This window comes from Lynx canadensis, chromosome B4, assembly GCF_007474595.2.
Source record: "Lynx canadensis isolate LIC74 chromosome B4, mLynCan4.pri.v2, whole genome shotgun sequence".
Classification (NCBI taxonomy): Eukaryota; Metazoa; Chordata; class Mammalia; order Carnivora; family Felidae; genus Lynx; species Lynx canadensis.
Window position 1 is genome coordinate 84478553 of NC_044309.1, and position 72089 is coordinate 84550641.

At 39.9% G+C, this 72089-nt stretch overlaps 1 protein-coding gene across 2 annotated transcripts; it reads right to left on the reverse strand.

The window, feature by feature from the left end:
* Positions 1-10227: 10227 nt before the first annotated feature.
* On the reverse strand, positions 10228-59259 carry LRIG3 (leucine rich repeats and immunoglobulin like domains 3). Of its 2 annotated transcripts, XM_030323084.1 has the most exons (19): positions 59021-59259; positions 53327-53398; positions 53040-53114; positions 29081-29212; positions 28146-28289; positions 26990-27133; positions 26545-26688; positions 26008-26151; positions 25002-25082; positions 24028-24099; positions 21563-21634; positions 20897-21060; positions 18292-18612; positions 16478-16759; positions 15052-15504; positions 14131-14289; positions 12182-12325; positions 11813-12088; positions 10228-10569 (listed from the first exon to the last, which is right to left on the reverse strand). In XM_030323084.1, exons 1-19 carry the CDS (start codon positions 59257-59259, stop codon positions 10325-10327), a joined length of 3363 nt encoding a protein of 1120 aa, XP_030178944.1. In that variant the 3' UTR covers positions 10228-10324. The 2 variants fall into 2 exon arrangements, with proteins under 2 accessions (XP_030178944.1, XP_030178945.1); XM_030323085.1 differs by lacking the exon at positions 11813-12088 and having other exon boundaries at positions 59021-59074.
* Positions 59260-72089: the final 12830 nt, after the last annotated feature.

A 72089-nucleotide genomic window follows, 5' to 3' on the forward strand; every position in this document is an offset into this window, starting at 1 on the left:
ATTCAAAAACCTGATGGAACCAGAAGTTTGACCAACAGCCAAAAGCTCCTCAGGCATCAAAGGGAATGAAGCCAGGCTTACTGCATGAGATTGGGCACTGCAAGAGGCTCCCTACCTGTGGAATGCAGTGCAAAAAGCAGTGGCTACTGACCAGGGTGAAGGTTTTCAATCTGTCCACTTGCAGCACTTAAGACAGGCTGGACTTGAACCAAGCTGTCTGCTACTCCTCTGACTGAATGGGACAAGTGCTGCTTATCATCCGTAGTTTCTACTATGAAACCTACTTCTTGGCGAGTGGTCCAGCTATGCCCCCAAGGCTATCATAAAAAACACTATAGAGAAAAACAAAAGTGGTCCTATAGGGAGAAAAGAAAAATGATCAACCTGCAAGCCAAAATTCCAAAGCACATAACTAAAAGAGACAGTCAATAATATTGACAAGTGGGAGATGGTGTCAGTCTCGAAAAAAATACAAATAATGGAACAATCTATACATGATTTTGAAACCTTTTTATTTAAGATTCTCAGAGACACACAAAAGCTATGACCCAGGGAAAAGTTGTGAAATACCAACTAGAAGATATAATTCAGAAATGGTTAAAAACAGATACAGCTAGCAATTGTGTGTATATAGACAGCGTCCTTGACTTTAAAAAAAAGGAGGACCTTCTACAATGTAGTCAAAGAATTAGAGAATTCAGACACTACTGGGCATTTGCCTACAACAAACACACAAGGAGAGTAAATTAAAAATGTAAAAGATAATTTGAGGTTCCAAATTACATCTTAAAAGGGATGTGAGACTTCAAAAACAAATCAACCCTTCTCTAGAAAATAATTTTCAAGACTTCAGGTTATGAGTTTTCATATCAAAAGTGCATCCTTAGTTGCAGGTATGATCAATAAAAATAAACCCACATTCACACCCATCGCAGTGAAATTGAAAGGCATAAAAGATAGAGTAAAAGTCTCAAAAGTTATGAGAGAAAAGATGGATTAGCAACAAAAGAATGACGATTTTACTTAAAACTGATTTTAACTAATGATTCTGGAAGACAACAGAGTAGTATCTCTGAAATGCCAAGAGAAAACTACCATCGTTTTAACACTTTATATCAAGCTAAACCATGATTCAAGAGTGAGGAACCGATGAAGACTCACAAAGGCCATGAAAATGTACTTTTCCACAAGTTAAAATAACTCTTAAGGGATAGAGTTCATCAATAAGAAAAATGAACGAAATGAAATTAAATAGGAAAACAAAAATGATCGAAGTAATGGTAAAATATGTTGGGCAATCTATAAAGCCATCTGCGAGAAAATTCTAGAAACATCATTGGAGAGAGTGGAGGTGGTAGGAAGTGGTAGGAACTCAGGAAGAATGTGTTAAAGTCATTCATTAAGAGAAGGACAGAGAAGATTTCCCTCTTGCTAGAAAAAAAAAAAACAAAACAGAAAAATGCATGTTAGCATTTTAGTAGTAAATTCCTAAAGAATAAAAATGCAAACAACAGGTTCCAAACTAGCAAGGTAAAAGAAGAGTGAACAAGAAAATTTTCAGCAATCTAACAGAAGTCAGGAAAGGGAAAAAAATGGGTACCTGGGTTGCTCAGTTGGTTGAGAGTGAGACTTGGGCTTAGGTCATGATCTCACAGTTTGTGGGTTCGAGCCTTGCATGGGGCTCTGTGTTGACAGCTTGGAGCCTATAGCTGGCTTCAGATTCTCTTTCTCTTCCTGCCCCTCCCCACTCTTGCTCTGTGTGTGTGTGTCTCTCTCTTCCTCAAAAATAAACATTAAAAAAATTAAAACTAAATAAAAAATTAAAAAAGGAAAGGGGAAAATGAAGAAAGCATAGAAAAAGGATGGGAAACAGAAGAAAATAAAATGGCAAAATCCAAATATATTAGCAAAGTCAAATGGTAATAGCTATTTAAATAGCTATTAAAAACTAAAAACCACATTGGGGGAAATTTTCAGGTACATTCTGATTATAAAGGACATTTTTTTTTTATTGTGGTAAAAAAGACAACAAAATTTAGCATCTTAACCATTTTTAAGGGTACCGCTCAATAGGGTTAAGTGCATTCACATTGTTATGGAACAGATCTCCAGTGCTTTTTCATCTTGTAAATCTGAAACTCTCCATAATAGAGTCCCCCTTTCCCCTAGCCCTGGTAACCATCATTCCACTTTCTGTTTGTATGAATTTGATTACTTTAGATACTTCAGATAAGTGAAATTATACTTTTTATTTTTATTTAACAAATTGTTTTAATGTTTATCTTTGAGAGAGGGAGAGAGAGAGAGAGAGAGAGAGAGAGAGAGAGAGAGAGAGAGAGAATATGAATCTAAAGCAGGCTCCAGGCTCTGAGCTGTCAGCACAGAGCCCTATGCAGGGCTCGAACTCACAAAATGTGAGATCATGACCTGAGCTGAAGTCGGACACTGAACCGACTGAGCCACCCAGGCTCCCTGGAATTATACTTTGTAAATCACACAAAAAGATGGAAAATAACAGGATTGGAAAAGAGACATAAAGCAAATAGAAAATTAATTGGTGTAGAATAAACATTAGCCACTCCAATCAGCTTATGCTCAGAGCAACACTGCTTTTTAAGGAGTGGGGCGTAGAAGAAGAATCAATGGAGGAGACCAAGAAAAAAAATGAATGGGAGAATCATGAGCAGAATAAGAAGAATGTAGAGATTCAGAAAGTAAAGATTATGCAACAATATATTAGTTCAGTCAAATAAGGACCTAAACACGTGAGCAAATGTAGAAGTTCAGAGTACTGATGATCTCTATTGGTGATCTTGGCCAAAGCAATTTCAGTTGAATTTGAGCAAATTCCTGTCTCTCAGATTGAAGAGGAATTGTGCTTTTGAGAAGTTTGAGAAAAAATGGGTGAGAAGATAATGTACAGGTGAGGCTAAGGGAATATAAATATTGCTTTACAGGACACATATAACCATTTTTATATATTGAGAGCAAAGAGATTAAGCCAGAGGGGTGGCAACATCTCTCTCCAGCTACATCTCACATACATTTCCTTTAACACAGGGCCACTCACTGGTCCCTGAACAGCCCTATACCTTCATCTGTACTTTGATATCGGTACTGTTTCCAGGGTCTAAAATTTCCTTTCCCTTTTTTGCCACTTCTTACTCATCCCTTTAGATTTAGCTCAAATATTCCCTCCTTTGTTAAATCCTCTCTGACTCTCCCAGGAGAACCAAACACTCGATCCATTGTATTCATTGGGTTTGTAAATAAGTCTGTTCTTCTGTAACAAATGTTATTTATACATGGAATTATCTATGCCATTTCTAGGTATGAGTCTAGCCATGGATTTCTCCTCCTTAGTATAAGTCATATTTCCCTGCTTCTTTACAAACCTGGTAATTTTTTTATTATTGTATCAAATATTATGCATTTAAACTTGAGTGCTGTGTATTTTGGTATTTCTATAAATATTCTTGAGCTTTGTTTTCAAAGACAGATAAGTAACTTTGAAATAGCTTGACCTTTTTTTTTTTTTTAATTTTTTTTTTCAACATTTATTTATTTTTGGGACAGAGAGAGACAGAGCATGAACGGGGGAGGGGCAGAGAGAGAGGGAGACACAGAATCGGAAACAGCCTCCAGGCTCTGAGCCATCAGCCCAGAGCCCGACGCGGGGCTCGAACTCACGGACCGCGAGATCGTGACCTGGCTGAAGTCGGACGCTTAACCGACTGCGCCACCCAGGCGCCCCTAGCTTGACTCTTTTGAGTCTTCATAGTTTTTAGGTGGGACCAGAGCAGTCTTTAGGGCTAATTTTGCCCCATTACTAAGGCAATGTCCTGGGCAGTCTACCTGATGCCCACTGAATTATGAAGTTTTACACTCCAGTTAGTAGGACCAACTACTGCCCCTGTGGGAACTTCGGAAATGTTCCTTCTAATTCTTTTCCTGGCCTTGGGTTGTTGCCTCACACGCATGTGCTAATGGGTATTCAACTAAAGACTCAAGGGGAACCTGTGCAGATCTCTGAAATTGTCTGTGTAGTTTTCTCCTATGTAGTACCCTACACTCCCAACTCTCTTTCACTCAGATAGATGGTTGGACTCCAGTTGGTCCCCTCTTCCAATGCCATAGTCTGGTATTAAAGGGCTCACCTTATTGATTTTTATTTCCTTGGGGATCATTGCCTTGTGATTCCCAACGTCTAATGTCTGAAAATGACTGTTTCAACAATCATTATGTTTCAATGAGGAAAAGAATGGGAAGCTAGAAGCTGGGAGATTTCAGATTAAAAAAATAAATATCAACAGTGAAGTTTTTAAAGTTATACACGCATAGCCATAAAATTTAATCATTACTGATTAAATTCTAACTTTTGATCACCACGATATTTTGCATAGATTTAATGGCTTCTCCTTCCCTATATAGCTGTTATTATTCGCATAGAGCTTCTCGGGTATTAGCATCCATGTAACATGATATGTGAATTATAAAGCCACTCAAAAGGAGCTACACTGTGTAGGCAACAGGTTTTTTTTTCTTCTCCTGGTTGTGATAAGCTTATAACTACTTGTGTCCCGAGAAAGGCAAATCACATCCACTATTGATTGTATTAATACCTACTTTTATTGAGAATTTTACCGTAAGAAAATCATCACTGTTTTATCAGGGTGTGACCTCCTGAAAAGAAGAATCCTTCAGTGATCCAGGCCATGTCTCACTGACTTTTGATATCCCAAGAGTCTATCACATTGCTGGTACTCATGTGTTGTTAAGAGACCTTGAAACACAGTTGCAAAAATCTGTATGACCAAATACACTCAATAAGCCTCCTTTAAAAGTATATCCATGGTTGAGGTGGAAAGAGAGGACACTGTAACAGTGGTGGGATGTACCACTGCAAGAGGATGCTCAGTAAATGCTAGCAGGGTCAAGGACTTAGTGACCTGCCACAACAGTGGAACCCAAGTCCTGGCATCTATGTTAGGGCTGGTCATTGAGGCCAAGCTGTTCATTTTTAAAAGGGAGCTTGATAAATTAATGAACAAAGTCAATGAGCATCTTGGGCTGTTCTTCATATTAAAATATGATTTCAAGCAGGGGCAGGACAAGCTGTTATAAATACACCCCAAATGCCATGTTCAAGTGCAATAAGCACTTTTTCCTCACTTATGTTGCTAGTCTTCAAAGCAAATATCCCAGGTTGGTGGGGAGACCGTATTCCATTCAGCCATTCAGAGACCCAGTCTCTCCTACAGGTGAAGTCAAGGAAGAGCAGCTCTCGGCTATGGCTTTCCAATCAGACAGCTGCAGGAAAAGGACGTGGATGGGTGCTTGTAAGTAAAGGTTATGTGTCCAGGCTTTCTACTTCTGTTCACATTCCACTGGGGGGAAAAGTCACACAGCGACAGACACACCTAAATGCAAGGTGACTGAGAAATATATAGTAGCTGGGCGGCCATATGTGCAGTTCCTACCCAAATAAAAATCTGTTGACACACCTGGCCACCTGTTTACTTTTAGTAAACTGAACAGGAAATTATTTTCCTGCTGACTGCTGGACCAAATCATCTGGTGATTGTTTGAAAAAGAAACAAAGATCTTTTGACTTCCTTCAGTTCTTTCTAGAAGGCATCCTACTGACACACAGGTTAACCGTTCTTAGTATTTTTCATACAATGACATCACAGCTGGCTTTGTAACTAACAGCTTCCTGTGCTACTCTCATGACAGTTCATATGAAGTTCTATGGGAAAACATTGCTACGTGTGGGGCAAAAAGGAAAAGCTTGCTTTTCAAGGAGCCTCTGGATTCTAACAGAAGAAAAATAAACATTTCAGGACAATAATTTTTTCGTATGTCTAGGAGTTTCTTTGGGGAAAAATATTTATGAGTATTTAAAATATTTAATTTTAATATTTAATAGCCCAAGCATCTAAGATAGCACCTAAGAGTACTCAAAAAAAAGTTTGCAAAAACAAAAATGAGAAAATACACACAAGGACAAGAGTGTTGTTGCCAAATTTCAACTTTAGGCTGTACATGTGTCAATATAAACCACAGAGGTGCAGAGGGGCTGGTCAGGGGTACTGTACTGTTCTCTGAAAAGCTGGGAGTAGGGGGTTGCAAAGCAGGTATGGTTTGAAGGGTGGGCTGGATCTGAGTGAAAGATCTTATACACCATAAATGGGATTTAAAGCTCAGCCATCAATGGTTTTTAAACAGGAAAGTGACCGATTCAGATCTAGTTTAGGAAACTAATTTTGTGAAACAATGAATCGGGTAGGAGAGAGACAAAGGACAAAAGACAGATGAGGGTCTGAACTTGGCAGTGGCAATGGGCTAAAAGGGAAGGCATAAACCATCTTGAGGACATTCAGGTGCAAAATCAATAGGAGTGGTGATTACTGATCATTAAACATGGAAGGGAGTACCAGAAATGAAATTGTTCTGGGATGCAGGTGGGAAACCTGGATAATCAACTTGTTCTAGGACACGCTGAGTGAAGTGCATTTAACACTTGTACATAGTTCCATTAAAATTACAAAGTTAGTTCAAAAATAGCTACAGGGGCCAAAGCTACAGCATTTAATGCAAGGTATTATAAGTATTTATGAACCTGCTTCCTGTCCCTCTAATTAGGACAAGGATTTTACTCATTTCTCTATCACTGATTGAAAATATACATACAACTAAGTATATAAGAAATGTCTGACAGCTGAGAGTGTGTTATCGAATTTCCACTCTGAGCTGTAGATAGATCAAAACCATATGCAGAAATATCACAGTAACTACCAAAACAATGACAATAATCTCATGAAGGCATTAGGTGTTATGTTTAAACAGGATTAAAAAAAAAGTTTACTTGTTAAAAGCCAAAATCAACCATAAAACCCAACAGAGATACATGAAAATTATAGAAATCCAAGAGTGAAATTGTAACAATTGTGGATTGCTTTGCCTTATTAAGATGTATTCTTAAAAATTCTTTAACTAAAACATGTAATTCTAATAAAAGGCTACATGCAAACACTGATTATAATTTCTTATGCTCATGGATATCAATCATCATATGGGAGGATACAGAATTCGGACCCTAGACACTAAAACCAGTAGAAATGATAAATTATCTTGAAATTTTTACAATAGAGAGATTTGGGGAAACTGTATACATTTCAATCTATAATATAGATTTTCATGTTTTTTTAATCTCAGTAATACATCTCAAGTTAAATCAAACATCTTTATTAAAAGACACCAATTATCAGATTTCTCAAAACAAAAACAAAAACAAAAACAAAAACAAAAACAAACCAAATGGTCCCAAATATTGGGATCAATGTTTCTCTGTTAAAAGACTTTCATTTTATACATTAGTTTAAAAAGTGCCTCATGGAAAAAGGTAAGTTCTGGTAACTGGATATTTCTCAAATATTGAAATAATTCAATTCATGAAGAAACCGTACCCCTCTTTGAAGACTCTAATAGTTTTTTTGGCAGGACGCTGAGCTATTCAATGTGTTCATGGAATGCCGTCTTAAAAAATAGTGAGTTCTAAATTATCCTATTACACAAGTCCAACCACTGCAGATTCCGAGAGCGGGAGGCACACAGCAGGCTCTCTGTGGTGACATTTGGTTCTCCTTCTTGAAAAATACCCCTGTAGCACATCTATTGTAATGTTGGTTATAAATTACTTCCTATCACATTAAATCAAAAGGACTAACACCCTTCAGGTGTGTACAAATAGCAATTCACTTTCCTTTTTGACATCAAGTTTTTAAAAATAGTACCATTGGCTTTATTCTGAGAAGTAATTTCTGGCTTCTGTTAAGAGGACTGTGAAAGTGAGTTGTAAACGTTCCACAGACTAGACATTACAAAATATTGCTGGGGCACCTGGGTGGCTGTCGGGTAAGTGTCCCACTTTGGCTCAGGTCATGATCTCACGGTTCCTGGGTTTGAGCCCCGAGTCAGGCTCTGTGCTGACAGCTCAGGGCCTGGAGCCTGCTTCGGATTCTGTGTCTCCCTCTTTCTCTGCTCCTCCCCTGCTCGTACTCGGTCTCTCACAAAAATAAACATTAAAAAAATTTTTTTAATGTTGCCTGCCACAATTATATAACCTTTATCTCCGAATATCTTAAAAAACAGGTTGAGATTACACACAGTAACGATGTTATCATTAGCACTGGTAATGAAGAAAACACTATGAAAGTGGCGTGAACATCTATTAAGATATGTTGTATGTGAATTAGTCTTTATCAGAAAGCACAGAAAGATTACATTGAAAAATTTTAGGCATTATTTTTCATAAACTAAATGATTTGGTATTTATCTTTTTCTGAAGTCTGTATTATTCTAGGATATATTAATACTTACTAGATTCATTTTGTGATTATATACGTTCTTTTCCTGCAAATGTCAAAGAGAAATTGAGCTCCTGTTTTTCCACACAGCTAAAATTATCTGTAATCCATATATACACACAGAGTAAAAGGGAAAAATCATATTAAAGTAGAATGAATATAATTTTTGAATTTCAAGTGTTAATGATTTAAACCTTTGTGGCTAAGTCCGGAAAAATGAAATCCTTTAAAAGAAGTTCTTAATCATTGAATAGGCCCCCATCAATGCTTGCAACACATCTGGCAATAATGAAGACAAGTTAATAAGATTTTGAAAGTCTGGCAATATGATAAAGCCAAAGCATACAAAATCACTTCTCTGCACGTAGTCACTGGTGGTCCAAGGAAGGATCAACTTCCTGTCCTAGACTCTGGTGTCTACATTAAAGGAAGAAAATCTTACTACAGTCTGGGGTCGTTTCTGGCTCACAGACGACAAAACTGGACATTCCCTAAGCAGGAAAACGTCACCCCCCCCAATATATCCTCCGAGAAGAATCTGCTTTTCTAACAACTGCTTTCACTTTAGTTCAAAGGACTGAAAATGGCATAAATTCACACCTTCATCAGGTTGGATTTTAAAGCTTAATGTGCTATGCATTAACTCTTCCCATATATATTTAACTATTCTTGGGCAAGAGGATTGGTCTTTAAACTATAGACGTAAACAAGAATTGCCTTTAAAAAATCCAATTTCATCACCTGAATTAGTAGACTTAAGTTTATTTCAAGTAATTGAAATAATGTCACTTAATTTTAAAGATGACTATATTCATGTTTTGTGTGTATATACGCACGATGTAATGACATTTTCACTTAAATACTATTTAAAACAAATATTTTAAATAGTTTAAGTAACAGATTTGATACTCAGTTTTTACCAAAAGCAGGATAACCAAATTAGGAAAATATTTTAATTCTTTAGAATAGCTTAAAAGTACCTTTTTTATAAGAACTGCTCATCCAACACAAAATCAGTAAAAAATAGCCAAGATTTCTATCAGCATCCCACTATAACCTGGAACAGTAAATGAAAATCACCTCTGTTATAGCCACTTTAACTACAGAAATGTGCAGTAAACCATGCTCTTGTTATAATTAAAGGGATGGTAAATGTGAAACTATTTGGAAAAGCACAAGGCATCAGGCCACATAAGGCATTATTATAATTAAAGAAACATGGCTTGGGCAGTGATTTAAGCAATGGTGGTTGCACTACATTATACCAGACTATACCAACAAATCTTTGTAAAGTTAGAAATAAATTAATACACCTCAAATCTTTGTAGCTCTTTTTCGTTTACAATGTGCTTTTATATACACTAATCTGATTTGAGTTTGCATTACCTCAACTCTGTGTGATAGGCAGAATGGTCAGTTTTGGCTCATATTTTAATGTGCCAAGTAGAATTTCCTTCAATTTGGACATGATAATATGAAATTATTAAGCCTAAAATGTGTTGAGAACAACAAAAACTGTAATTGTATAGATGGGGCTTGGGATCAAAATGACACATTTTATTAAATGCAATGTGCAAAATAAAATGAAGTGACCTCTATTCAAAAAAGGTACAAGACAGGTATTAATTAAAATGTTTTAGTACTCATTTTCAATAAAAAGAAATCTGGCATTATAAAAATACATAAAATAGTCATGGATTCATACCATTAATTTACATTAAGATTTTTTTTCACATAAAACAAAGTTAAAATAGTTTAAAAAGGTATCCTTATATGAAAGTTACTCCCAGTATAAAATTTTTTATAACTTTTTGTAATTTTGGTCCATCTGTATAAATAAGACATTTTATCCTTTTAAAATTCATAACTCCATTTAAAAACATAGGATTCTCTCTCTTTTAAATAAAAGTCTGCTTGAGGTAGTATGTTAGAGCTCTTCTTTGCTCCTACTCAGTCTAGGTGTCCAAGTCATAAGACTGAAAATTTGGAGTCCTATGGTTTTCTAAGGTCTGTTGATAGGTACACGTGTGATTTTCTTGCTGAAAATCTGTCCTTTCTTTCCCATATTCCTCTGACTCAGAGTCCAAGTCTGGGGAAGAACGAGCTTTTAGGTGAAACGCTCTTGGCTGACAATCTGATGGCTGTCCAAAGCTTGAAAAAGCATCCAGGTGAGCTCTCTTCAGAGGCTTTCCAAATGTTCCTGAAAGAAAACAAAAAACAAACAAACAAAACAAAACAAAAAACACCCCTTAACATACGGGTCCTTTGGCTAGTATGGATATCAAAACACATTTTAAATGAAGGAGCATCTTACCCAGTGAGCACAAATAAGTGTTTTGTACAAGTCACTTATGGTTTCAGGTATATGTATATCTGTGTTATGGAGAGAGAACTTACGGAACGGAGCTGAGGAATGAACACATATGTCCAATTGTTGCATTTCATAACCTACAGTAATATTAATCACTGTGCAATGAACTTCCCCAATATAAGTTCTTCCAAATCCTAGCTTTGTTACTGAAGGGTCCACAATTTTCCATGAAGGAGATGTGGATTGTTGGTTACAAGTAAATTGTGTCTAGATACAGAAACCTTCTCTCAAAATCATCCTTATGCCTTGCCCTTTCTTCTTCACTAACAAAATATTATTTGACTCAAATTCTTGTCGCAATCATATAAAAGATATTTTCATTGTTAAAAGAAGGAATATAAGTAGTTACACTGTAACAAAACAAAATTTCTTAAAAGCTGGTAAACGGTTTTAAAATCCCATTTTTTAAAAACAAGATGATTTGTGGTTCATTTTCCCATACCCTCACTCAGTGAAAAGATGGCCTCAGTTCTATCCGTTGCCTGTCTGAAGCACTAGACCAAAAAACTCACAAATGAGTCTTGGCACTAGCCAGTGTCTACCACCACCAACTTGGGCTTTAAGGCTCTGACGGGCTCCTCTGCCAAAGCAGTCCGGCTTGGCAGACGGGCAGATGTTGCCAGGCGGGATCGGGACGCTGTCCACCCTCCGACCGTGGTCCAAGTGTGAGCGCCACCAGACAGCCCAAACCACAATCAGGCAGCGCGCACAACTCCACCCCAAAAGCTGCCGTAGCCCAAAACCACTTTTTCCACATGGCTGACAAATGGAGCTCCTAAGTCACTCCCCAAATTCTTGTCTTCTAGATGATGCCACACACAGTGTTAACCAGAAAGCTCCTAGGGCTTACTTACGGATTACATATATAATCAAGGAAAATCCCCCATGGCTGACTCCGCCTTTAGAAACACGTGTACTAACTCACAGGATGTCATGACAACACCATTTCAACAACAACAACAACGACAAAACACTCTTCACAAGTTTGGCATCTGAGGCGCTCACTGCTCTCCCACATACAACATGGAATGTGAGTCCTGAGTTAAGGGGTCTACTAAGTTAATAAACTCACCCATGAAAGAATTACTTGAAGCAACTGATGCTGGCTCTGGACTTAGACTGAAATCTAAAGAGGACTTGTTTAGACACAAACTTTTCATTCCGGGTCCTTCATTCTGAGAGTAAGTGGAGTTGATTAATTTCCTCACATGTGAAGGCCATCCTACATCACTGCCATTCTGTTCACAGGATTCTTCTGAAGGATAAGGACATGGGTAGCACTCCTTTTTCTTTATGTGACTGGGCTCACAGTGGTCCATTAAAGCTGTTCTCAGGTTAGGGCCACAGCCTTTCGAATTTGGGGACATTATCAGAAAGAGCCAGAGTTAGTGCTTCTGAAAATCTCTCCAGGAAACAGAACTCAGATAAGAAAACCACATACCTGTATGATAGGCTTCAAAAGGATCGGAGCCACATACATTCCCCTTCAAATACACAGGGCCTGAGGATCCCAAAAAGGGACAAAGGAATGGATCCGTGGAAACTTCCACATCGGCTTCACTGCTATTGTCGATATTGCACGTTCCTTTAAAACAGACATCTCGGTCACCAAATGAATTTGATTCAAGTATCCTGCAACACTGTCTCCACTTTTGGTGTTTTCCATTATTTAGAGATAAAAATTTTGGATAGAATGACATATAAAAGAAATAGATTGCAGAAATTTATAGCAGGAAATTTACTGAGGCCTATGGATTAGTAACTAACTAAATCCGTGCCATCTTACAGAAAGAGCACTTGATTAACCATCATACGGACGTGTTCACCTGGATGAGCCTCCCCTCCCGGCTTACGAGAGAAACTGATCTGTGTCTGCGTACAGCACCTAAAGCAGCCATGGTCTGAAACACATGATGGCATCAGCACTGCCCCCTTCCTCCATAATGTCACAGGTGAGCAGGATGAGGAAGGGGCCTTCAGCAAATGATCTCTGAATGCCCAGGTCAAAGATGAGCTCAGCCAAAAAAAAAAAAAAAAAAAAAAAAAAAAAAAAAAAAATCCCTACTGTGAGTATCTGAGCCAAAAAACCCAGAAATGATATGCCAGTTAGCAGTGGCCACAGAAGGAGGACAAGAGATGTGGTGCAGGTGAGAGATGCCATGATAGGCCATGTGCCTGAGAAGTAGGAACCGGGCAGTCTTCGAGAGAAGAGACTGTGCAGAATGTGATCAGTGATGCTGGTGGCCTCTGGAGCTGCTGACAGCACCAATCTCCAGCCCCAGCACCCACGTGACTGCATTATTGCATTCCAGTTCTGTTGCTTTAAACTTTCATAAATGTCTCCGGTAAACCCTGCTACATTTGAACAAGCTTGGGCTTCTGCCCTTTGCAACCAAATGAGCCCAACCAGAACACCCACCTGGGTGTGCAAATCTTCTATCTCTACACCGCTGCCTTGCCAAGCACTTTGTGATTATTTGTTGAAATTTTTGTCTCATCACTGACTACACTATGAGACTGAAAACAAGTATCTTCCCTCTTGCCTACAGAGTCCACCACAGAGCAGATATTCCGTAAATGCTTGTGGGACAAGATGGTAAAATGTTTGAAAAGAATGTCAATAGCTTTCACTTTTTGAGCCCTTTAGTATGTGCCGAGCACTATGCAGTTTTCCAGTATCATTTTAATTTCACAACAACCTAATAAGTACTACAGAAATGCCCAAGGATACACAGGGAGTAAGTGTCAGAAGTGGGTCTTGAACCAAGCCTGCGTGCTTGTCTTATGCTGCCTCCATGGTTATTCTTAAAATCACACAGTTCTTTTTTTAATGCTTATTTTTGAAAGAAAGACAGAATGTGAGTGGGGAAGGGGCAGAGAGAGAGGAGACACAGAATCCAAAGCAGGTTCCAAGCTCTGAGCTGTCACCACAGAACCCAATGCAGGGCTCAAACCCAGGAACTGTGAGATCATGACCTGAGCTGAAGTTGGAAGCCGACTGAGCCACCCAGGTGCCCCAAAACCATACAGTTCTTAAAGAGTCAGAATTTGATTCCTCTCATTTGACTTTTAAGACCATACATGAAACCAGTTAACGTCATTTAAAAAAGGAGAACGTTCAGGGCCAAAGAGCATTTACGGTGTAAAGAAAATACCGCGTTGCATGGGGAAATTAAACTTTAGTTCTTCTATTGGTCTTCTATTATTATCAGAAACAAAGATTTTTCCAGTATTTAAGAGAACAGCATAAAAGTATTTAATTTCAAGCTTTGCTAGTGATGCTAGGCCAGTTCCTGAATATATGAGTGTATCGATTTCTTGAACTGTACTTCAGCCTTCCATCAAATTATTTCAAAACAACTACAGCCCGTGTTCATTTTAAACACTTACCGTTACTGTCGTGTTGCGGTAAGAAAAATCCGCCTCCTGAAGAAGTGACGAACTGGTGGTGGCTTCCACTTTCTGAGGAGATGTACCCATCCTGCCTGTCGGCTAAGGTTCCCTGAGATGACAAATAACTAGGGATATCTGCTGGCAAGTTGGTCTCATCTACAATCCAACAACAGCACTCTGTTAACCCAGGATGACCGTACATACCCCACAGCCTTCCTTGATGAACAGTAAATACTGTTTGGGTTTCTGTACAAATCAAGTAAACCTACTCCTGAAAACCCATCTTGATTGTATAGTATTTAGGTAAGGAAGATTAGGGCTTTCTGTCTGCTGCTCGGCGAGCACAAGCCCATTTTCTACTGATCTTCTCCAGAATACCCCTCCCAAATTTCAAAAAATAAAGGCTTAGGAATTTTCATGGGATGTATCTAAGCTCTTGAATTAAGCTTGATTTCTGCCATTTTTCCAACTTAATATTTACCAGCAGAGGAGTCTGCACATATTAGTCAAGTGACAGCCCCCTCCCACTAATAACAGGATCCTCCCCAGATGGCTGCACACACATGACAAGACAAAGAACTACGTCAGCGTGTAAAGCTCACAGCTGAAGGGCTGCTCCTGTTCTCCATCACCACCGTGTGAAAGAGTGAGTCTGTTTTACTCTGTGATTTGGGCTGTATCTCACAGCCAACAGGATATTCTGATGAGGTTTTAACAAAAAGGATTAATCTTTAAACGTCAGCTTTCTTTGGGGCTGAGGTGTTATTTTTAGCTAACCATATTTCTGCAGCTTGCAACAAGTGAGTCACCCCTCTGCCATGGCCTCAGGATGTGAGACACACATTCTAGACGAAAATTACCACGGGACCACAAACACACATGACGACGGCCCGCTGTGCCAAGCTTCTGTTTACACACCTGTGTTGGTAATGCTGCAATCTTCGTTCCTCCGCCTTGTGTGGTATATGATGACCACCCACACGAGCGATGTGCCCACCACACAGCAAACCACTGCTATGATCACGACGCCCACGGTGGCCCATCCGTCGTCGTCTAACGACGAAGCGGTCATCTGAGGGGAGTCGCAGGTGGGAGTGGGGATCACACTGAGGCGCACGTTGCCTCTCTCAGTGCCAAGGGTATTAGACATTTCACACGTGTACTTCCCAGCATCGCTGACATCAGAGTCCACAATGATCAGCAGCTGATTGCCTGCTGCAAAAAAGTGCCTTTCGGTGACCACCAAGGGGCTGTCATCCTTGGTCCAGTTCAGTCTGGGAGGAGGGCTACCTCCAGCAATGCACTGCAGGACGGCCGTTTCTCCCTTGGTTACAGTTCGGTCCAACAGGGGCCGCAGAAAGGATGGTGTCTCTGAAATGACAAGTTATGCTTTTAATCTAAATGAAATTAGGTTTTGCATATCATAAGACCCACTAGTTCAATTTACTAAAATTGGCACCTAACAATGTATTCTTCCACATCTTAATGTGTACACTTCTTTAAGAGCCTAAATGTGTATACAACATTTGGGATTTCATTTCATTATTTGGCTGTCATTTATTGTGACACCTGTTAAGGATAATATTTACTATTTTTCAAATCTCAGCCTCTCTCACTCTTGGCAAGATTGGGAATTGTGGAAGAGGGGCAATGTGAAACATTTTAGACATTTCTTAGAAACAGAAGATATATAAAAATAATTTTAAGCAGGGGGATGTGTTGATGGAGGAAAGATTTCAGAATGTTTAAATGTTTTAAAGGGAAACTTTGTAGTGCTAGATGTCCAAACCTATATTTAAATTATGAAAGTATTTTTATTTTCTGGTATTCATAGGTTACTTTGCTCAACTCTTTCAAAGATACACAGATGATTAACATATTCAAATGCTTAAAAAGCTCCCGTTTAGGCAAAAGGTAAAAGACAAACTCCTGATTTCCAGAATGGCAGGGCAGGCCACGAAAAGAGAACAGGTCCTTCCCAATCTGCTCACATGTTTTTTTTTTCTTTAAATATTTTTTATAGTGTTAGGATTATTGGTAGAGACTGGGCAATGGGAAGAGGAGGGCAGAGGAAAAGGTGACTCCAAAAAGGGGAAGCTTCAAAGCATTTACTTTTCTCCTGCCCTCGGAACAGAAGAAGCAGATTCATCTCACTGGCCTCAGGCTAGAAGATGTAATGCACTCCCCAGGTCGAGCTCCCAAGAAGCCATCTGCCCTCTCCAAGGGAAGGCAGTGTCTTATGGATTACCTCTCACCCTCACAACTTGGGACACTTAGGGCCTCTGGGGGAGCTAGTTATCTTTAAGGTTAACTTACATCACGGAACCTGACAACAGCCACTTACCTAGGACAGTCAGAGTCGCATTTGCAGAAATGCTTCCTGCACTGTTCTGAGCTGTGCAGCTATAAACCCCGATGTCCTCTATCTTCACATCCACAATAAAGAACACATCGTCCTCTGGCATAACATGCATGCGTCTCTCCCTCGCAGCAGGGAAGTCTGTGCCCCCGTCCTTCTGCCAGGCTATCTGTGGGGCTGGATGCCCCAGGGCGGCACACTCCAGACGCGCCATTGCCCCGGCTCGGATGGTAAGGTCCATGGGGGTCTTGGTGAAGGAAGGAAGCACTGAAATCAGATAAAGAATATGGGCATCAGTGCTATGGAGTTTTAGGGGTTCATTTCCATTCTGGTTTTTTTTTTTTAAGTACATACCTACCAATGCCCCTGACATAGTTAAGGCTGGTGTTATTTCTGATTGCAAGATAAGGAATGTAAAGCTGAGATGAAGAGGTGCCCTCAAGGTTACACAGACACAGAAATGATGAAGTCAGGCTGAAACAACACAGGTCACCTGATGTTCAGAGTGAAGGTCTTTCTGCTATTTTCAAGATACTTCTCAGTTCCCTCAGTAATCATCTGTGAGATCTTGGGCAAATCAATTAATCTCTTTGTACGCTGACCACTCTCTCCTGGCTCCAACATTCTATGACTTTAGATATGTGTTTTGTCCTACAATTTTAAACTCAAAATTGTTGTATGTGTCAGGCCTCAGCAATCATTTGTAGAATGGATACATTAATGTATCATACAAGAAAATCTCCTACCACGGAAAGTACAAATGATTAAAGATAAAGTGGTAAGACTCCAGTCATAAAAATGTATACCAGCCACACAAAGTAATTACATATTTTTACTAACACTAGCTAATACTTACTGCCTTTAGTGAGCACTCACCATATGCTAGGTATTCTGCTAAGTTCTCTGTACCAGTTATTTTATTTAATGAAGATCACACCTCTCTGTAAGGTAGGTACCATTATACCTAATTGAAAGATGTGGGGCGGGGGGGGAAGATGTGGAAATGGAGGCACAGAAAGGTTAAGTAACTTGCTACGGGTTACACAGCTATAAGCACGAGTTGCAGGATTCCAACCCAGACCTCAGAATTAAAGGCGGTGTGCTCTAACAGCATACATCATGGCCTCCCCACATCAGACTAATACATCGTTGGGGTGTTTGAGTGGCTCAGGTGGTTGAGTGTCTGACTCTTGATTTTGGCTCAGGCCATGATCCCAGGGTCGTAGGATTGAGATCCACATCAGGGTCGGCATGGAGCCTGCTTGGGATTCTCTCTCTCCCTCTGCCCCTCCTCTGCTTTCACGCACACTCTCCAAAAATTAAAAATGAAAAAAAATGGGGTGCCTGGGTGGCTCAGTTAAGCATCGAACTTTGGCTCAGGCCATGATGTCATGGTTTGTGAGTTCAGGCCCTGTATTGGGCTCTGTGCTGACAGCTTAGAGCCTGGAGCCTGCTTCAGATTCTGTGTCTCCCTCTCTCCCTGCCCCTCCCCCACTCGCACTCTGTGTCTCTCTTTCAAAAATAAATAAACATTGCAAAAAATTAAAAAAAAAAAAAGACTAATATATTGTGAACTCCCAGGAGAGCAAAGAGTGTCTGATTCAGTCCTGTGTTACCCACCACGATGGGGTCCTCGACACAATAACTGCTTGCATAGTGCCAAGACTCTTAATTTTGCAGAGAGGCAGAGAAGGGAAGGGTTAGGTGGGAAACTCTGAGCAGAAGACAGGGTCAGGATTAAGAGAAAACCAAATCTAAAAGGCGTCTTTAAATGCAAAAGGAAAAGTCAGACCACATACTATTTACTGTGAGCTTGGCTTTGACAGAGTAGGATGAGCCAAAGTGATTGGAGATGACACACTGATATCTCCCCTCACTGGTGAATTCCACGCTGCGCAGCCGGAGAATGGTGGTGTACTCCATCACCTCGCCGCCTTGGGCCCGCAGGTGTGCGTAATTTTCCATTTCAGCATCATGCAGTAGTTCATTGTCTTTTTTCCAAGCAAAAGTCATCGGGGAATCACTGCTGCTGGCAGCCGAGCAGATAAAACTCAAATTGGAACCTTTTATTGCCGACTGTGTTTCTGGCTGAACCGTGATCTGGGGTTTAGGAAAATCATCTGTTCAAGATGGAGGGGAGAAAACAAAACAATTTTAAGGCTCGAGAGTCCAAAAGCTACTCACTTTTTAATACCAAGAAACCCAAAACAAATGAGGGCTCAGGTTTTACCCTTTGTGTATGTTTCACAGATGGACTAACAGTCTTAGTGTTGAAATGATGGCCTGGGAGAGTGTTTATCAACTAATTTGTTCACTTCAAAGAGAGACTGAAACTTATTTATCAGTCACTAACTGAGAGGAGACTGCTATTTTGGAAGATAGGTTATCCTAGGCCCCTTATGCTTTTTTCATACAGGTAAAAGAAGAAATCAGTTATGGAACTTCCAGGCTCAGAGATCATACTTAAATGCTACTTGTTTTGGGGAAGTGCGATTTTTTTCCATGTTACCCATGAGTAAGCAGCAGGGAAATTAAGAAATCACTATCACTAAAGACAGCAATTAACACCCCATTTACCAAAGACAGAACCCATATTAAAAAGCAGTAATTTTTAGATACAGCGGAAAAAGATAATCCTGCAGTGAAAGAAAAAGCATCTTTCAAACTTCCTGTGAGACCCTGGCTTCAGCCTGGGGTTTCGGGTGGACAATCAATCAGGCCGCTGTGCTACACTGTTGGAGCTACATTATAATTAGAGCTAAGCAACTCTTTCATTCCAAACAGCTATTTTTAGTTCTCTGTTACTTTTTGGAAAAGTTACCTTCTTGAACTGCAGTTTCTTGGAGATGGTCTAAACCCAGAAGGAAAACAGCTTAGAAATACTGAAATGTATTATTTGGGTGCTCTAGAAAAACAACTCGTGAGTGTGTGTGAGTGTGTGTGTGTGTGTGTGTGTGTGTGTGTGTGTGTGTGAGAGAGAGAGAGAGAGAGAGAGAGAATGATTATGTATACCTCTGTGTCTGCACATGCGTGAATGGGGCATGGGAATGTTCTGATAACTCCAATGCTGCACACTTCCAATACCATGCTGTAATCAGGATGGTTTCTTCTTCCGTGGAATTATTCTAAAATTCTCATCTGGTATATCAATGTTTAGATCCACAATGGAAGGAGTGACAGAAAAATCTAAGGACACCATATGTACGTCTCAAAGTAATCGCGTTCCTATCTTGAGACTAGAGAACTGTGAAATAAGCACCATGGGAAAGGCATGGCTCAGGCCCTTCTAGATGAGTGCCAAAAGCTTATTTAGATCCAAAAGCTACATCAGACATTTTATTTCCAGAAACCGTTGGCACTGTTTAATGCTGCAACCTAAAAAAATATATTTTTCTTGTACTTGACTAAACAATCGCAGGCAAAGCAGTTTCAAATAAATTTTTAAAGGCCAATGTAAAATTAGGTTCTGTAATATCTTAACACACACGCTAAAATTTAAGCACAAGTCGATTTCGTGTTCTATGTGCACATTTATTTTTACAAAGGTCTCCATGGTGGTGAATAGTAAACAGCAGTGTGGTGTGGTAGACAGAAGCCTGCACCAGGGAGATGAGAACCTGGGTTTTGATCCAATCTGCTGACTAGCAATGTGAAGTGTGAGATTTCTGACACTGAGATTCTTAAATGCTATGACAATGGACCTTACATTTATTTATAATAAATTCAAACTTTCTACTCCTTATAGTGCTTTACCCACCGGGAGCAAAATTGTTAACGGCCCATCAATCATAAGCAGATAATTTTTCTCTTTCTACTCTTAATACACAGCATTTACACAGGGGTTAGTTCAGCCTCTCAACAACCCCACGGTTGGGAAGGGAAGTCCACAGAGTTCCCATTTCACAGACACAGAGATTGAGATTTAGGGAAGCAGGAGGGCTGCCCCTGTCCTTCAATTCTCCCAAGATCCAATGTCCTACTCTTTCCATCAAACCACCCTGATGTCAAAACAATGACATTTTGGAAAACTCTCATCTGTAACATTAAAATCTTCACGATAGATCCATTTACATCGACCTCAGCAGACACGGAAGCTTCATTAAGAGAACAGAAGCTTAGGGGGCGCCATTAGGGATGGCCCAGTCTGTTAAGCATCTGACTTCAGCTCAGGTCATGATCTCACAGTTCATGAGTTTGAGCCCTGCGTCGGGCTCTGTGCTGACAGCTCAGAGCCTAGAGTCTGCTTCAGATTCAGTGTCTCCCTCTTTCTCTCTGCCCCTCCCCCACTTGCACTCTTTCTCAAAATAAATAAACATTAAAAAAAAGAGACAGGGAACATAAGCTTATTCAAAACCATTAGCTGGAGGGAAAAAGAAGGAATGCAGAGGCAACAGGTACACTCACCACACACAAAGCCATCTGGGCTAACAGCAAAAATACTTCTTCCTTTTAGCAGCTGAGGATGGGCACAACTGGCATTTACAAAGCTCTGAAAGTTGTTTTCTGCCACCCACTGTGGGAGCCATTTTAGCTGGCAATCGCACAAAAGGCTTGATGTATTTAAATGCCTGAGGAGAGTAATTATGTTCAATTTGTTTTATATGAAATGCAGATTCTACAAGTAAACTAACTCAAGTAAATATTAACAAAGCAATGAACGTGGAAACCAAATACACACACCCTATGAAATAAATATTCTCTAGTCCACCTTAAAATGTAAGAAATGTATTAGCACCATGTTGTTTGTTCTTACCGACCTACTGAGGGAGAGGGACTGATGATATATCAAAAATCTCTCACTACTGAAGACCTGTTACTGGGATATTCATTGCCCTGCATTAGGTCCCAAAAATGTAAATTGCAAATTCCTAACAGAAACAAAAAGATACTCCTCTTTTTGACCAAAGGAACAAATAACCAATTCCCTTTGCTTTCTGGTATAAAAATTAAGTAATGCTAAGGACATGCTAGACACTTTTCAAAGACACGTGATCTAGGATGACATACCTCATAAGAGCTCCCCCCACCATGTTTTATTTGAAACCCTTGGAAAGAAAAAGAAAAGCTTACAATTGCTGAAGTTTCTTCATCTGTGAAAATGCATTGCCTTGTAACGACATGATTGCGTTGTCACTCAAATCTCTGAAAACAAAATACATTAGAGCGAATTATGGTCACTGCATGCCTCAGGGAAAGGCTGGGCCCACACTCCTCACCCCATTCACCGAACTACTCCATGCGCTAAAATATATAAACCATGCAACTCCAGAAGAACACAAGAAACTTAGATCAAAGAACAAGAATATCTATTTGTATCAGAGGTAGGTTCTGTTATAGTAAAAGAGATTTGCTTTGTATCATTATGTACAGGTTATTTGACTCCTAAGGGCCTAAGCTGTTCTGCTGTATTTTTTTAAATAGTTATATGGCTTGTTCTGCTGTGATACTTTATTGTTTCTCATTATTCAAGTTAGTAACTTGAGAAGTTAGAACTTCAGAAGTTACTGAGAGTAACTTTTAAATACACAACTAAAATTCTTCATAGTTATCCTTTTTAAAAAACCCATCATGCATCAAATCCTTTCTATGACATGCACTGGGTTAAATGACTTAACATTTACTCCTCACAGCAACCCAAAAGAAGATGGTTTTACTACCTTGTTCAGCATGACAGGCACAGCTAAGATGCAAACTCCATTAGTTTCAATTTCAAAACCTATGCTCTTAGTAGCCCATTCTGCAACACACATGTATGTCACTGCTAAAGACAGTACGGTGTTCAGACGAGATGTACTTGCCATAACACACTCTGGGAAGCGCATTAGTAAAACCAGAGAATATTCTAGGCTGACTTTATTTGTAACTAGTACCTACAAGCAGTTTGAATTAAAGCACTCTCCACAATGATTACTACTCTGGTTTTCTTTACAGGTCAGAGTGTACAAAAAGGATTTTGAATGAGATGAGGGGCAAGAGAGGACAGAGTGAAGGTACCAAACATGGGCAGAGAAAGAGGCTGGGAGAGTCAAGAAAGTTTAGAAAGCTAAAGCCGAGGTCAATACTCCACTGATCCACTAATTCCACTTTCCCAGAAATGGAATGGGTCAGATGACAAACCCTTTTGGCTAGTTTCCCTCTGAAAGCAATTTGTTTCAAGAAGTCCAGCAACACTGGCCCGCCCTTCCAAATTCTGCAATGCAGAATCACCCTCCTCCAGCCCGAACTGTTTTTGTCGGTGTGGCTAGCCATCCAAACCTCCCTCAAACTAACAAGTGAGTCAGAAGACAACAAGGTGGTCGTGGATAATGGTGAAATCTTCCCTCTTGATACGCAGTGCAAACACGGGTACAACCAAATGTGTATTGTAAATCAGAACATCTTTTGTCGAAGTTAATAGTTATTAAAACTTTTGGCTACAAACATTCCCTAACAGAGTGGAGACATTTAGTATCACTTTGTACTTTTGCTGGACAAGTATAAAACACAGATCCAGTTGGAAGAAGCTGGTCGGTTCAAGCTCATGCAGGTTTCGACTCCTACCAAGGTTGGCTAGCTTGCCTTCCTAGTGGCTGGAAATATCTGAGTCCCTGAATGTCATTTCAAAACTGTGTGCCAGGAGTTGCTAAGAGGGGGTGGTGCAGAGCTCGTGGAGGTGAGAGCTGCTCGGCACAGGGACGCCTACGGCAGAGGCAGCCCCGGTTTGAGTCCTACTTCTGTCAATTGCTAGCCGATGGACTGGTAGCAAAATGGAAAAAGAGAAAGAACAAAGGTGGAAAATGGACTGTCTGCTTTACAATTAATCACAACAACAAACTACTAAAAGCCTCCCAGTAGTGCTACTAGTCTCCTAATGTCATGCCTGACGACCGCGGGGAGTGGTCTTTGTATCTTTAAAATTCAAGTCACCATCTTAACTGTTCGATGGAATCAATGGACACTCTGGACTTCCATTTCTTCACTTCAAAATAAAGGTAGTAATAGCTATTGAATAGTTTTTCCTTTTTTAGACACGGAGTGCAAGCAAGGGAGAGGGGCAGAGGCAGAGACAGAATGTTAAAGCAGGCTCCACACTCAGCGCTGAGCCCCATGTGGGGCTCGATCCCATGACCCAGGGATCACCTGAGCCAAAATCAAGAGTCAGACACTCAACCAACTGGGCCACCCAGGTGCCCCTGAATAGTTTTCTCATGAGGATTAAATGAGACTGTATATAAATACCTGGCATAATGCCTGACATGTATATACAATAAACGGTAGGTTTTTGAAAACTAAGTATGTCACCGCTTGAGAAAAATAACTAAAAGAAAACCCAATAATGTGCAGCAATGTCCTCAAATGCAAAGGAAAATATATACCTATATACTGCCATGAAGATATAGATAGGTAGACAAATAGGTACAGGATAAGCAGATGTGTAAATATATTTATGGTACAGAAAGGATGCCAACAAAATTACATTCTACTTTATCTTTCATGACACATAAGTAGATAACCATCTCAGATTCCTTTAGGGTAACTAAATTCCAGTCACTCACAGATGTTCTAATGCGTCCAAACCAGTAAAGGCTTTTTTGGTAATAGATCGAATCCGGTTCCCTTGGAGTATTCTGGGAAAAAAAAAAAATTACATTGGAACAGTTAAAGCCATTTGGGGATGGAATTCTCATGAAAAGAATTGCTTTTAAAATCATTTGTGAATAATTCTATTTTCTTCAATTAAATAATGTATCCTGTAAAAATGTTATCCATGCCATCTATTTCAGTAATACAGTTCAGCAGGGTCTCAAAGCATTCAGCAGAGAACTCAGCAAAAGTAGGTATTCAGTAAGTTACTCTGGCAGTTAAATTAAAGCAGTGATTTTGAAAGTCTTTTTAGGAAGTGGTAGAAACTTGCTAACAAGTAAATGGTCTCAAAAACTATACTCAGCAAAGAAGATATAGTGGAGATCTTCTCTTTACCCTTCCTCCCCATGGACACTTTCACCATCCACAGAAGCTTAGGGCTATATGAAACCCAACCTGAAAACTTAAAACCCAGAATCTGGCCATCTACAAGGCCACTTTAAGGCTAAATAGAAGCAGGTTTTCCTCCTCTACTGCTTGGAACCTACTGCAGTACTATCAGTGGACACTGGGTCACTCCACTTAAAAACTCCTGTGAGCAGAATACAACTCTGAAAGGTTCAAAATGGCGGACTTAGTAAGCATATTAATTTTTATACAATGATAATCCCAAGAGCCTAAGCACTCAAAACAATTTAACACTCTTATCTAGATATTAAAATAAGTTACAACTCACCAAAGTGTTGAACAAAACCACCATCCCAAGGAAGAAAAGCTAATTAATACCCATCTTGTGTAACAATACTCATTTGGGAAAATGTCCAAGGGCAACAACCAGATATAAAGCCTCTAGTTCTAAACTCTTCCAAATGTGAACCTGTAGACTGGACCTTCAGTGAACGTGCAGGTCAGAGAGTGAGACAAACATGAAGCAAATCCCACTCACAGCCGCCTCAGTTTGTCAAGCCCAGAGAAAGCACCGTTCATGTCTTCAATAGTCCAGGAAATTTCATTGTTCTTCAGATCCCTAATTATTGAAAGAAACGTTACTGAAACCGGTACCAGATATTTAACACAAGATACAAACACTCCCCTTAGAGATATTCTCAAAAAGCTAAGATCACCGCCCAGGTGGCATATAATTTGTAACAAATTCTTCATGATCCCTCACATCATCTCTACCCCTTTCAAAACAATACAAAATTTTCTCTCTCCCTGCCCTCCTCCCTCAACAACATTTTAAGTATTGCTGCCCAAAAATCAAGACAGTTGAACCTGTCCTATTAATTCCTCTATCAAGATGACTCAATTCTGAAAGACCTGAACAGTCTGAAAAATACATTAAACTTTAAAACCACAGCTCCAACCACATTAGCAGGAGTTGGCCAAAGCACACAGCATGTCTTTCAATTATGTCATGCTTCAAATAGTGAATGGAGCAAAAATTTCTGACAGTGCAAAAACCAAAAACCCACTGCACAACATTAAAATGAACATTTCAGAGATATTTCAAAGGTCAATTAATCCAAAATTTTCTCTTCTCTTAGGAGATGGATTAAATCTGGATATAACTTGTATGATAAACAGGCATCTTCCTTTGCTGCCCTTTGTAGATCTTTTCACTCTGGGTAATTTCTAATCTGCATTTTTATAAAGAAAAATCAGTGGATTTACAATCGTTTCCCCTTTGAGCAGTTACCAACTTCCTGGAGATCTTGAGAAGGCTAAGTGTAATCACCAAACCAATCTGATCATTGTCCTTTTGAATCCCTCTAAGAAACACATATGGATGAAATGGACCTATTTTAATCAAACTGATCTGGGAAAGATTAAGACACTACTTCTGAGGCTGTAGATATTTCCTTCACAACAAAGGAAATCTGCTTGGAGAAAAGTGGGCACATTTAGGAACCAATTAGGTTCATGTACGGAGAGCAAAATGTGTAACTTACAAAGTCTTTAAACTGGAAAGCCCCCGGAAGGCACAATCAGCAATGTAGCTGACTTTGTTATTCCCAATGTGCAGTGTATTTAGTAAGCTTAGGCCCAGGAAGCTTGAATCATCCAACCTCGATAAGTGATTGAAAGTTAGGTCCCTGTAAAAACAAAAAACAAACAACAGCTTTTATTTTCCAATTCAACACAACGATTTGTTTTCTAAACAACAGGTGATATATGTAACCACAATAATTCTTATTTTGACACTCTGCCTTCTTAATAATACTCAGGTAAACATTGTTTCTAATCCTAGTAATTAAAAAAATTCTCTTTATTTGAAAATAACCGTCACTGATTTAGCCCATGTGCCCCAGAAGTCAAATGGCAGAGTTGGCTTCAACTTATCACAACAAAAATATGACTAGGTTGCATGTGAAAAAAGCTGTCACCTTGGAAACTTTGTTATGAAAATTTCACAGATCAGTGGTAAGAAGCTCAAGCTCTGGCATGATCCCTGCTCTCAAACCTGGGGAGAATAAAAGGCAACTCACAGCTCACTGAGTTTCTGGCAGAACTCCCAGGCATCAGGGCTGATCCTGTTGATGGCATTTTGGCTGAGATGAAGTTCCTGCAGCATCAGCAAGCCGTAAAGCCAGCCTTTGGTAATCTCTGTTAGGTTGTTATGGTCCAGCTGCCTACATTTACAATAAGAATCAAAAGCAGGATCAAAAGTTCATTATCTAGTCTTTTCAAAGGAGACATATGATTACAACCTATTACATATTCCTATTGTTACAAGATGTTTAGCTTTTGTGATATAAAGGCATCAGCCAAAAGTACCATGTGCTTCTAAATTTCAGTCACATTACCTGAAACAAAACTGGGTATTAAATGAGGAGACTGTAACATAGGATTTCAAATAAAGCTACTGCACGTTCACTGCGTGGTCCATGGTCGTACTACCTAAGCAGGAACTGTAGGATAAGCCATACTTACAAGATTTCCATGTTGCTCAGCCCCCAAAAAGCTCCATCCATAAGTTTTGTTACTCCATTTCTTTGCATTTTCAGAGACTTCAGAGCACCAAGCCCTTGGAATGTGAGCCCATCTACATTTCTAATCTTGTTTCGGTTCAGTTCACTGCATTGGATATAACAGTTAAACGGTTAGCTTATATGACAAATTCTGGAGTTAGTAATAAAATGCAACATTACTATAATATAGTTAAACCAGCCGGTGTTAAATTACATGGAATGTTTTAAATTACTAAACATTTTTAGTGAGAAGAAGTTTGATTTATTAGCAGTGAGGGCATTTCCTTCTGAAACGTGTGATGTATTTTTAGAATGAAATACTGAAACTAGACTACACTTTAATTTCTAAATGGTCATCTACTCAGTATATTTGTCTCTAAATTATCCAGAGTGAGAATACCGAATATAATGTTAAAGCATGAGGTCTATTTCGGGGGAAGGGCCGTCAAGCTTAGCTTGCTTACAAAAGTTGGTTGGTTACTCTCTTTGACGATTCTTTTTATGTTTAATGCTTTCTCTTTAAGGCAGTCCTTTTCAACCTTGGTTGCACACTGGAATCACCCGGAGAGTTTTAAAAATTACCGAAGCCTGGATCTTACCCCCAGAGGTTCTAATATAATTGGTCTAGGGTGTGGCCTGGACATTGGGATTTTTAAAAGCTCCCCAGTGTCTATAATGTGCAGCCAAGGTTGAAAACCACTGTGTTGCAGGAGCCTGTTCACAGATCATTCCACTGCTATTAACGAGACAGTTCTCTGCAGCCACTTAAGCTATCAGAGCCTCCTGGAGTTGTCGGTATTATTCTCATAAACCACAGCTGTTGAGAGTCACCCACGATGTCTTCTGTGCCACAATGACGCCTTTGTGTGGAGATTGTTCAATGATTACACTGTGTATTCCTTCAGTAACAATCTAACCTGCCCTGTCAGGCAGGAGTCTGCACTAGGTGACTGTGAAGGCTCTTTCCAATTCAGAAATTCTACCACTCCAGCTCTCGATGGAAAGACAGCCACATCCTTGCTTCTAAACTCCTTTGGCCATGTTGTGGATTTTGGGCAACAGATGCCAAGGGTTAGGAGGAGCTGAGGAAACAATATCTAAGAGAACATTTTACTTACAGGTGTTGTAGTTGGGACAGTTTAAACATCTTGGGGGGGATAGCCGGGATTCGGTTCCTGTTCAGCTTCAACACCAGGAGCGTGTTGGCCAAACTGTCAAAATACCCAGGTTCCATCGAAGTGACCCGGTTGCTGTTGATATACCTGTTAAAAGTTTGAAGATGAGCTGCTCTTTCCGGTTCTTTGGAAAGTTAAAGCACAAACATTCTCTGTGTTATAATGTCCAGAGAACCTAACTATCATCTGTAACAACAGACACTTTAAAAATTAAGTATTCAGGTCCTTGTGGACCAACGCTAAACTAGGGTTCACACGTACTGCTCAGGAAAGAGTGACTGGAATATCTGAAGGTTATACAAGTTTGTTAGAGATGCTTATCCAATTTTTACAAAATTCACTTACTAATGAAACAAGCAGTGGTTTAATTTTTTCAAAGGAGCACTTTTAACTCCACCTATTTTTTCTAACACTCAGAGGAGGTCTAATTTTTTTTTGTTTACATTTTTTTAAAATGTTGATTTCTATGAGAGCGAGCGAGCATGGGGGCACACAAGTGGGGGAGGGGCAGAGAGAGCGGGAGACAGAATCCAAAGTAGACTCCAGGCTCCGAGCTGTCAGCACAGACCCTGCCGCGGGGCTCGAACTCACGAGCTGTGAGAGCATGACCTGAGCTGAAGTCAGACACCCAACCGACTGAGCCACCCAGGTGCCCTGGATGTCTAAATTTTTTGTAATCCAAAAGTACAACAACAAAATAAAGATTGTGGTTATTTGGGCTTACAGCAAATTACACATCAATAAAAGTTAAATGGCTGATACACCAGCAATTTTAAAAAAAGGCAGGTTTTATTATATTCTAAAGTTGATTTTTTGTTATTATTACAATGATATTTTCATCATAGGTGAATATTTTTGTTAAAGAAGAACTGACTTACAGATATTTGAGTTGTAGGGGTGGAAGGGGAATTTTAAGCTCTGAAATATTATTGCTGCTCAGGTCCAAAGTTTCGAGGGATTGAAACTGTTTCAGATGTTCAGGTAATACTTCAACAATCCTGTTTCCAGCTCTGGAATTTAAGGATAACACAGATGACAAGGTTAATAGTACAACAATCTGAAAGGCCATTCCTAATTTGTTCTTCAGAATTATGGAAAATTGATTGCTCTAAACTGTACTTTTAAAAGTTAAACAGCAACTCTTAAGTCACTTCAATTTTGCCTTAAACAGTAAATCATAATATTAGAATGTATGAAAAACATTACTATGTAAATCTGAATGTATTTACCAGTTGTGGTCACCTAGGTGCTATGCACTTAAACTGATTTTTCTTTATGTTATTTTATTACCAGTCCTTCTTCCTTACCATTTTATTGTATGTTATGTAAAATGACTAGCACCGAGTTGGCATTCTAGGTACCGGTGTGTTAGTTCCCTATTCTTTTTCTTGATTCCTAATCTATTTCTAATTCTTCTCCTGGAGAGTACCCACACTATAGGTACCAATAACCTTAAAATAATCATCAGGTTGGGGTTATTTTTTAAAGCCACGCTAGAGAGCTCTCTTTTTCTTTAAGAGACAGCAAGTTTCAATGTATTGCTATACAGTCTTCAAAAGCAGTGGATGTGCTCCAGGGCTTTGAATATTATAGAAGTATTACATAAAAAGCACACCAGTCTAAAGAATTCCTAGAGAACTAGATTAATAAAGTTTGACATTAACAGCCTTAAACACCTGACCATGATGACCAATATGGTAGGTAGCCATATGTAGCACTTTAAATTAAATTTAAATGTTAAAACTCAGTTCCTTAGTCACAGTAGCCACATTTCAGGTCCTCGACAGCCACATGTGCTTGGTGGCTGTCAAATGGGTCAGTGCACATACAGAATATTTCATCACTGAAAGTTCCACTGGTGCGCCCTACATAGATCACAAATGAAAAACAAAACAAAAAAAGAGGCCAAGTCAATCTCTTAAAAGGTCATTAACACAACAGCTTTCAAGGGGAAAGTCAGCATTAAATGACAATCTTGCTAGAGAACAGGAATCAAACTGATGTGCGAGCCATCTTATTTGTCATATTAGATCAGGAAGTGTGGACTTCTTAAACCATCATTTGGCGGGGGAAAACAACATGTCAAGGTAGGAAGCTAGGAAGGCCAGGATGAAAACAGAGTCCACCTGCAAAAAAAGTCTCTTTACAATCCAAGGAACAGTGAAACAATCTGAAGGCTCTGGGCAGAACTCAGAAACAGGATGAAAACAGAGTCCACCTGTAAAAAAAAGTCTCTTTACAATCCAAGGAGCAGGGAAACAATCTGAAGGCTCTGGGCAGAACTCTGTGAATGTCACATGCTGACGTTTTAATACATAGTCTACGGTTAAGCCTCATTTAATGAGAAAACTTAGGAAATACAGCTCAGATGTGTATCTTTCTACCAATAACTTATTTCTATAGTGCTTTCAGTTTATTCAGCTCTTTTGCATTATTATAACTCACAGGCCTCTCACCATCTCAGAAGGTCCCTGAGTTAGGAGCACCTCGTATGTATTTTCACAAGATCCTACACTGTGTTCTGACATTGCACTTTTACACTGCTGATCTTCTCTGCCAAACTGTAGCGAAAGTAGGGATAGGTCTCTACCCATGTCTTGGATTGTATATGAAATCTAATAATGTTGAGAACGTCTCACATGTCAAGCCGAGGCTAAGCATTTTTCATATGTCGTGCCATTTAATCCTAATAGCATTTCTCTAGTGTAGATATTATAGATAACTGCAAAATTAAGAAACTAGAGCTTTTAACCTAACAAAGCCATATTGGTCCCAAAGCAAGGCTTATTTCATAAAACATAGTGTCAGATTTATTTTGGCAATTCAATTCTTACATGGAGATGCACGTCCAGAAAGGGCCACTACTTCCCACTCTTGCAGACATGTTTAACTTCTGGTTTCAAACTAATGTGGGAATCAACACCGGCTCACAGAGCCATCACCATGCCAACAATAAGGATGCCCTGGAAACAGGGTCTCCCCAGTCTTGCTTGTACCCCAGGAAGATAACCCAGGGGTTTGCACGTATTTGCCATACGCCAGAGCTTCTAGAAGACCGACACTCTGAATAGGCGCCAATGTCGGGTGCTGATTTCCCTGCCAGAAAGGACAATAAGGGGAGAAAACAGGTTGGATGCTTTCTATTTAAACGACAAACTAGGGGCGCCTGGGTGGCTCAGTCGGCTGGGAGTCCGACTTCGGCTCAGGTCATGATCTCACGGTTAGTGAGTTCGAGCCTGCAATGGGTTCTGTGCTGACAGCTCGGAGCCTGGAGCCAGCTTGGGATTCTGTGTCTCCCTCTCTCTCTGCCCCTCCCCCACTCACGTTCTGTCTCTCTCTTTCTCTCTCTCTCAAGAATAAACAGTAAGAAAATTTAAAAATAAATAAAAATAAAAATAAACAAACTAACAAAACTTGTCAAAATACTGTTAAAACCCTCCATATGTTACTTTTAAGGACTGCAGGGATTCATGTCTTGATCCAAGTCATCTGGGAATCTATGTTTTGAAATAATCCTATACAAGGTAACAGGCATAGGTGATGTGTATCTTAAGAACTGAATTTGTCTGAGATAATAGTAAGGTTAAAAAAAAATAAAGGATTAACAGTCCTATTTACAAGTAACAAATATCAAGCCCCTTAGACTCCCATAAAGTCTTACAGACTTTGTTTAGAGTCAAGTCAGCCATGACCTCTGATTTTGACCATTTCCCACATCTGGATTTGCCAGTGTTTAAACTCCTTGATCTAGTTGTGAGGTATAGGGTAATGCAACAGAGACAATTAGTCAATTTCTAGGTCCCGGAGATGGATTTAGTCCAAGAGAAAAGCCACAGGGCCTTAGGGTCAGGGTGTGTGGGTTAAACAAAACCACACTTTAGGGGACAAAAATGTTCTCTTAAACACATAACCCAAATGTTTGCATTACCAGGATGTCCTCCCACAAACAGTAGAGTAACCCTGAAATGCCCCTCTGTCTCCACCCCCCTCCCTGTCCCTAGTCGCTACCTCCCATCAAACTCTGCATCTGGTTTTGGCCCCCAGGCTGTCTGACGCTGGTACAGCTACACTTAACGTTTAACAACACAAAGAAAACGCTCAGCTATAGATTTTTGCAATAAACGGAACAACCTGGTTTTTTGTGGGAAGGAGAGGGAGGCCTACAGGTGTCTATCACGTTGGTCAAATAAGGCTACAGGTTAGATAACAGGCCATACAATCTTTGGTTTATATGTTCGTTTGTTTATTAAGTAATTATGAACAAGGTATTAAAACTGCCAATTACTTGAGTGACGAATAAAATTTTCCTTGCAGTTAAAGTATGCTCCAGCCAAAGCCAGCAATTTCCTGAACTGCACACTTCCTAAATTGCAGTGTGAAAGTGCTCAGTTACAGACGGAGTGTGCACAGTGCCCTCTTTGTCAGCCCTGCTTCCTCGCACAAAAATCCCTTACAACTGCCAGGATAATAGTCCCTGTATCACAGAATTTTAACTCTGTTCTAATGGAACTGAATTAAATCCAAATACCAGTTTCGTATTAGCTCTCAGACTAACTGACAAATAACCACCTGATATGTACCAGTTTAAACAAAACAAACTTGCTTTATATCATGCAAGAGTTTTTAAAAAAGGAGACAGCTCCATTAAAAACCAGATTGAAAAACCTTTCTAATCACCTAAAACCCTCAAAATAAACATAATTCTAATAGAGTTGGTCATAAATAGCCGCTTCTAAAAGACAAAGATTCAATTCAACTCCAGCTTTAATTTTTCTCCAAATATGGATAAATGCCAAAATTGATGAACACACTGAAAGCACTGCAGTTAATATTTTTGGCAGGATATGTGCAATGCTTTAACGAAAACAAAACAGTGTGAATGCCTTTTTCCACGACTTGATGTGGAAATGCCATCTCTGCATTGTTCAAAATAGACAACATGTATGTCGTGTAAGTACTAGAAGGCATTTTAACCTTGTGCAAATCCACCTAAAAAGGACCGTGAACATTTTGGTCATCTGTGTCTGTTGACAGTACAAGGTGTTCCATGGTCAAATCACTGCTGAGGTCAAGTATAATTAGTCCCTTGTGGACACACACAGATCTGGGGGCTTGGGCTGTCGGAACGCAGATGGTTCCCTGAGGCTTCCAAGAAGCCACAGGAAAAACAGGAGTCCTAGGTATAGCCTTGGCTTCTCAGGACCAACCATGCTGGTTTCACTTTGTTGCTAATTTCCCACTTCCGGCCCACTTTACCCAATACCTTTAGAATGCCGAGGCAAATAAAGCTCACCATTTGCTTATGGGATATTTGTCTGTGAGTGCTGAAGATCTAACAAGGAACAAGATGGATATGGTCCCTGACCTCACGGAGCTTACGTTCTGGTGGGGCAAAGACGCAGGCAGATGAAACCAGTCACCAGAGTGATAACTGCTGTGATAAGACTGCAGTGGGAGAAGAACGACCAGCTTTTTACTTTTTAGGAGTAAAAGGTGGGGGGGGCAATGGTCAGCAGAACTTCCCAGAGCAAGGAGGCGGGGCTAGCACTCCAAGCAGAACCAAGTATGAGTAAGGCAGGGCTTCCCTTGGAAGAAATGAAAGAAAGAAAGAAAGCCTTGATGGCTGGAGTAGGGAGTTCCTGGGTCAAGACTGGGGAGAGATGAATCCAAGAGTGAGGTAGCTGGGAGAAGAGGAGTGCAGGCCAAGTGGGACCCTGTAAACCACTGTAGGCACTGGACCTTTGTCTCAATCAGCTGGGGGAGGAGGGCAGAGGACTTCGAACTTGGGGTGGCAGTATCAGGTGTGCATTCTAGAAAGGCTGCTCTGGCAGTGGTGGGTAGAAACACTGGTGAGGGCAGGTAAGACCAGGTGCAGGAGCACCAGCGGGTGCAGAGGACCAATGGCGGTGTGTTGGGATAACAATGACCTCTGCCTAGCGATCAACTTTGGGGGTGAAGCACCATTCTTCATCTGGTTCCCCAGGACACAGGCTGTGCTTTTCTCCTCCCCTGACATACAGGCTCAGGTTTCCAGTTCTGCAGCCTCTGGACACTGGAACCCAATTCAGCACCACTCGCCACTACCACTCGTGTGTTGTGCCACTGACATGGAAGGCCTTGTAAAGCATGGGACACAGACTAGGATTGCGTCTCGTTCAGGTCTGAGATGCTACTGAGCAGAACAGTCCTGTACTGGCATTTTAATGTCTGTAACCGCTCGGAAAATGGACAAATGTGTTATTCCCATCTATAAGAATGTCCCAATTTGTTCCGATACTCTCAACACCTGCACTGAATGTAAACCCAGACTAAATTATTAACAGTAAAATATAACTTTTGAGGCTAGTGACATGATCACTTGGTATGATGATTTACCTTCTGACTCACTACTATCTCCACAAAGTGTAAGAGTCTCAAAAGAATTTCATGGACTCTTAAGTGGATATAAATGGTATCTGTTTATTTCCAGAGTCTGAGAGTGGAATATTCTTTGTGAGGAACCAGAGTATCAGTTTTTTTTTCACACTGGAATTCCTGAACTAATTAAACTGTAGCGTCTTGATGAATAAGAAATATCTATCAATAGTTTCAACTGTCTCCTACATACTGCACAAGGTAACAGGCAGCTTAAAGTTTCTCAACTGTGATGTGTAAAGACGTGCAATCTTGGCTATTCAGAGAACGTTACATGCATGTGGCATTTACCTTTTAGAGAAGGTGTGAGCAGTAAAGTTCACTCTGAACCATATATGTTGCAATGCCCCCTTTTCTTAGAATGCATTACTCTAACTACATCACTTATGTCCAATTCAGTGACAGCAGCTAACAAATTGCCGAATCTGTGGTCTTTCTATACAACCACAGGACAAGCGTATTAACTGTATTGATGGGGACCAATACAGTGGGGGTCGGCCTGGCCCCAAGGAAATACTGATTTCTATATATAATTTGCAAACAACCAGTTTAGCACCCATTTATGAAAGAATTACAAGTTGTTAAAGAAAACGTTACATTTTGCAAATACATTAAAGTCACTTACACTTCCAATGATGACCTTCTCTCCCCAAGAAAATGCTTCCTTGAAAACTACCTTGGCTGAAATAACTAACACCCCATAATATTAGGCTTCTTTTAACAGAGAGACTTGGCAAGCAGAGAGCCTCTCCCAAGCAGATAAAAATAAACTGTCTCTGCTCATCTTTTTTTCTAAAAAGATAATTAAGAAGTTTCATTAAAAGAACACATGTTCAGACTGGTCCGCTGGTACTGTGGCATCAAAGAATACAGCCAATTGAAGAAACTTTTGCAAGGAGAAAGATTCTTGATTAAGAACTAATGATACTAAGCAGCAAATGAACTACTGTAAGGAGCAAAGAGTTCTTTCAGCTAAAAGCCAGGTCAACATAAAATATAATTGTCTTTTGGATCAAAACATGAATGAAGATGGCCATATTTTAATATAGAGGTTCTACAATAATCAGGGCCTTCTTCATGTGCCAATATAATACATGTTATTTGCCAATATAAATACATGTATTTATAATACATGTTAAAAATGAAAAAAAGAAATAGGGGTCAAAAACCCATTTTCACTACATATGAAACCACCTGTTTTGATCCCCAAGTGTGAATTCAACTTAAGAATCTTTTTTAAGTTTATTTATTTTGAGAGAGACACAGACAGCGTGAGTGGGGGAGGGGCAGAGAGTGGGGGTGGGGGGGAGAGAATCCCAAGCAGGCTCCACACTGCAAGAACAGAGCCCGATGCAGGGCTCGAACTCAAAAACCGTGAGACCATGACCTGATCTGAAACCAAGAGACAGACGCTTAACCAACTGAGCGACCTGGGTGACCGATGTGTGAATTCCATTTAGTCCTTTATGTAAACAGAGATTTCAGGGTGAACCCGCTAATGTTAAATGTCAAAGATACTTACTGAACAATTATCTGAATCTCAAACAATTTAATTACGTACAAAAAAATTTAATTTCTAAAATTTAACAATTTTCTCTACCTCTCTTGTGAGGCAGAGGCTTTCCATAAGAGAGTTTCATATGCCAGACCACTGTTAGAGTTCAGCTGTGAGTTTGAGTTTCCCCTTACCTTGGGACTTACTTGTGAGTAGAGAGGCTAACTCATCTTTGGTTCCCCAGAACTTAGGATTAAATGAATGGGTTTGAGACCAAGAGTGACCAGTGCTTCACCTAGAAATTCTAGATCAAGCTTCAGATTGGCTGGTAAGGATTTATCTCAACTATGGTTCAAGACGCATATGTACATCAGAAAATACTATGACCATTACAGCTACCAGCCAAAAAAAGTAAAACTGCCATTCCATATGCTAACCAACCTGTTAAAAGTAAGATCTCCTTGACACAGTAATTGAAATCACAGATCCCTAGCAAGATTTTGATTCTCTTCCTGGCTCTGTTTTGATTTACTACACTTTGTGGACCTTGATTTTCTCACCTGTTAATCAAGAGGACATTGAATGGACCGATTTCATCCATGTCTAAGAGGCTGTGATTCTGGATTTGGATGATGAACTCTGCAGAAGATCAGATTTGCCACAAAGTCTTCACAGAACCATTATTAGAAAATGAAGCCTGGCTCTGGAGGGATTTCACCTCCTTCCTCTGCAGGGGAATCTCACTGCCTGGCTGCCCAGTCTTCATCCTCAGTTTACTTGTTCATTTTCCTGGGGCATATCCTCCACCAGCTTTACAAGAAACCATGCACAGAGGTGCTTTCCTCAGCCCCCATGTTTGGAGATGACTTAACAGGATTAATAGTTTAGGTGTTCACAGAATTTAGAAGTCATTCTCCCTTGGGATTTTGAAGACATTGTTTTACTCTATATCCACAGCACTCATGCAAGTACTCAGAGGAGCTGGAGGCCATTCTGATTCTCTATCCCAGGGTTTCTCAAACTTTGGCAGGCATCAGAACTGGGGGGTGGGGGTGGGGGCATGGCTTCTCCTCCAGCAGGTCTAGGTGGGACCTGAGAATCTGCATTTCTACCAAGTTCCCAGGTGATGCTGATGCTGCTGGCAGCACACTAGAAGAGCCACTGTCAACCCTTATAGGTGACCTGTTCTGTGTTTTCTCCCCTCCTCTCAGAGCTTCTTTACTCCTGGCATATGGAAACTGCACAGTAATGTCTCTAGCATAGGTCTTTTTTCAATTGCTGGCGCTCAGTAGGGCCTTTCAACCTAGAAATGTGTGTTTCTCAGTTCTGGGAAATGTTTTTGTATCTCTGATAATTTCACCCCTTCTATGTCCACAGATGTCTCTGTGGAATTCTGATTAGACAGGTTTTAGATTTCGGTCTGATATTCCTATTTTCTCATTTTTTCCTCTCCCATTTTCCATCCCTTGTCTTTTGGTTCTTCCTTTTGAGAGAGTTTTCAGCTTACTTCCAATACTTCTATTGCCTTTTTAAAGTGTTATCTTTTTAATTTCTAAGACTTCTTCCTTATTGTCCCAATATTCTTTATTGTCATGTACTAATTATTTACCATTCTTTACTTATTTTGTGGATGTAACACCTCTTTTCTTTCCACACATATTAGGTTGTTTTGAGATTCCCTTTTCCTTCCACTGTCTCTGGCTCTCTTTTTCCATTTATTTCAGTCAAACACTGATTTTATTATTAGAAACTTCTACAAAAGTCTGGCAACCACTGGGCTATCCATTTATATTTAACAAAAAACAAAAGTCTGGCAACCACTGGGCTATCCATTTATATTTAACAAAAAACACTCAAAAGCTTACTGAGGGTGGGGCACCCGAGTGGCTCAATCGGTTAAGCGAAGGACTCTTGATTTCAGTTCAGGTCATGATCTCATGATTTGTGAGATTGAGCCCCACACTGGGCTACGTGCTGACAGTGTGCACAGCCTGCTTCTGATTTTCTTTCTCCTTCCCTCTCTCTCTCTGCTTGCTCTCCCTCAAAACAAACAAACAAAAAACCAAACCAAAACAAAACAACAAAAACAACTTACTGAGGGCTGTGTGTGGAACAGACTTGTTGCCTGGTGAGTCCCAGCCACAGGTGGCAGGCAGAGTGGCGACCTATTTCATGATGGGATCTCTTACATGTCTTACTGCTCTGATCCTCCAACCTCCAGTCTGGTAAGTCTAAGCATGATTGCTAGCCTCTGGAAGGGCTAACAGGTACATAAGCTGAGGTGAGGCAGTGTCCTCCTCAGTGTTCAGATTAGATTTAACTGCCCTGATGCTGCCCTGAATCCCCACTCCTTCTCTGCCCAGTAGGTCTTGCCTCCTAAATTCTAGAGACTCACTGTTTCAACTCTCCAGAGGGTAACTTCCGGTCTTCTGTCCATGTCAATCACCAGGCTTTGAGTTTGGAGGCGGAAGCTGGAGGTCTCACTCCTTCTTATAAAAGAGTTTTAGCCTTTCCCCCATTTTCAGTCCTCCTCTGCACCCGAACCCTTATAGTCTTTGAATTTCTGAACTCAGAATGGTTCTGCAGAAAAGAAGTCTGCTGCTTTTGGACTCCACTACATTTTCTCTAAGTCAGTTACAATTTGTCCATTTGCGTGCAAAATTTTTATGACATCTCTCATGTGGATGGTTTCCTTTCCTGTTTTATCTTTGTTCCTATCTGTGTGCATTTTCTTTTTAGACCTTTACTTCCCTTTTAAGGGAGTTTTAAGGTGCAGGGTGAAATGAATTCAGTTAGTCCACCATGCTTGATAGGAAGTCTTCAACAGAACTCTAATGAAGAAAAATGGATTTTCTCTAAAAACCCCAAAATAAATCACAAAACCTTCCCTTAAAAAAGCTACTGTAATTTTTTGCTGGAAAAAAATCATCCAACTTAGATTTGTATATTTTAATGAAAAGTTAGCCTATATAAAGGATTTTCATTTAAGATGATGCTACAAAGCAGAAAACACATTATTTTGAACCTCAAATTAAACAGTTCTCATATAGAAAATTAATTCCGTACAAAAACATCAGGCTAAATTAATGTTATTTTATTTACTGATATGGTTCACAGACGAACGGACTAAGAACATCTCAGACACCAAATATCTTGATTTAACCAAGTATTTAAACTGTCCTTGTGGGGCACGGCACCTGATTGGCTTGGTCGGCAGAGCATGTGACTCTTGATCTTGGGGTCATGAGTTTGAGCCCCATGTTCAGTCTAGAGTTTACTTAAATAATTTAAACATAAACAAACTGTCCTTGTGAATAAGACACAGAAAATGTGGTGATGATGATCATACAGGCAATTGAGCTCACATCCCTTAACTTTTGTTCACAGACTGACATGAACCTTTAAAGGAAGCTGCTAGATACAAAATCAATGTACCTAAATCTGGTGGATTTCTATACACTAATAATGAAGGAGCAGAAAGAGAAATTCAGAGAACAATCCCATTTACAAATGCACCAAAAATAATAAAATAGTTAGGAATAAACTTAACCAAAGAGGTGAAAGAGCTATACTCTGAAAACAATAGAACACTGATGAAAGCAACTGGAGACAACTCAAAGAAATGTAAAAACATTCCATGCTCATGGACTGGAAAAACAAATATTGTTAAAATATCTATACTACTGAAAGCAATCCATAGGTTTAATACAAACCCTATCAAAACACCAACAGCATATTTCATAGAACTAGAACAAACAATCCTAAAATTTGTATGGAACCCCAAACTGCCAAAGCAATCTTAAAAAAGAAAAACAAAACTGGGGGATCACAAGCCCAGAATTCAAAATATACTACAAAGCTGTAGTAATAAAAACAATATAGTACTGGCTGCAAAAAACACACAAAGATCAAAGAAAAGAAAGCCCAGAAATAAAATCCCAATTATATGGTCAACTGATCTTTAACAAGTATATGCAATGGGGAAAAGACAGTCTCTTCAACAAATGGTGTTGGGAAAACTGGACAGCTACATGCAAAACAAGGAAACTGGACCACATTCTTACACCATACAAAAAATAAGTTCAAAATGTAATTAAGACCTAAATGTGACATCTGAAACCATAAAAATTCTAGAAGAGAGCACAGGAAGTTATTTCTCTGACACTGCCTGTAACAACACCTTCTAGATATGCCTTCTGAGGCATGGGAAGCAATAGCAAAAATAAACTTATTGGATCTACATCAAAGTAAAAACCTTCTACACAGGGAAGGAAACAATCAACAAAACTAAAAGACAACCTACCAAATGGGAGAAGATATTTGCGAATGACATATCTTATAAAGGGTTAGTATCTAAAATACATTAACAACTTCTACAGTTCAACGCCTAAAACCTAAATAATCCAATTAAAAATGGGCAGAAGGCATGAACAGACATTTCTTGAAGGAGACATCCAGATGGCCAGCACACATGAAAAGATGCCCAACATCACTCATTATCAGGGAAATGCAAATCAAAACCACAAGGGAGATATCACCTCACACCTGGCTAAAAGCAAAAACATGAGAAACGAAAAGTGTTGGCGAGGATGTGGAGAAAAAGAAACCCTCTTATACTGTTGGTGGGAATGCAAACCGGTGCAGTTACTCTGGAAAACTGTATGGAAGTTCTTAAAAAGTTAAAAATAGAACTACCCTACGATCCAATAATTAATTATGCTACTGAACGTTTACCCAAAGAATATGAAAACACCCCTATGTTTATTGCAGTAGTATTTACAATAGCCAAATTAAGGAAGCAGTTCAGGGTCCATTGATAGATGAATGGATAAAAAGAGCTGACACACATATACACACAATGGAATATTACCCCGCTATAAATAAGAATGAAATATTGCCATTTGCAATGAATGACATGGATGGAGCTAGAGAGTGTAATGCTAAGCAATATAAGCCAATCAGAGAAAGAAAAATACCTCATGATTTCACTCATATACAGTATTTAAGAAGTAAAACAAATAGGGGAAAAAAGAGAGACAAACCAAGGACTCTTTAGAGTACAAATTGATGGTCACCAGAGGGGAGATGGGTGGGGGGTTGGGTGAAATAGGTCACGGGAATTATGAGTACAGTTAACTTGATGAGAACTGCGAATACATGGAACTGCTGAATCACTGTATTATACACCTGAAGCTAATATAACACTGTACTTAACTACAATGGAATCAAAATTAACAACGAAACAGGGAAGCTGCCAGTGGCTGCAATTGGGTCTGTGGCCCTTGTGCTCTCAACATTCGTATGAGCATGGACAGAGGTAGGAATGATCAAATGCGAATGTCCTAGAATTAAACGTATACGTCATCTATTAGATGAATCATGATGCCACAACTCTCAATGTACTAAAATGATGGTCTAGAAGCAATTAGAGAAATTAAGTTGGGGTAAGTGTTTTGAATTTTTAATTAATCATTTTTAAAAGGCCTATGTGAAAGAAATTCTCATGAAAATGACAATAGACCTGGGAAGCTTGGATGACCACAACTCAATATGAGCCAAAAATACAACACTGTCCTTAAAAAGTCAACACAATTTTAAGCTTCATTAATGTCCAGTAATCTGGTCAATGGGCATGATCCCACCGTATTTTGTGGTGGACTTACCTCAAATATCTTGTCTGGGCACATTTTACACTGTCACAGTTAATGACGTATGAATAGGGCAACTTTAAGAATCTAGACCTGTACTGTCCTGGACAACAGCCACCGGCCATGTATAGCTATTTAATTTTAAATTAAATAAAATTAAAAATGGAACTTTTCAGTATACTAGCCACATTTCAAGTGTTCAATATGCATGTGTCTAGTAGCTACCACAGGCGACAGCACAGATACAGAGCATTTCCATCAATGCAGAAAGGACCACTGAATACCACTGGTCTAGACTCCATGTCATATAGGAAAGGATAATTGGAATTTGAGCCAGCAAAAGAGAAGGCTTTAAGAAAACCTCATGTTTTATGACCTGTAGGTATTATTATGCAGAAAATAGAACAAAGTTGTTTTTCCCAATACAGAGAACTAAGGCTATAGGTAAAGGCAGGGGAAGAGCTCAGCTTAACAAATAAAACATCCTAGTAACTACGACTATTCACAGTGGAATGGCTTGTCACCAAGAAGTGAGGCTTTGTCCCTAGAAGTGCTCAAAGGGAGGCTGGATAACCTCTTTTGCCAGAGATCTCTCCATAGAGAGAAATGTGTCTTCCCATTCTAAGTTACTAGGATTGCACGCAGATAGTCAAAACCAAGAAAAAATGGGTTGTGACCAGTTATACAATCTACCGAACTGTTTTTAATTCCCCTCATCCTTTAGTGGACACTTAAATGGGGATGATGGTGAGGAACTGAAAGCAAAAAAGACAGGAGGAAGAGAAAAAAAGAAGGATTTATACATTTGACTACTTTCCTGATTCTGCAAACATCTATTCATCTTTAAAGAGTACTGCCTCTATTCCTAGGCCAGTACCTTGTTCAGGATTACATGGCAATTAGTGACTAACTTCAAAAAGCGTCTTGTTTTTTTTTTTCTAAAAAAAAAATGTTCGTTTTGATTCTATTCCAATGTTTGTTTTGGAATAAAAACATTTAAAATCGCTCATGCACAGTAAAACTGACCGTCCAAGAATATACACCATGTTTATCCTGTGTTGTAGGGTACCTGCAGCATGAACGTTACCTTGATATTTCATTTTGCCTTCAATCTCATTCTAGAGACTGGTCTATCTACTGGCTAAAGCTTCAGAGGGAGGAAGGGAGACTCTCAGGCAGGTGATTTTACATTTATAATTGCCTCTCCTTTCATGTTTCGAATTTAGTACTTATGCAACTTTCAGCCAAGGGAAGAAGCAGTGGTACAGGTTAGAGGCCTGTTTCACTGTTTTGGTCTCTCTACCAACTAGAGCCTTGAGCCTCTCATCTGTGGAAGATGGCAGCGATACTGAAATGAGGATGAGAAGGAGGAAAAGCAACTAGGCCAGGAGAGAGACATGTTCACTCTTGCCACCCCATCATGAAAAGCAACTGGCTGTGACTTTATTGTCTTGTCTGTCTTGGCAGCACAAGCCTCATTCAGCACAGAAACATCTCTGGCAGAAGTCGCACTTGATACTTCAAAGCAGCAATCGAAATGGCTAGCATGAAGTTGAGAGGAGATGAGAAAATGCTGCAGGTTCAGGTAAACATCAGTAATACACGAGCTTTGGGGGCAAGCTATGCTGGAAGGACAAGTTCAAGGGAGTGGGGAGTCATTTCTATGGGGTCCGAGTACCACCACTCAAGAAAGATGTCCACTGGGTCACTACATCAAATCTGAGACTGTTGTTACCTTGGAAAAAGCAAGTGTTAATAGTGAAAACAGTTCTAAGTGTATATGGAGAGGCGTGAACAGAAAGGTTAACTGAACACTGTCTTCTATAATTAACTGTATACGATATTAATTAGGGCTATCCATTTGGTCGTTCATTCAACAACAATGCACTGTCTACCAGGGGCCAGGCACTCACGCTAGAGTTATAATTGGGATGAAAACACACACACTCTCAGCTTTTATGAAGTTCCATTCTGGTGGGGAAAATGGACATTAAAAAAATCACACATACAGGGTGCCTGAGTGACTCAGTGGGTTGAGCGTCTGACTTAGGCTCAGGTCATGATCTCACGGTCTGTGAGTTCAAGCCCCGCGTCGGGCTCTGTGCTGACGGCTCAGAGCCTGGAGCCTGCTTTGGATTCTGTGTCTCCCTCTCTCTCTCTGCCCCTCCCCTGCTCATGCTCTGTCTCTGTCTCTCAAAAATAAATAAATGTAAAAAAAAATCACAAATACACAACTGACAAATGTGACTGCAGGTATGACAGCATCATAGACACTGTAAATAAAGGTGATAGGAAAATGTGTCACGTGAAACCTAAGTCTGACTTAGCAAGAGTTAGGAAAAGGGTGAGTACTGTGGGCAGAAAGTGTGCAAAGGGAAGTGACGCAGAACAAACTGGCACGCTCCTAAAAGCAAGAGCTGAGTCTGGAGAGGGCTCAGCAGGGGAAGATTCAGATCGGGCAAGCGCCTTGTAGGTCTTGTGAAAGACTCTGCTCTTGACCTAAGAGGAGTGGGGAATTCCTGAAGGGTTTAAAGAGCCACGGCATGATCACAAATGTTTCATATCTAAATTGAGAATTCAAACACCTAGCAAACCTGTATTGTGGGGACTGGTTTATGATTAATTGTAAAGATAAATGTAGAGTGTAACAAACACATCTTTGTGTACAATAAACTCTTTTATGTGCAAATCACATATAAACATTTAAAAATCCAATAAAAGAATACAACTTATCATATTAAGATGTTTATGTGTTTATTTTGTAAGACTTCAGCTTTATGAGCTTATTTCCATTAAACACAATAACGTCTGGGTTATTTACACTGGTAAAGGCTATAGCCTTCAGATGCAATGTCCTTTAAATACAAAGACAGTAGTCCATTCATCCACATCACTAGAGCAGACATTTAGGGATGAGTTCTTCAGTTAAGGTGGTCAAATTCTATGAGCTCATCTACACCCACAAACGGGTAAAGATGATATGGTTTATGTCCACTTAATCAGAACAAAGCTCCCAGATTCCCCAGAAACTTAAGATTCTAATTTTGGCTAAAGCTTCTTCCCATTTCCCTAATTAACATGACACATTGGTAACCTTCTTTCAGACGCTGACTTATATAGGTTTGGTTTAAAAACAAACTATTTGAGCTTTACCACAGTTACACAGTTGCTTAGTTACATCATCACTTGAAATTACATCAATCATCGTATGTGAAAATGTATGTAATGCTTGCCTTCCTTTTATGCAGCTTTATCTGAGTTATAAACTATTCAAATATCAACACGCTTTAAAATCACAAACTGAGTTTGAGGAATTATTTAAATCAACTCTGTGCCATACAACCAAGCAATGGTCTCTTGAGTCACCATCTCCCAAAGATGATTTTATTAGTCTGTAACAAAAAATGCATGCTTATGGATGAAATTCGCACTCAGTATGGTGTTGGCTTCTAGATCTATCTATCTATCTATCTATATATTCTGATATATATATATATGTATTCTGATATGTGTATATACATATCGTGATATATATATTCTGATATGTATGTATATATATTGGTACATATATTCTGATATGTATATATATATAATATGTGTATATATATTCTGGTATGTATATATATATTTTGATATGTATATACATATACACATATCAGAATACTGCAAATCTGATTTTTAATTTTTTTTATTTTTGAGAAAGAGAGAGAGAGAGAGCGTGCACGGGGGAAGGGCAGAAAGAGAAGGTGACACAATCCAAAGTAGACTCCAGACTCTGAGCTGTCAGCACAGAGCCCGATGTGGGGCTCGAACTCACGGAGCATGAGATCATGACCTGAGCTGAAGTCAAGCTTAACTGACTGAGCCACCCAGGCGCCCCTGCAGACCTGATTTCTAATCACTAGTTCAACTCCACCCTTTTCATCATACAGAAGTCAATGTTTATATGATGCCCACCCTGTGGTCAATTTCCTTTTGTGGGAAAGAGAGATGTGGCCCTAACAGACATCAAGGGCCAGAGCACAGGATAGTTCTAAGGATGGATGGATAGCAGGTATTTGGCAAATCGTAACTGTTAATGATCAACAGCACATTATTTATCTTCATGGCATTTGATTTTGAAAATGAACATGGTTTAGTGACTTGAAAAAAAGGAAAGAAGATTCTGTGCTTCAATGAAATGTAGTCATTCTCCTGATTAACAAAAACGTCATTTCCTCCTCCAAACCTGTAAAACACTTAGGTGCATCACTACCAACTTACCCATGTCTCCTTTCCTTCTGTGGACCTCACTCACGCTCACGTTCCACACACACTGAAACTACAGCTCTCTTCCGCACTGGGACAGCCCTAGGCATCTCTCCATCATTCAGGGCATCACCCTACTCGCAGCATGCCCTTATTGTCTGTCTTCCCCCGTTATTCCTTATTTAAAGTCCCTTGAGGGCAGAGGCCAAGTCCCATTTTTCTTTGTTCCCTAGCACTGAGCACATAGGTGGTGTTGCTGGGCACCCCGAGCAGCTCAAAATCCACCTACAGACACACAAGTCCTCAGGGTAGAAATGCTGTTCAGTCATTACAACTGAGTTTTCACCAATTCTTTGAACTACTGGAAGACAGCAAAAGTTTTCCACATAAACCACTCCAAATGCAAACGCAAAGTTCTACCTCCCTCCCTCAACTATGTGGCCAGGATGTTTCTCAATCCTGCCTTCCCCCTGTGACCCTCTGGCTCCAGAATCCACTCTGGCCCTGCTGCAAGTGCTGCTGCTCGCACCTTTCAGAGCCGTCTCCTTCTGTTCACTCTGCCATTTGATCCTGCACCGGAACCACAGGAGATGGAGGGGCAGACATCTCACACCATGTTTACAGATAAAGAAGAGGTGACGAAGTCGGCCTGAGGTTCGGCAAGTCACTGGTGTGAGATAAGACAACAACGTGTGCGCCCCATTCCCAGTTCAGGTCTTTCCACTGTTGTACAACGGCCCCACAGTCTCTCTCCTGACTCAGATATTTAACGAGCACCTCCTGCGTGCCAGATTCTGGGCTGGGCTGCTGAGGGACTAACAGCTCAGTAGGACATGAGTCCTACCCTGGAATGAGACATGTGACAAATGCCATTGGAGAATCTGAGGGAGTTTCAAAACCGAAGGGAAAAAGCCACCTTTCTTCTCAGAATTCCATAATATCATGCAGGCCACACAAGCTGCCAGCATCCCCAGATGCCTAGGACTGTTCCTTGCAGCGGGTAAATCACAATTAGACCTCAGGAAAGGGCGTAACCCCCGTACTTCCCCACATCCCAGAGCATCCCCGGTACAGGAGGGCACGTGATGCGATGGGCCCCACATCACACCACATCAGGCTCTAATGTCAGCACACGAGGGGAAAACATCTATCAATAACACACCCTTGAAGATCTCTTTAAGACAACAGCGAAGTGTTCGTATGCAGGCATATTCTCCCTCCGAGTCCTATACGACCAGTTTTGCCTTAAGTGTTGGAACAGATCGATTATGTATTTTGTTATTGTTTCTTATTTTGAATTTTAGTTCAGGACCTGATGAAGTAGTTCACATGTATGCTGGGCCCAAAACCTGAAGACCAAAGTCATCCCAGGTGGGCTGAGATATTCAAACTAATAAAGGCAAATAATGAAGGGGGGCTTTTATTTCCCACACACTTCCATCTCAAACACACTGCAGGGCGTGCACTCACTGGCTAGAGCGGGGAGCTGAATCCTTTCACTACTTAAATTACTTCTCTTGTTCTTTCTTTTACTTATTACTATTGCTGTTGTTATAATTTATTATTATTTACCAAGCACGCAGAGTTGAAGACACATTAAGTAAAACATACATATGCTTGGTCTTCACTGTAAGTTTTTAGGTACTGGTATAGACTAAGTAACAGGAAATCTGCCTGAATAATGCTAAGTGCATGTGGCTTTCCATATATACTCCTTAATTTGTATACCTAATTAAGCACCGACTACATGCTATTCATCTGCCAAGTGCTGGGGAAACTAAGAGCAGGCCCACAGGCCCCAAAGTATACTACGGGAGAAAAGTATGAAAAAAATCATTTCATTACCATGTAGGAGTTGGACATACAAGGCGGGAGGGCCTGGATAGATTAGGGGAGGCTTAAGGAGATGACCCTGACCCCCAGGATGCTGCACATGACCCTTCCCTCACCTTCAGGCCATGATTCAAGTGTCATATTCTCAGCAGACCTCTCCCTTCATCCCCATTTAAAGTGTTTGGGGTGGCTTTGGGCTCCTGGGTGGCTCAGTTGGTTGAGCATTCGACTTTGGCTCAGGTTCCCCGAGTTCTCATGTTCCCTGAGTTCAAGCCCCATGTCAGGCTCTATGCTGACAGCTCAGAGCCTGGAGCCTGCTTCAGATTCTCTCTCTCTCTCTCTCTGCCCCTCCCCCGCTTGCACTCTCTCAAAAATAATAAACATTAAAGTAAAAAAATAAAAAATAAAACTGTAAACCCCCTCTTGCCACAAACCCCTATTACCTCAGCTCTTTTTTCTTCCTAGCCCTCACTACCTTCTGAGCACATTTTTTATTTTACTTTTTTGTCTTCTTCCATGAGAAGGTCGGCTCCGTGAGGGCAGGAATTTTGTCTGTTTGGTCAAAACAGTAATCTCAACCTGAGACGGTACCCAGCACATAGCAGGATTTGGCAAATACTCAGAAGCCTTCCTTGAACATATTAAAGGGCATCCGCCAGGGCTCTTCTCTGTTCTTGCTTTCCCAAGAGATAAATGCCAGAACAGCATTTATCAAGAAACTGAAGTAATCTTTTTTTTTTTTTTTTAATTTTTTTTTTTCTTTTTCAACGTTTATTTATTTTTGGGACAGAGAGAGACAGAGCATGAACGGGGGAGGGGCAGAGAGAGAGGGAGACACAGAATCAGAAGCAGGCTCCAGGCTCTGAGCCATCAGCCCAGAGCCCGACGCAGGGCTCGAACTCGTGGACCGCGAGATCGTGACCTGGCTGAAGTCGGACGCTTAACCGACTGCGCCACCCAGGCGCCCCGAGAAACTGAAGTAATCTTTAAACAAAAAAAAATTGTTAGTGTCCTCTTACTCCTCACTAGAAATGGAAACTTCACAGCAGTGACTTGTCTGTTTTGTTCACTGCTGTGTCCCCAGCACTTAAAACAGAGTCTGGCACTATGTATTTATTCCACGAATTTCACTTGGGTGAATGATCATCATCATCATGATCACAGCTCATATTCACTGAGCATTCAGCATATGCCAGATGGTTCTATCTGTATTCTCTTTTCAGATCCTCACAACCCTAGGAGGTGGGCACTGTTATGATTCTCATTTTGTAGATGAGGAAACATAGACAGAGACTTGCCCAAGATCTCAAACCTAGTAGATGGAAGAACCAGCAAATAATTCCAACTTAAGCTTTGCTTTAATCACTGTTCTGCTGCTGTGACATAGTACTGGCATCACTCTTGGGCTACCATAGTGGTTCCCCCATCATCTGTCCCCTCTACACCACCCTCCGGCCACCTTCAGGACATCCTCCACAGTAAAGACAAAATGACACCTTCAGATAGCAAAACTCATCACCTCACTCTGCCTTAAATCTCTCCATTGGCTGTCCATTGGTAGAGTACACATTTTGAGGTCCCACCAGCAATGTTTATAATAACCACCCTCGAAGGATGACATTATCATTTCTAGAAAAAATACAGGCTATAAAGAACATGATGGGCTTGGGAGAAATGCTCTACCCTTGAGATAAGAAATAACGAGAAAAGGCTTATTTGATTATAACTGGATTCCATCAGCGGTTCCAGAAATACTTACTGAATATCTAATCAGAACCAACTAGGTAGATGTGTTAAAATGGATATTCCTGGGCCCCACCCAATCCCATTAATTCAGAATCTCTAGGGAGAGGGTCAGGAAATCGACATTTTTTAACAAGTACTCTGGGTATTCCTTTGACATTCAGGGACCTAAGTCTTTTCAACTCTAACACATAGGCAAGTACTTACATGTTGAGCAATGCTATATAAAACCACCAGTGTCAAGGCCAAGATCTAACCAACTTTATTTAATGACCAGTAAGAACTCTTTTGTTCAATAATAATGTTATGTAACAATAATGTTATATAATTCAACAAAAATGCTCTAACTCAAAACTGCCCGAACTCAAGCCATAATTTTTACAGATGTCCAATGTTTGAGTGGCTCATGCTGCCTCACAGGAGGTCAGAACTACCATGTCTGGTGAAATTAACTTATTTATGCCAGGTCAACAGTTTTATTCTTTTAAGTTTGTTTATTTTGAAAGGGAGAGGGAGAGGAGAGAAGAGGAGAGAGCGAGCGAGCATAAGCAGAGGAGGCGCAGAGAGAGAAAGAGGGAGAGAATCCCAAGCAGGCTTCGCGCTATCAGCACAAAGCTGACGTGGGACTCCATCTCATGAACTATGAGATCATGACCTGAGCTGAAACCAAGAGTCGGGAGCTTAACTGAGCCACCAAGGTGCCTTATCAGGGCAACAGTTTTAATGTATGTTCATTCCAAACATTATTGCATTTCTTCCCTTAACATATAGCATCCTGCCCCGGCTACAAAATAGAAAAAAAGAAAAAAAAAAAAATCACACAAACCATATGCTGCCTCTAGCATGTCAAATGTGCTCTGGGTGGGATTCAAAGAAAAGCAAGTCTATTCAGGTCTTTTACATTCTGACAGACCCCTAAAAAGGTTAGAGATGAACTTTGTTAAGGGAAAGTTCAATGCTCATCCAACCACCATCCCAAAGACCCTGGTATTTTATCAGGCTTCCCTGACATTATCAGAAGTGGTCCCTAAACGAATTTATCTCTGGACCTGGGATGCCGTTTGCTCCTGGCTCCTGAAGATGAGAGAAGGTGAAGGTCTCACCAGGTGCTCTTCTCTGCCTCCAGGTAGGAAGGGTCCCCACTGCACAGAGCAGCAAAGATATGGAGAACCAACCTTAAATCTTTTTGCTCAAGACTCCCAACTGATTTTTCCTTTCCTTTAATATGTTTCCAAATGATTTAACTTGCACAAATGACCCCCAAAAACCTACTTTCCTCCACAAATGTTATGAAAAAACAAAAACAAAAACCAAACACCTTGATCAAAAAGAAGTCAAACAGTCCTGAGACCTACTTTGAGAGACATGGTGCTTAACTGTGGTGCCATGGCAAGTTTCTAATCTAAGCCATGGGATGTGGTTGAACAATCTCTTTTGAAATTTCAGAAATTTAAGTACTGATCTACTGTTCAAGTACTTCTATATAAAAGAAAATGCTCTGTCCTATACAACACAAGACAGAAATTAACAGTGCTTCAGAAACAATGACCGTGTACTGCAATATCGAAAGAGGACTACAGGAGAAAACAACACATTTGTAAAAGAAAACAGCCAGAGAAATACATTTTTCAACATATTTTATAGGCATGAAAACAATTTTTCACTACCTATATTGAATTAGCAGTCCCATCACATAAATAATCCTTTGCAGATGCTGTGTAATCTAGGTAATAAATAGGATCTCTCATTACATAAAAATGAACAAAATAATCCCCGGTCAGACATGCTGCAACACATTAACGGGAAAGAAAGTGAGAGTCTTCAAGTTCAGTAAAAGATTATTCAGTGCTCACTAAAGTAAAACACAAATGAAAACAGGGAGGATGGTTCAAATTTCGAAGGCTTCTGTCTTTCCAGAGTTCTTTTTCAGTTTTCAAATTATAAAGGAAAGCTTGAAGTGTAATTAAAATCACCTAGGTTGTTTATTTCCAATAGAAGTTTCTAATTTCCTTACAAGTTCTTACGATTTCAACTCTATACCAAGTCAAAGAGAAGACTGTTTTCCCCACCCCACCCAGATTCTAAAACTCCACGGTGGACCCTCTCAACCATGAAGCACCCAATGACCCTCAACTCAAGACTCTCTTGAACATGCTGACAGAATCTGCCAATACACAGGACGAGAACAGCAGGGGGAAGAGGCATTCCCTGGGATTTAGAAAGGCCCCACTGGTCCAATGCGAATAGCTAAAGCTGTTTAAGATACCAAAACCAGTACTCCATTTCGACACCAAATTCTTAAGCAATTATGAAAGACAAAGAAAACAGGTATTAATACTAGCACAAAAATGTTTCTTAAATTCAGTGTTTATTTGTCAAATACCAACTCCTTTTTCTTTCATTCCTTTCTGTTTCTGATCTTTGGAAAAACCACATCAGTATCAAATGTCACTTAGTTTTTATTCAAACAGAGGAAAGCAGACACAGCGGCTGCACTTGTGACTTAGGTGACCTGGGCCCTCAGTAAAACCCAACCTCTATAAATCACCAGATGTAAGCAATTGGGTAGTGATCACTTTAATTAACTGAACAGCTTTCCTGAAATTTACTGTATAATTTCAACCCTCACAACACCTTTCCTAGAAGCAAGCAACAATGGTGGTTTTTTCTTAAGTTGTATTAGGAAGGAAAACATTTTAAGCTCAATGGCTTAAATATATTTTAAATTATTCAAGATCATGGTGGCAAGCTACTTAAATTTTAGAAATTAAATGTTGCACATCCTACATGCTACCCTTAAGTGCCGAAAGTCAAAATTATGCCAGAACCTCTCCAAAGCATGAGTATAAACATGTTATTTGTCCTAAAAATACAGGAAATTTAGCACAATTTTAATTTTATTTGAAAACTCATCTTCGTAAAGTAACATGCAGTGGTGTTTATAACTTCAATCACGTACTTAATTTTAACTGTATAAAGCTGATATTTTGATTTATTGTCTCTGAACCTCGATTTCTGCTACAGGTACCACACTTAAAAGAGAATACTTCAGTGTCTTATTACCAACTCCCACTTCTCACAAAACAACTCCAATCACCCTCCACCAGGAACTATGTAATACCTAACCCACAGATCCCATGCCGACCACTGAGCAATAACCAGAATTAGTCCTAGTCTACAGGACATCATCCAACACCTGTCTCTATGAGGTGAAAGCAGCTCTTCTGAATCTTGGAGACCAGTTCAGCAATGAGAGCAACACATAAGGTGTGTTGTTACAATGGTACTTCAAATTTGGGAGAAAATGGCTGGAAAACAAGTCAACCAATTTAAAAAATGCTTCTACATTATCTATAGAAACATTCGTATTTTGCTTGTTAAGACCTTTACTCTAGCAGAACTGCTACTACCCGTGGTCCTTGCAAACATACACACAAAATCCTAAGGTTCACTTACAAGGAGAGAAGTGTAATATTTGCTGAGACTGGTCCTAGATTTGGAATGGTCTCCAATTCATTGTTGTTCAGTTTCCTTTAGGTGCCAAAAAAAAAGGGGGGGGGGCAGAAAAAAAGACAAAAAGAATGCTGATTAGATAATCTGTAATTCACAGAGGTAAAAACTTTATAAAATTAAAGATACCTCCCAAATTAAAAGTTTTTAATAATTTACTGTTATCTAAATGTTCTTTACAGTTAAGTGGTATATTTTATTCAACCTCAAATAGAAAGTAAAATAAGACTCACACTTCTCGAAGGCTCTGAAGGTGGCTCATGGAATTTGCCTTGATTAAAGACAATCTGTTGTGACTCAAGTCCCTATGAGAAAACAAAAATAAAGTTATAGGTGGTTTCAAAAACAAATCACTAACGGTCTTTAACAAAGTGCAAGACAGTTATGAAATATCTCTATCAACACTAGTGACAACATAAGAAATAACTGGTTCATCCTTTCCCCAAACTAGATGGTAACCAAACTGCCAAAATCAAAAATACAAATTCTGAGGACAAAATTAGTTCAGGAGGCTGGCAGATTCAAGTGCTTTGAGCCTACAAATTTTTAGGAGATGTTTTTTGGCACAAGGTGAACAGATCTTTTGTGAACTGGTTGTTTTGCTTCACCCTCCCCATCCCCTACCATCTCCTCGCTTCCAACCTGATATGATGAAGTCATGGCCTATGAAAGTGGCTAATTAGGCAGGCTGCTGAAACTCAAATCTCTAAAGAAACCTTTTTATTATTATCATAAAATTAAGCATCGGTGTCTTTATTACAGTCAAACAAAATAGAAATTGCTTTTTATACATATTTGTTTCTCTGGGTTTAGGCACCAAATTATTTCAAGTACCATTTTGTGTGTGTGTGTGTGTGTGTGTGTGTGTGTGTGTGTGTGAGAGAGAGAGAGAGAGAGAGAGAGAGAGAAGGAAGCCACCTGAATTCTACTTTCCTGAATTTCCCAAATCTCAGTATCTGATAATGTAATGTATAATTTAAACCACATAAACCACCTACAAAGTAGGCTGTATAGAAACCTATGATCAGATTTTTTTTCAATCATTAAATACATCTGCTTCTTACTCAAAGACTTAACCTGAGTAACAATTTCCATAAGACAGCATTATTTTTAAGAAATCAAAACAAAACTTCTACTTATACAATATTCTAGGCCAGGCCATCATCTGAGCATTTAAGATTCAAGAATTTTAAAGAAACCCAGTAAATATTTGATGGCATTCCCTTTATGTGTTAATAAACTGAATGTGCGCCTTCCACGTGGTATAATGAAAACGAAATGGTTGGAACAGCCATCGAAAATCAGGCTTACAAGCAGTATGGCTTAAAGCTCTCCCAGTGAAGGAAGCTTACCAACCCTTACCAAATTAATTCTTTCAGTGTTTAAAAATGAAGACTTGTAACTAACCCAAGTTTTAGGTAACCAAACTTGACTGGAGAAAAGCATGAACCAAAAATAAAGGGCCGAAGAATCACATCCAGAGAAACACAGTGTAACTTGGTGCACATCTATTAAGCTAACAATTAGAAACCAGCAATCCTTTCAAGTCTTTGAATTTTTATTTTGAGAATAAACCTGGATTTCTCTATTTCACCTAAATAGAAAAAAAAAATCTGCAAAGGTTTTATTTGAAACATGTTTGCTTAAAGACCTACCAGACAGTAACAGACATGAGTAGATTTGTTCTGGTAGAGTTATAACATGAAAAAAAATCTGGCACAGTCTTTAAACTATAAAAATCCTGCAATTACAACCACTGCTGTGCATGCTCACCACGCTGGAGCCAGACACTTTCCCTCACGGCCCAGCTCACGTCCGTCTGGAGTTCATCAAGGAACCCGTGGGCCCAACAACTCACGTTAGGATTCAAACAAAACCTGTGTGCTTTTAGCACCACAGACAGTCACGGATTTCCCACAGGGTTTCAAAAACAACCAGCGAAAAGAGTCCTTCACCTGGGAGGTAGCCTGAATCAACAGAGAGTCTCATTTGGATCCACTTAACTAAAGAACATTGAACCAGCATAAAACTGCATCCCTGATTGTTTCAATTTTTAAAAGGAAAAGGGGAGCCAATCTGGCATTGCCATTTAATACAGGTGGTTTTCTTTTTAATTAGAAAAAACTAAAACCACACTCTTCGCTTCGTTTTAAACATTATTTCATAGGGCAATCCTGTGAGAAAAGAGAGCGAGTGTTGAGCTTTTTTTCAACCAGTAATGGGATGAGATCTCCAACAAAAGACCTTTAAAATGAGAAACTGCCTTCCAAGAACTATGCACATGCTGGGGACCACTCATTTCTGATCCAGAAGCGGGAACTGGCAACCTTAAATATTTCAGTTATTGCAACACACTTCCATTCCTGAGTTTTGTGTACTATTAAAACCACATTATATGTGGGAGGAAAAAAAAAATCATCTCTTAAGTGACTTTTACTACTAAATACTTAAAGCCATGAATCTTTGAATGCATCTAAATTTAGATTTAATACAGTTTATGTTTCAGAAATGATTACTTTCCAGTTAAAGGATGTCACATTTTCCTCAGTCTTCCCTATATTGTTTTTATGGCTAAACCACATTAAAAACAAACACAAGTCATACAATGTCGATATTTTCTTAAACCCGCAAGAACATTCAGGGAGAAAAGCAGATTCTTCATTTTTAGGGTTCCATTAATGAACACCTTCCCCAGGAAACCTTACTAAAAAACTCTGTAGAGTGAGGTTAATAAATGTGAAAAGTGGTGAGGCAAGGAGGTGTGAACTATTTACCTAGAACTCAGCCGGCCAAATGCTTGAAAATTAAACGCTACATGGTAGAGAAAAGTCTTCCTGCACGTTAGCAAGCAAAAAAATATACATGAAAATAATTCATTTACAACATTTGGTTCCGGCCATCATTTTGTTCCTTTTAGCATTTGGAAATCTGACTTCCAAGTCAAATTTTAAAATGCAAATCCAGCTCAGCTTCTTAATCAATCCCACTGGGGCCTGCAGAGCTGCAAATTCAGCAGAAATCTGGAAAGCTGAAAAACAAAAAGCCAGGCTGTAGCTGTTTTAAGACACTGATCCAAAGTGACTCATAAATCAGCCTGCTATGTTCAAGTTTTAGTCTGGAAAATACAGAAAAACAGCTGTGAAAACCATAAGGCCCATTACCCCCACTCCAGCCCCAATTCTGGTACCAAGCAGACGATTTCTAACAGGAGAACACTAAAGCCACACCAGCAGAAAGTACCTTTCGGACTTTCGCCTCAGCCCAGCTAACTCAAACATCTCTGTGTGATAAGATAATTCTCAAACTCCATTGAGATTTTAATACGTTTAGCTCTCACTGGCAATTGAGCAACTTCTCTCTCTTTTGGCTAAAGTAACATATTCCAACAAGCACTCCTCTTTGGGTTCAGAACTCTGTAAGTGCAAACTCAAAAGATGTAAACTCAAGTCTGCCTTTGAAGGCAGTTTGTAAGCAAAGACTTCCAGTAGTTACTGTTTTAAAAGCCACTTTCAGTAAAGTACTACAAGTTACTTTTGGAAAAGAGAACTACGGTATTATTATTTTACAGCTCAAACTATTCAATTTTTCACACACGAGATTCTTAAGGCAATACATTACAACTGAATAAAGTGAACAAAGTACATATGCACGTACATTAGATTTTAACTCGCAAATTCAACAAAAGACACAAAACACAAAGTTGTCCTGAATGTGCTCTCATCAATTAGTCCTAAGGCAAATGTTTACTATCTTAATTACCCGAGAAAGAGTTAAGATACGGGAAAGAATGATACGTACTCTTCTGTTTAGTTCTCAACTCTGAAACAGTCTACTTAAACGCTTTTATAATTGTGTAAAATTTAAGAAACGGTGATCTTATGCCTCCTGTTCCAAACACCAAGTAACAGAGAAGTAAAGCCCAATTCCACGTGTTTTTCTGCTCCTTTCAAAGGTGGAGCTAGGAGACCTCTAGAGCTTTAGGAACAAAAGAAACATTTATAATAAAGAATTTAGACCGCATGGCTTGGTGACAACTACAAAGTTGGTTAAAAGTCACACAAGTACAAGGATGACAGAACTGTCCAATGAGTGATCACAGTGGGGCTTCTGACAACAGACCTGGTGCTTATTTATACAAGTGGAACTTATTTTCACATATATTTAAGGAATGTGTACTTGTAGTGAGACAATTTACTGCTGGCGGAAATGTAATTAAAGATTGTGCTAACCAAATAAACTGTAATTTGTTTTTAGTGTGCCACCAAATTATCTGCAAAACAATATCCTAATTAGGTCAGCTACTTTTAAGACAACGTTTCAATAGATATCAACCCCCTTTTGGTTTAACTCAACTTCTAATCAAGACCAGTACAGTTATTTTTTTTTTAAGGCATCCAAATTCACACCAAAAATATATATTGCACACTGGCATGACCCAATAGACTACTTGGCAATGAGAAACTACTAATATAAGTTTGGCGAATGATTCAAGCATTTCTAAACACACCCCAGGAAGGACTATTCATTTTCTTTTTCTCATCTCTCTATTATTTATACATGTTCACCTCCAGTCATTCAAATGTTCAGTTCCATATGTTGTCAATAGAGCCATTCACATTTCATGAATAAGGCAGCATGACCTCCACAAGAAGCAATTGAACAGAATTAGCCACAACTAATTGAAAGTCTTCCTGCTTCGGGTTAAAGCCCTTATCTCCTTTCAATTGTAAAAAAAAAAAAAAAAAAAAAGACTATTAAAACATCATAAGAGATTAAATCATCTAAACCTTTAATTCTACTTTTCTGTTAAAGTAAGGTTTATTAACACAAATAATGTGCTTTTGGGGCCAACAGTCCCACAATTCACAAATAAAGATTTTGATTAGCGCAATGATTCAAAAACACAATTTCTTAAACTACCAGACTAAACTTTCTACTTCTATTACCAGAATGAAGGCAGAATTTGCGTTGCAATTCTGCTAGGCCCAAACCTAAGGATTAAGGATGGACTGTATTTCAACTTTTTTAGACAAGATAACTTTTTAATTTTTTTTTTTTTGAGAAACACAAGTTTTGATTATTTACATTTTACACAAGTCCGCCAATTTTAACAAAAGACTGGGGCCTGGAGAGCCTAAGGAGAGGACATTTGGAAAGAATCAGCCTTTCCAACTAAACTACATTTTCTTCCTTGTTCTTCCACGCAGTTGGCAGTGATTTCAAGTTTTCAGACTTCACAGCTAGCTTCCAACAACTTGCATAACAGCGTCCAGTCCTCTGTCCTAAACTGTTTGCTGACAAGCTACAGAAATCACGCCCTTCGTTCTGAAAACTAGTTCCTTCCTTTCCGTATCTACTCATCAGTCTCGCCGACTTCTTACCGGAACCAGGATGCGTTACAATTTGGTGGAGGCTTTACGGAATTTCTTATACGCGAAATTAAGCACAGGGGAAGAACAACAAAAGGATGTCTACTACAGCTTGGACGGAACTCTGGCGAGGGGGACTTCTCAAAGGCTCACTCAGTTACTGGTTAGGAACAGTAAAGGGGGCCAGAACCAGTTAGAAACTGTAGTTGAGCCACAGGATCACACTCAGGGAGAACTGCGAACGCCGGTAACACGTAGGTTGCCACCTCTCCTGTCCCGCCCTCGCAGGGGAGCGCAGTGGAATCCCCTTAGCAGGCTCAAGGCTCAGGACCCAGGCTCTACCCTTTGGAGTTGTCAGCAGCTCCCTTCCCCCGCCCACCTGCAGCCAGGCACCGGGGTAGAGAGACTGAGGCCTCGACGGCTCCTTTTCCATCCCCACGGAGCGCCGCTCGAGGCCTGGGCCAAGAGCAACTGCTCCAGAAGGGCCAACTGAGCGCCGAGCCCCAGGCCCCTTGCGAATCTCGAGCGGCTCCCCCCAGTGCCCTCGAAAATACTTACAGCCGAGCGACCCACGGCGGGAGCGACTCGGGAAGGCGCGCCAGCCGCTGGCGACTGCAGTCCAGGAGGTCCCCGAGGCAGCGGCAGGGAGCGGGACACAGGCGCTCGGCGGCGACCCCAGAAGGCTGCCCGAGTGTCCCCGAGCCGCCGCGACCGCTGCCCTCGGCCGGGCCCAGCCGCCCCAGCACCGCGCACAGCAGCAGTCCCAGCGCCACCGCGCAGAGCCTCGGCGCGCCCATCGCACTCTTGCGGCCTCTAGCTCGGCCCGGCGCTCCGCAGCCGGCGCGCGCTCGGGGCTCGGCACAAACTTGCAGCTGAGAGAGGCCACCCGCGCTCGGGGCCGCGTGTGCGCGCCCTGTCCGGCGCTCCGCGGCAAACTCCTTTATTTTACGCCCCGCAGCGAATCCCTTTCATGCCCCGGAGCAGCGAGAGGAAAACCGGAGAGGACGGCCAGCTGCGACGGCGTTGCAGCCCCAGCAGCGTCGGCGTGCCGAAGCCCCTCTTGCCCGCAAAGAAACTTTTTGCCTCCTCCCCGCCGCGGTGCGTGAAGTCCCGGCGCGGTGGAGTCGGGAGGCGGGGCGTGCGGAGCCGTCGAGCGCCTATTGGCCGGCCAGGCCCAGTCGCCCCGAGTCCACGTGACAACAACAGGGCTCCAGCCCCGGGCGGGAGCGCGGGAGAAAGTGGAGCTGAGATTGTAGGAAATTTGGAGTTAGAGTTTCCAGCCTCTCCGGCCAGCAGTCTCCACTACGTCCTGGGAAACATATATCAAATGGAGTTGAAGAGAAAAAGGGAGTGTGCAAACAACTGAACACATCATTAGGCCAGCTCTCGGAGTTGGAGGTATTTTGGCAAACTTGAGAGGAGTAAAGTTAGTCCTGTTATCAGGAAAGTTTTCAATTCCAAATTAAAAAAAAAAAAAATTAGAAATTATCCACAGATGTAACGATGGTTTCAGTAAAAATACGGTTCCTTTAACATTAATAATGGCTGATTTTTTCACACATATGTCAGCTCTAAAGATAAAAATAATAAAATGTAAAAGTCATGGCATTGGAAACGGTATATGGCGTGGAAATAGCCAGCCTTAGTGCATTGGGTCGAGCTGGGGGGAAATTCTGGGAAATGACCTTCCAGTAAACTGTGATGGCAATCGTAGAGCGTATGCAATAGCTAGGAATAATAAAAATAGTCAACAGTCATTTCAAGGCAAAATGAAAACTAGGACCTTGGAGGAGGAGGTTAATATAGGCCCCATAGTCTGCCTGGGCTTTGAGTGATGACAAATTCTGATTGAGAATGCGATCAGGCTAAAAGTACTGGTATACCTGCTTAGCTAGGGGGTGTGGGGACGGGGGTTGGGGAGTGGGGTGGATTCAGGCATATAGGACTTCCCCAGTGAAGTCTGTGTCCTGACTTACTCCTGCAGGTGGTTGGGGCCACAGGATGTTGGAAACCTTAGAGATAATCTGTGAACATCCTCCTCCTCTAGGTGAGGATATATACCCAGAGAAGGTAACTAATCTGTTTGTGGTGAAAAAAGGAAGCTTATTTGAAACTTCAACTTCTGCGGTCATTGTTTCTTGCAGGCCATCTGCCAAAGCATTCCTTAGGGACTGCTTAAACTGTTCATTATTGAGGAGTGGACGTAGTTTGTCCAGTGGAGACTTTAACTCCAATTCCAGTGCTCTTTGATTTCTACTGCAGCAAACCACCTGTTAATAAGCACTCCCATTCTTGGGGGAGAGTAAAGACTCACTTTGAAGTTGAAGAACACTTTAGGTATGATATCCCATCCTCTTCCTTTCACTACTGTTAGTGTCAACTCCACCACTTTTTTGGATGATGTACAATTAAGAAATATTTATAACGATGTCATCTCGGTTTTGAATGATCGCTCTGCCTGCTTGGAGTGGTCAAGAAGCACCCCAGTCGTGCTGTGTTCAGCTCAGTCTCCCCCATCTATTTCATGTAAGGAAAATCAAGCTTAGTGCTTTGGAGTTTTTAGAAAGAAGTATGCCATTATACATGTGCCTTTATGTATAAGTGTGGTGGCTTACTGATTGACCTATCACCCATGTGATGGAAGCAGTCAGAAATTGGCTACCATTTGGGGGAAGTTTGGCTCATTTTCTTTCTCCGTTTTCTACTCTCCTTATTTCATTTTCTGTTCATTTCACTTACACCTATGTGCTGACATTTACCATATCCATATTTCCAGCCCACATCTTTCTCTTAAACTCGAGACTTACATATTCAACCACTCTTAGGTATTCTCAAACTGGACGTTCAAATGTAACATGTTTAAGATTAAATTTCATCACCCCTGAACCTTACTCCTTTTCTTCATGAGTTGGACATCTCAAGGAATGATGAAACCTCCCTCTTTCCAGATGGCTACAACTCCAGAAACCTCATTCACCCTTAATAGTCCTCATTCTCACCACCACCTCTGCATTTGATCAATTAGCAAGTCCTGATGAAGCTAGCAACTAAATGTATATCTGCTCTCCATCTCCAGAGGTGTTATGCAAACTCAGACCACCATCAGCTCTTGCTTGGATTACCGCTACAGCCTCCTTCCTATCTGGCATTCCAGTCCTTTCTCCACAGTGCACTCAAGTGATAAGCCGAAAGATCATATCTGAGCCTGTGATTCCAATGCCTAATTCCTACTGTCCTCAGAGTAAAGTTTAAATTCTCTAGCATAATATAGTCTCTTTTTGTATTTGGCCTCTACTCACCTCTTTAACTCATTTCATTTAATCGTGTTCATTTTACTCCAGGAACTACTGGCAATTCTCTTCCCATGCTGTGCTCTTTGCCTTGTCCCTCCTTCGTACCCTGGGACCTCTGTCCCTCTTCTGTCTGGTTGGTTTGCACTTCAACTTAAGCACCCTTCTTTTGGAGAAGGCTTCCTTGAGTCCTATCCCTCCACTTCCAGCATATCCTTCCACTTCCAGCATATCCTTCCAGCATATCCACTCTTCACTGGAATGCAATTGGCCATTTTTACTCTGCTATTTCCTAGGTAATGCTTAGAATTTTCCATATAATCATTTTTCCTGTACATTCTTCAAGGGTTTTACAAGATATATATTAATTAAATTACTTAAAATTTCAGTATTTCAGTTTCTCCATCTGTGAGTTGGGAATACAATATATATATATTTTTAAATTTGACTTCTAGTATCAGTTCACTGTATTGGCTGTCATCCTCTATTCCCTCTGTATTATTTAAGGACTAATAGCCATGACTAGCTGAAATCTAGAGGCTACCAGCCCCTCCCTAGTACACCCTTTGCATGTTTGCTCCTACCAGTAGGATCCATAGTAGTTCCAGACTTGTTTATATCTATAATTACCAAGCGAATTAAATATTATGTTAACCAAATAAATTTGAGTGCAATCAAAAAGTAGCTTTATTCCTTATAATGAATAATGATTTGGATATCTAATGAAGAATTTGAAACTGGAGAAGATTCTTAAAAGGTAATCGCTAAAACACAATGCCATCAGATTAGATATGGGCAAGACAATTGAATAACTGGGGAGAAATTATAGATTAGAAGATTTCTTCACACAGATTGCTTTGTAAGCATCTTTAAGTTCTTATTTCACTTCAAAGTAATTGTAATTGGGAATCAATCAGCAGAGGATGTTTTATGGATGTGGCTTATGCTTGCTCAGAACTTCACATGGTCTTTGAGCAAACTGTGAAGACATGGAAAGGTTTTAGCATACATTAAATATGGCTATTCTCCATCTCAATATGACCTCAACTATTCAGTCAATAGAAAGAGGAACTAGTTCTACCTGGGAACTTTAAATCACCGTCATATTTTCAGAGACTTCTCAAACCCTTTATGAACCACAGGACGGAACTTCCATGGGGTTTCTGCTGAATGAGAATGTTCCTCACAGCCCTGTGCAGCTTCTTTTGTAAGTATGCAGACAATAGGAATGGAGGCAGAGTGCCAGGAAACATGGTCTGTAATAGAGGAGGAAAAGGAACGTAAAACTTTGTTTAATCTTCCCAAATTTATCAGTGAATAGCAATGATTCAGAAACCATCTTAATGTGTCATTGAATTCTCTGATCGTCTCATGACGTAGTTTATCTGTACACATACACATACAAATACAGTAGTATCACATGTTGATTCTCCATTCTTGTGGCTAATCTCTCATAAAAACAGATCTAGTATGAAGTAGCCAGATTCATTTTGAATGGAGGTCTTTTAACATTTGAATTAAGATGAGATCAAGTGTTGGATTTCTGTACTCCTTCAGAGGTTTACACTGGTTAACTGGGTAGTTGAAAATTGACTCTATTGGAAATGACCTAAATCACACCAGACAGTTTCTCATTTATAACTTTGTCCTGGTGAATGGCAATTCCCATCGTTTTTAAAACAGCCTCCAGCTGCCCATTTTGTGGTTAGTATAACCCGGCCCCAGTTCTCTTTTCAGTTTTCCTGTTTTTTTTCTTTCTTTCTTTTCTCCTTCTGGCAAGTGTGAGACTTTCTTATCTTGAGTGTTGGCAAGGGCAATGACTCACCGATAAAAAGTAATAGAGGTGCTAAGCTGTCAGTTTTAACATCCCAGGGCAAGAATGAAAGCTAAACACTCAGTACTTGCTTTATCATGACAATGAATGGCACAGTTTGTGTAAGTGTGAACTGTGAAAAGGAAAAAGAGATAAGGCAAAGGAGGAAGAAAAGCACAAAAATCCCCAGATAATGATGCCAAAAGCAAATGTTGCTGTACTCTGTAACCTAACCATATCTTTTCCCATTCATTAAGGCATTTTAGAAGAAATAGATAACCCCCCTTTCTCACAAAAAAGTGCAATGTTTTACTTAGAGAACAGGAGACTAGAGTCTTAACTTTATAAAAGCTCTGCTATGAACATGTCTTAACTCTTCAGGAAATATTTAGAAAAATGAAGATAGCCACCCATCTGTTTCTCTCAAGTTGGCCAACCATGCAATATTACTGTAATTGAAAACAAACAATGCTATCTGAACATTCTATTCATCCAACCCCAGATTACACATATGCTGTCTTTTATTTTACCCATTTCTCTGGTCACCCACTAGGAATAATATGTGCTCTGAGGAAAATTCATATCGTGGACAGAACCGGATACCCTGGAAATCACCTAGGTGTAGCCTGGAGCCATTGGGAGCTGGGAACCTTGAGGTAGGGGTGGGGAATGCGTGAAGGCTCAGGGCTGTGATCTCCCCTAGATTCTCCTCAGTGGTGTGTCCTTTCCCAGCAACAGATCCTTTCAGTGGTCTTCAGTTTCTCCATTTTTTAAGGGACTTCCAGATAGGTTCTCTTCTTTCAATGTCTGTTCTCTTCTTTTTCTGTAGCCGGCAGTAATACTAACTCCATGGGGAATCTCGATGCATAAAAAATAACCCACCCTGTCAGAAATGCAGAATTCCAAACGCTTGAGAAATTGTTATAGAGGATGCAAGGTAGAAGTCTGATAGGGAGGTCATATACGCGGAAGCTTCGGCGTATCCTACCTCGTCACATTGGCCTGTAAAACAGGTGAAGAATGACACATTTGCTGTACGGTAGTATTGTGTTACTACAAAGTCCTTCATAGATTCTAGTTCCTGCGACTTAACTCCCAAGTTGCTATTTTCTAATGATATTTCAGGGAAATAAAGTGAATTCACTATAGAAACATTCTCCTGCTGGGGTTTTTGACAATGGACTGTTGGAATTAAGGAAACCCTCAACTATTTGTCCTGAGAAAAGTAATATTTAACTTTAAGATGGAGAACAACGACAAAAACATTTTATAACCTTAATAGAAGATCCTTAATCTACGTGTATGACAGCATACTATACATATCCTGAGATTTTTAATAGGTCTTTTATTATGGCATATCAAAAAGTTACTGCATGACTCAATTTGTTATGATTTATCTTGTGAGATCAAAAAGAATCATTAGGAATATTTACTGAAAAGATTCATATATACCCCCTGGAAACTTTTCTATAGAATATTTTTCTTCTACTTCTTGTGTGAACAGTTGGCGTATACACTATTCTAAGAATTAATATGCATTTCCAAAACATGAGAGCACTCATAAATGAGTTACTTATTGCTTTTATTTATGGTTTCATCCTCTTACACATTCGATGTTTACTCAAGTCTATCAAATTATTAACGTGAGTGTGCCATGAACATTCTCAAAAATCAAGTCCCCTACATTATTAAAAACTCGGTTTCTATTCTTTAAGGATCCCTATCAAGCTACAGTGTTTACTGTATCATCACTCATAAGTATTTCAAATAGAGAATGAAGAAGAATTTTGGTTGTATGGGGTCGGTTTCAACACGGCATCATGCTCCTGACATAGTAAAGACAGAACAAGTACTTTCCTGCTAAAATCTTAAGTTTTTAGCCCAAAGCTTTACACATTTCTGTTGTTTATACATACATAAAGAAAGATTCCCTCAGAAACATTGACATGGAGCTTGAAGACGCTTTCAAGGGCACCTTGCTTATTGGCTTGCCCCGGGCACAACCATGTCTGCGGCAGGCAGCCTCCTCCACTCCCATGGCAATTATTTCAGACTTGAACACCTTTTTCAGTCAGAGCCTTCATCTTTAAAGCCCACACAAATAAATTCCTCCTGGTCTCTTGCTGTCATTTGAGCTTTTCTGTTTCTTCTGGGCAAAATAGAAGCTATTCCCAGAAATATTCCTTAGTTTTCCTCTTTGCACATTAAATAATTACAATTCTTTCTAACTCTTTCTCACAAGCAGTACCCTTCCTCTATCTAACACCCTCATGAGGATCAAAAATGTCTGTTTTTTGGTTGCCTTGCGTAGGTGAGTATGGCAAAATAGAAGTAGGAGACTCCTGGGACTCCACAAGTGAGGCTATTCAACCTTTGTCAAGCTTTTGCTATTCTTACAATTTTCTAAACATTTACTGTGTATTAACTCATTTATTACTTACCACCACCATGTATGATGTCATCCCCATGTGGCAGATAAGGAAACTGAGGTATGGAGATGCTAAGGAATTTGCCTATGTCGGAATTGGGATTCCAACCCAGTTAATCTTAACTCCACAGTGTACTCTCCTAACCACTATGCTACACTGCTTTCCACTAGAGTCAGAAGAAGCAAGTTTCCGAAATGCTCCAGAGAAGGGGTTTCCAATTGGTAGATTGGGATCAAGACAGGAAGCATGCCTGGCATTTGCCTGGTAATTCTTGAGGATGCTTGACTGCAGTCATTGTTTCTCCTTTCCTTCCCTCCTTCTTCCTTGCTTTCTTCATTGATCCAAGTTTAGGGGGAAAATTGTCTTATGCAGATATATGAATAAGTCACCTCATATTCTAATCATAAAGGTTAATATCCCTACCCTGGTTTCAGAGTACTCCTTCAAATGTAACCATTACAGATTAACCATATGTGCTCAGGCAGGACTGTCCCCCTAAAGTTCTCCTCTGCAATGTCACTACCCCCTCACCTCCAGGAGTGTTGCATCAGGTGTCATTGGCATTTTAGAGTCAGTGTTGTAGGAAAGTACTTATGACTTGCAGGAGAACCTAGGTGGTTGGTAATCAGAAGAAAGAAAAAATGTGGAAGGGGAGACAGGTTTGGCTTTCTTTACAATTTTGTCTAGGGCCGCACCTAATTAGGGGAACCATGAATGGGATACATTTGTCCAAGAAGCCCAGAGAAAGGAAATATTAATACTAGAGATTATATTTCAGCTGTTGAGATGGTTTTCATGTGGTAGCAGAATTTTCTTTTAGCTTTTGGTTTATTAGCTAATGCTCATTTTTATGCTTTTCTACCTCTTATACAGGAGAATTGTTCTTAATGTGTCCCCCAAATTGGCTGATTTTGAATTCTAGTTTCCCAAGCAGTTTTGTTTTAAAGGCTGCCCTTTAAGTCCATTGTCCCAGGAACATCTCAGAGGCTATAGGGGACTGTGCTCAAGTTCTCACAGTCTTTCTCACATTCAGAGATACAACTCAAGTTATGAGATAGTAATTCTTATTATCTTCATTTACACTTATTAAGCCATCTATCACCATGACGAATAGTTTCTATTATGAGTAATAGAGTAGACAACGTGAAAATGAACTTACTGGAGTTTTGATTAAAAATCTGTATTTTTCTAATATTGTAAGCAAGAGTGCTAGCGACACAAGTTCCCCTGGGTTAAACATTGTGATTTCATTTTTTAATTTTTATTATCATCTAATATTAAGAGCTCTCATCTGCAATTTTATGAGTTTGTACACAAAACTAATTCATATAAAAGTATATTGATTTTTTCCAGGTATTTCTTAAATATGTTAGGAAAATAAAACTTATTTCAACAGTTTTTCCAAGAACATTAAATCATTTAATGCAGTGGTAAAATTTGGAAAAGCCAAGACCTATCTTAAAAACAGGAATTTGGATATAATCTTTATTTCAGCTAATGAGAGTATACCATAGGAAGTTAATGAAAGCATGAATAATTAATTACAGTAAATGCCGATGGATCTGTCCCAAAAGGATTCATAGCATTAGAAGTTGATGAGCATTTTCCTGAAGTTTGTGATTATTCATTGAAATTGATATGCTTGTAAAGGGAACAATAAAATGTACTATATTTTTTTCCTTGTAACTTTGGATCTTTTCCTATAGTTTTAATGAGAGTACATGCTAAATGTCTCAAGGTGAGGGTAGAATTCTCCATCTTGTTAGTAATTATACTTGACTTCTTGTGATCCAATACGAGAATGTTGGAAACAAAATTATGCATAATTTGAACATACTGATTGCAGTCACAAAAGCTCTTTCTAAAATTTTTGCCATAGGCAAAAAAAAATATTTTAAATCAGCTTTTATAAAATCACTCAAATGTAGCATGCTTGCTTCCATTAAAAATAACTAAATTATCCTAAGGCAATCCATATTTGGTAACTACAGTTACTTCTTTAAGATGTGTTTTATGTGTGACTAGATCTGAAATTAAGAGCAATCTGTTTCTTAAAACTGATATGTAAAAAAAATAAAGGGTTTAGGTCAGAGAATCTTTAAAATATCTCGTATTTTTGTCATCCTTTGTTCTAAAACTTTATACTGAATATGATTCCTCTGTGTACTATTAGAAGGCACAGGATAAAACAAAAGTACTGATAGATGGTAGTGTTTCTCCAAGGGTGATCATTATAACTTTAGCATCAGACCCAGGGAAGGAGGCTCAATAAACAAAAAGACCATTTGGCCCTTTTCTCAACTTAACTGAATCAGAAATTCTATCGATGGGTTCTGGGGATCTACATTTTAACACACCCTCCAAAGTTTGGGAATCTGCAAGTTGCTAGTCTGGAATTGTGGGGGACCAATTCTCCTATTACCATGTAGCCTTTTTAGAGTTTCATTACATGGGTGATGAAACCCTTACCATGAATTCATGAAACTCCTCTCTCTTTCTACCCTGTTCTGTCAAATACATAATTGAAACTTACGGAGTATGGAAAAGGATACCATGATTCTATCTTGAATAATCATGGTTGCCTAGGACCACTATGGAAATTTGGCAAAAAAGAGGCATACTTTCCCATACGTTTACATGGACAAGGATACATTCTATGGTGCCAAGCAATAGATCTTTGTATGCTATGTAATGATACATAATATGCTGCTGTACAGACCAATTTGTACAGTCAGCTAACACTGAAATATCATGTATCTCAACAGGCCACGCTATTCAGTGATCTATTTATGCTAAAGGCTAAGGAAGAAGGACTTAAATAAAAGTTATGGAAAATCTAGAGATCAGAAAGTTCCTGGGTATATTTCTGTAACAACACTTGTTAGGTGTGTGTGTGTGTGTGTGTGTGTGTGTGTGTGTGTCTTCCTTATGATGTGAGCTCCTTGCATCTTGGAAGCCAGAAACTGTCTTACTGATTTGATTTGTGATTTGATCTGCCATTTCAGCTAGTGGCACCTGGTTCTTCTCCGCTCTTGTCTTTCTCTCACAGTTTACAACTCCCCTCCCACATCAGCGAGTCCTGTCAATTCTATTTTCAAAATATATGACGATTCTCACCAGTTTCCACACCTCTATTCCCATGACCCAGTTCTAGCTATCATTGTCTTCCTCCTGGATTAGTAGGAAAACCTCTTACCCAATCTCTGATGCCACTCTTGAATTCCTATAATCAGTTCTCCACAAAACAGTTCAGACCTTCTTAAACATAAACCAGACTCCTCTACAGACCCCTCTACTCTGCCCAATTCATAGATTCTCTCACACTTGAAATTAAATCCGAAGTTTTCACCTTGGTGTGGTCTGCAAGGCCCCATAGGAGCTGCTTTCTTCCCCAACCTTATCACCCACTCCTCTGCTCTGATTTGTACCACTCTCCCTCTGGCAACACCATACTTGGTCTCACTCTTATTTCTGGAACATACCAAGGTTATTCTCACCTGAGGACAGTTTCAATTGCTGTTAATTCAGTCAGGCCTAGACTGTGCTTCCTTGATCACCCCCTAGTTCATTCTCTCCTCATTAAGGTCTCTGCTCAAATTTCACCTCCCAGAGAAAATTCCTTCCACAGCTTCAAAATAACCTCCCTCTCCTCCCTCCCTGGCCCTAGACAAGCTCTAGTTCTTGGCCTGTTATTTTATTTCCTTGTATTATCACTACATGAAATTACATTATATGTGTTTTTTTTCTTTTCTTTCTTTCTTCCTGTCTCCTTCCCTCTCTTTCTTTTTTCTTCCCTCCTTTCCTTTCTTCCCTCCTTTTCTTTCTTTCTTTCTTTCTTTCTTTCTTTCTTTCTTTCTTTCTTTCTTTCTTTCTTTCTTTCTTTCTTTCTTTCTTTCTTTCTTTCTTGTTTTTCATCAGAAGGTAAGCCCCTTGGCCAAGTGGGAACTTGGTCCTGTTTACCACTGAAACTCCATACCTAGAATATGTCTGGCATGGCATAGTAATCAGTGAAACATCATTAAATGTCTGTATCCCCAGAGCAATTACATAATCAGAGGTTTATATATGGGGCTAAATGTCTCACAGAATGACTATTAGAAGCTTTGTGTTTCCAGTTACAAATATTCACCTTAAACAGAATGTGCCCCTTGCAGGTAAGTGCTTTTACCTGGTCCTACCTCTGCTTCCCTGATCATATTTTTCATCAGAACAGATTTGTTTTCTCATGTTTGGATGAATGAAAGTCAAGTAGAATCAAGTTCTTATTACATAAAAAGCAATTTGGGCTTGTTTGAAGCCTATAAAATAATCATAAAATTAATTTTGCCCAACAGAAGGATATAGGGTGGCATCCAAATTATCATGAAGCGAGACAGTATCAGAAATAAGACAATAGAGACTTAGTAATAGGCCTTTTTCACTTGTTTCTCTCTCTCTATGTCACTGAGAACCTAAATACCCTGTATAATAACCCACCTGTTATTGGTATCCTTTCCGTTACAATTTCAGATTCCTCCTCAGATTCTCAGGGGATACCAATTTAGGTTTTAGGCACTAATTGCCTCACTGTCACATTTCTTTATGGAAATGTGTCTTTATGGGACATTTAAAAACCTGCATAAATGAAAAGCTGAAGAATCCCAGCCAGTACAGTGGTCTTGTAGAAAGGTGTCTACCTAGTCATACCTTAAAAAAATACCTTAAAAATATCATCTGCTATTATAGGAGCAGAAGTATGGCTTCTGACAACATTATCCAGAGTGGGAAATAATGGTAATGATTAATGCAAGTGAAATAATAAAATGGCTCCATGTTACAGTCCCCCTCCCCCTTAGAATTCAGTTAGAGGATAATTTCACACTGGTAGACAACTGCTTCCCACATGTGAATTACAGTTCAACTAGACCAATGATGTCATTGACATGGAATAAAGAGTGCTGTGATTTTTAGTGATAGCTGTTTCACCACAGCTGTGAGCAATGTGTTCCATAAAGACTGGTATAATTCTCCCAGGAGCCATGTTAAAACCTCACTCTTGCCACTCTTTAGTAAAATATAATGATTAAAAATGGATGCTAAAGACATTTACCCACAAGGTCAGTATTTTATGTATTTCCTAGTTAAAAAAAAGTTTCTGATATTATTATATATATGATACATTAGGCTGGTGTCCAGTACGTGCTTTATTATTAAGCAAGTCTGCAAATTCAAATAAGAAGGTGATCAAATACAATAAGGGTGATTTTCTGGTTTGAAATAAAAGTATAAGCACATGGTGCCTTTGAACTTTAAATATTTGAAGAAAAATAGCCTGGGTCAAAGGTAGAGCCAGATTTTTTTTTTTTCTTTAAAAGCTTTAAGATTGCCTACTCTTATTTTGGTTGGATTAAAGCAAATCGTTAGCATTACTATAACCCGGGTCAGAGCTGGCCTTGGGGGGATGGCTGTGTGCCCAGCAGACCCGTTCTGAGGGAAAACGGCCATGGTGGCCTCTCCACAGGTGTCCTCCATGGGGCACAGTTTTCTCCTTGTGGGGTCTCAAGGATTCACCATTGAATTTTCATTGAAGAGAGAGATTTCCCAAAATGGGAAAAGGAAAACAACACCCAGCAACTGAATATATATTAAGTAGCTGTATTTAGCATAAAGAAAGTGAAGTCATTCCGTGTGTTTAGTCCTTCACCTGTACACGCCACATCTGATGTGATGCGACTGAGCAGATTGCAGACTTTGCCGGAGACATCTGTCTGTCCAGGTCCTAGTTGGCCACATTTTGCAGAAAGACCATTTATTCAGGTCATTGCAAAAATAAAGCCTCCTGGGTTGGGTTTATTATAGAGGGAACGATGGTTATCCAGGAAGGTTGAAGTCTCAATAGTGAATGTGGAAAATGCCTTTGCTGTGTTCTGAGCTTATATATTCATGAGCTCTGAGAATGCGTAAATTATTTCTAAAGTATTTATCATGATATCCCCTGAATTTAGACAAGTGCCTAGCACCTAGCATGTTTTATATGCTGAAAAGGGTTGTGTGTATGTGTGTGGGTTGAGATGGATAAAAGGAAAAAGGAAGAGAGGAAGTGGGAAAATGAAAAC

Excerpts from the sequence above, each read along its gene's own strand:
- LRIG3 (XM_030323084.1), bottom strand. The coding sequence starts at position 59,259 with ATGGGCGCGCCGAGGCTCTGCGCGGTGGCGCTGGGACTGCTGCTGTGC. Across the intron at positions 28,290-29,080 it reads CCCCTACAACTCAAATATCT|GTATATCAACAGCAACCGGG; the intron begins GTAAGTCAGTTC and ends AACTTTTAACAG. Across the intron at positions 24,100-25,001 it reads CTTGACAAACTGAGGCGGCT|AATACTCCAAGGGAACCGGA; the intron begins GTGAGTGGGATT and ends TTTTTTTCCCAG.